Source organism: Solea solea, chromosome 6, assembly GCF_958295425.1.
Source record: "Solea solea chromosome 6, fSolSol10.1, whole genome shotgun sequence".
NCBI classification, from domain to species: Eukaryota; Metazoa; Chordata; class Actinopteri; order Pleuronectiformes; family Soleidae; genus Solea; species Solea solea.
The window spans coordinates 21,942,326-22,012,946 of record NC_081139.1 but is presented as its reverse complement, the minus strand read 5'-3'; the positions used below and the strand labels follow the sequence as shown (position 1 = coordinate 22,012,946).

Genomic DNA, 70,621 nt, shown 5'->3' with positions numbered 1-70,621 from the left:
GTGTGAACACAACACTGTGTGTGAACACAACACTGTTAAACGATTCAGTTTGTGTTCACAGAATCCTTCTGGACATTCAAGGATGTTCAGTAGAGGACCTTGTCTTCCTCAAGGACACATTTGCCATGATGGATGGGTATTTGAGGTCATTTACCAACCCACTGTTCATCAGCAGCATATATTATGACCCCATACACAGTGCCTTACTGTCATGCATTCACTAACATATGGACATCAGACTCCACCACACCACCTACTATACCCACTGGAGTGTTGTAAAACTGCCCTTCCTTCAGAGCACACACTGTACACTGTTTCCTCTGCTTCTGGATATTAACTCTAACTCATTGCAGCATTCAGTGCTAAAATTGTGGATGGATATTAGTCCTTATGGTTTTTTTTCCACCATGTTAATGACCATGTGTAGCTCTGATGTGCAGCATGCACGCGTGCACCACTGACATGTGACTCTTCTGAAGGCCCCTCATTGTGTTTCTGGCCTTTTTTTCTACGTCTCTCACTATAAGTAGCTCTCTGCAGACTTAAGTTTGAAAGGCCTCTATTGTTTAGACTAAATTCGGGCAGGCATGAGACTGAGAGATTATGGGTGAAAAGAAGTCACATACTACCAATAAATTATTGCCACTCATCAGTGGCCATTGTGAGGGTCTGGAGCCAGAGGGCAAATCATTTGGCCATGAGTGTGAGACCACTTAGAAAAAAGAGACTGGAGTTAAAGGCCTACAGCTACCAGTTGTGAGGTTGTGACTTCTTCTCAGACCAAAAAGCTCTACAGTGCAACTGAATATTTCAAATAAATGTTTAATTACATTACAAGGTGATGGCCAAAGTCTGGAAACTTCTACTGTGCTGTGTGCAGAATTAACATGGTTAAATAAAGTGGGTCAGCTTTAGAAGGCAAATATCAGAAATATCTTTGCACATAATTCACAAATGTAGCGACTGTCGTTACAAATATGTGAATCATGAGGACTAGAATTCTTTTCTTTCTCTTCAGTCTTTTTATAAAAAAAAGAAAAAAAGATTCACAGCACAAAGTGCAGTGTTTTGCAGAGTTGTCCAAATTCCTATGTCAGGTGTGAAGGGATACTTTGGATAAATGGCATCATGGAATAATAAGTCCTGCTGTTGATGTTACTGTTAACACTTGTTGGGATCTAGTCACTCAGGACACTATCAAAGGCTGATCTGTATGCATACTGTAGTGTGCATGCAAATGTATCCCATAGGCAACTGCATAAGTCAACTTTGTTTTGTTTACACAGTCCAACAGAAAAAAACTACTGATTTGCTTATGCCACATACCCATAGTATGTGGCATAAGCAAATCTGTTTTCTGTAAGGATTTCAAGCGAGGGGGAGCCAACACTCACCCCAATGCTTTAATTCTATTGCTTTATTTTTTATTTATTGGCATACACATTTAATTTTTGCAGCAGTAATTGAGTGTGGGTGGGGAAATGTGAGCCTGGAATAAAATATACATGTTTAAAAAAAATTTAAATTAAACAGTGGGAATGTGACTGGTATGGTACTTTGATGACTGGGACAGAAGACATGAGCTCAGGGATTTTGTCAGTTATTAACTTTTTGATAATGAGTGTAATGTAAGCATGTTGATTTTTCCAACATTGATAAGGAGTGTATTGTTTTGGTCTGAATATGGTAGCATGGATGTTAAAGGGCCACTTCACCCAAAAATATACAGTTTTATACCCATTTCCAGAGATAAATGTGTTACATTTATACAAGTCTCCTTCTCACATAAACAGAGGAAGTTGGGATTGAAATAAATAAATAAATACAATTGACAAAATGTCAACGTCAAAGTCACTTCCTTCAAAAAAAACACTGCTCTTTACTGTTTTTCTGTCAAGTTTTATGAGTTAAAGATCTGAAAAAAATAAAATGGTCGAATTAAACAAACACAGCAGCATCATAATGAAGTTTATTCTTCATTTGAACAAGTGAAATAAAAAATGGGTGAAACCACCCTTTAAAACCAGTGAAAATACATAAACATAAACACCATAAACACGCTGCTAAAAATTTCTCAATCACGCAAACAGAGGCTCTTGAAGACACAATGGTGAGTGTTATATGTAGATTAGCCTGTGAGCCAAAAAGATTAAAAGCTTATTTTCTTTATTTTGCAAGTCCTGCTGTTTCGTTATGGTGAACGTGCTTCTGTCAGATCCACTTGGACCTATAGAGGTACCTTTGTTTTCCCCACTGTCATATATTTTCAGATAAAAGATGTGTTTTCATCAGTTGAAAGGAAGCTTCACATTTGATGGACCAACTCTTTGGTTCCGTGTCAGAAACACAAAGGTCATTTCCTGCCTAAACCTGATGTTCCACTTCCTCATCTCGTTCCGAGCTTCCTGCTTTGGTGGGACAGGAAGCTGTCCCTATTTTGATCAGTCTTTCAGCTGTTTGGGATGTTCTGCTGAAGGTGGCATGATTTACAACTGCAACTGCAGAGCACAGGCCCGGGTGCTTCTCACATTCTTGGTGGAAATTCTCCCAGTAAAGACGTCAAACAACCAAGCATCAGATGTTCAGCTTCTCAGCTGGCCCTGACCGTCATGTCGGAGGAGCACTTGCAGAATCCCTGACTGTGGTCACACACGCCCACCCCTTGATTACACACCCGAATTAACTATGTTGGGAACTTGCCTGTTCCTCGGCAGCTGAGCTCTCAAACCTGTTCTGCTCTCAGCCCCACGCAATGTTTGTTCAGGGGGAGCAAACTCCTGGACAAGTTTGTGTTTGGAGGGCAACATAATATTCCAAGAGCTTAGCAGTTGATCCTCAGTGCGTATTAACTCTCCGTTCCCATCTAAATGCATGTTCGATAGCATTTAGCATTATAGACCCATATCCGCTCCCCTTGCATGTTTAATCTGCGTTTTTGTTTTTTTCTAGCTCTTTGATTAATGACCTTGTTACTGGTGTCTGTGAAAGGTGCTTTATATATTATTATATTATATTTTTCCAGATGACTGACATTCCTTAGATCCTTTAGATGAACATTGTTAGCATGTGCACCCTAACCAAGTGGCAACCCACTGTGATGTCACCAAGTTGTTTGTTAACAGCTGATTCAAAGCATCATGTTTTTCAGTTTGGCCATCACTACCTTGGTTTTTAGAAACCAGAAGAGACCATACTTGGAAGAAAGGGTCGAGCTGAAAAGATGCGAGTAGTAATTAGAGTGTAAGGAATGGCAGGTCACTGTGTGTGACATCTGCTGTCAATCACACCAAAGACATGTCCAAAGGCATACCCCATTTATTGTCTTTTGTACTCTAAATGACACTATAATTACCCACATGGACATTTTGATATGAAGAAGACCTTACAACTGTGATTGAGATTGGGGCAGCAACTAATAATATCAATGATATTTCTATTGCTGTCTGTCCATAAAATTAAAATAAACAACATGTATCATTTTATATTGCCCTAAATATGATCATACATTTGCTGAGGAAATGTTTTACAGATATTGTCAAGTAAATTGTAAGTCAATTTTCTCAGACTTGTTCATGTTGCCTGTGGAGTCACCCCCTGAAGGCCATTTAAGAGAATACAGGTTTTAGACACCTATGCAATGGCTTCACTTTCTGGACCAGCCTGGCTATAGACTCTTACAGCCTTGTTGATTGGCATTGAATTTGTTGCCAGGCGACTTCAGTCTGTAGAAAACTCAGCTTGGAAGCATTGGGGGGATTTTGGGTCTCAAGAGAGTTCAGTCATTAAGATAGATAGTTCTGTTTCGAGTTAGGACCCACTCCCCCCCCCCCCCCCCCGTCACTCACAAGGCCCTGAAGACAAATAGCTGGAACACATCTTAAAGCAAACAGTTGGAATCTAACAGTTTCCTTGGTGCTCTCAGCCATCTTTATGTGGCCCCCTTTTTGTCTACCGAGTTTCCTCTGAGTGCCACTAGAGGTCACAGCATAGGCCTCACAGTCTTTGTTCGGCACCATAATGGCTCTATTTTCCCACAGCAGCGCAGCCCGTCAGATATAAGAAACCATTGTGACTCACATAGGTGGTAACATGAGGATGATCTGCAGAAGAGTGTCCATGGATGTACATGAAACAACTGTTTAATAGTGAATTATTAACTATTTTGCACCAGTTGTTTTAATAATTGAATTATAACATAAAACAGAAACAAAAACATATGTGATAAAGACCACCCAGTGACAGTCTGGGTGCTGCTGGACCTTTATTATAGCCTGTTAGCATTGATGACTTATTCTCATGGTTTTACTGAATTCAATGAGCTGACCACAAAACATCCATTCAAGCTGCGTTCCACTACTGACAAGGGGAGACACACCAATGTGGAGAGTGAGATCATAGTGACGCCCAAACCAGAGGGAGACAAAAGCTCACAACAGTGAAGTTCCTATCACTGTCCATCCCTTTTTCTTGTCCTCCTGTCCTGTTGAGGGTCTTATAAAGCAAGGCAACATTGTATCACAACACATACACAAGTTACAAGTTAAGCCTGAATATGTTTTTAGATTTATAGAGCTCTCCCTCAAAAGATATGGACAGAACATGTGAACTCTGCACAGGAACCCCACCCCCACCCCCTATTTGCCTTCATACTCAAACTCCTCTTGCCCAAAAGTGTTATCCCACAGTAGAGTTTGTTTTTTCATCTTAAATTGGCTGGTGCATGGAGGATGATTATAGTCAAGATAGTGTACAGAGATTGCAGCTGCTGCTCATTTTCTTAGAAAAGTGAAAGACATGTTTTTCATCCTAGTTGTGACCAAGTTGTGATCACTGCTATAGAGCTTCTATAGAGCGTTTATGTGGTTTATATGGAGAACATGGTGTGCACATAAATATACAGTACATCCACTTCAGATTGTCTCACATACATACTAGACAAAAAAGGCTACAACTAACAAGTATTGTCATTTTCAAATAGTCTGCCAACTATTTTATTTAAGTTAACAGAGTAAATATTGAAATGGAAAAATAGCCGCTATTGTTTCCGAGAGCACTGATTTCATTTTATTATTATTCTAATACCCAACACATTAAAGAAACTAATGAATTAGACTATAACTTTAGTAGACTAAGCTAGATTTGTCCTCTCTGTAATATAAAAAATAAACACAGAAGGCTCTAGGCTGTAACTGAATACACTTCTCCTGATGTTTGTCTTCTCATTCAGCAAAGAATTAGGACATTGCAGTTGTCAGTATTTGGAAACAAAGAGAGCGAGAGAGACTGCAAGATCTTTGAGCGGCTGAAGAGGAAAAGAAAACTTTCCATTGGACCTTTCATTTTTTCCCAGTAAAGTCATTCTTACACAGGACACAAAACACACAGCCTTGTGTCTCAGAAAAAGGGTGAAACAAGTGTCACATTTCAGTGTTGGGGTGAAAATAGAGTTAATGTGGGGAAAGGTTCAGGTGAAGAAGTAGAGGTAGGCTGGAGAAAAAAAAGGTCTGGCAAGTAGCAAAGCCAAGCCCTGAGTGTTACCAACTGTTTGTCTTGAGTCGAAAACGTGAGTTAGCTGTAATCGGATCTCAGCTGTGGTGAGCTCATGCACGAGGCCTTCCAGCAGCCTCACAAAGAGCAGTCCACCCATGAGCCCTCTGTGGCTTTCTACAGGCCTGCCAGCCCAAATATCATATGTCATTTTTCAAGAGGACTTGATGGTTTTAACAGGGCAGTAATTCTGGACATATTGTGTCCACTAGTAATTATCACTGATACTGTACTCCTACAGTATGTTTCTATCTTTACACTGAGCAATAACAAACGTGGCCAGCACAAATCACATCCGAGTGACCAATTTACCTATAACACAACCATGTAATAATTAAAACGTTACACTTAAAATTACATTCATTTAATTGAGTTAAAAACGGATGCTCATGTTAGGGGACTGTGTCCTCATGACCTTGCATATCTGAGGGGGAACAGCCTGATCCTGAGCCCGGATCCTGGCACATGGATTATAGTGAATGAATGAGATGCTTGTGGGTTTGCCCAGGCATGAGTTGCATGTTGTGTTGCTGGTGTTGTGTGTTCAGTTTGTGACAGCTGCACATGCACGTCAACGAGGAGGAAGTTACAGTGGAAGTGAAAATTTCAGGCTCCACCTGTGTCACTGGAGATGGTTCAATTTTCTGTATGTATGAATGTTGTCAGTTCATAACATTTAGGAATGTTTATTGGCAGGTATTGAATATACTGAACGTTGAACATTATGGGTTCTTCTATGGCTAATGCCAATTTTTACAAATAAGGGGAGCAGATGGCCGATGATGACCCCATGTCTGGCCAATACCCCCCCCCCCCCCTTTTCATCCATCCAATGTCTACCACTTTATCCTCCACATGATGGTCAAAGGTCACTGGAGCCAATCCCAGCTGACACCATGGCCAGGTCGCCAGTCCTTCACAGGGCCAACACACAGAGACGAACAACCATTCCCTGACCATTCACTCTCGCATTCACACCTACGGGACACGGAGAGTGTTTAATTTACCTCTACATGTTTTTGGACTGTGGAAGAAAATCCATGAACAAAATCATATCATCAGCAAAATCACTTGATTTAAATCAAAAATTATTTTTATGGTCTACCCTAAGGTGCACTTGTATCTTAAAAACAAATGTATAAATCAAATATTAAATACATATCTCATCAAAAAATATATTTGTTGCGTCAACTTTTTAGCCATGCTAATTATCTACACACAGAATATACTTTCCATAATTATGTAATGTATGAAGTAAAAAACGCCGAAACTTGTTAACAAAGGCAAAAGAAAACTAAAGTAAAGAAACTTACTATTGTCTAAAAAAACGAACCAAAAAACTAATATTTTCATAGCCTTGTAATAAGCCGTTTTAGATGAGGATCTAGGGAGGCCCAAACATAAAGAGTGGCAACATCCTTTCTAGTGTTCAAAATCCTAGTCATCAAGCTGTTGTATTTTACGGTCTCACCATAAAATGTCACTAATTCTTAATCACTGTATCTTTAAGGTGAAAGTAGAATTTTTCTGACATTTGCCTAACTAAAAGTTTTTTGTCTTTTACAGTCGCCAAACCTGCTCCAATGGACTTGAGATAACGTTACAAGGAGTTCTACTCTTGTCCTAAACTTCAGCCAATCCCACAGCCTTCCACACCCAGCCAGCATGGCAGATCCAACTGGGCTGAGCCCTGAAGGGGCGGGGTCAGGCACCGCTGAGGTTGACTCCTGTAGTTTGGAGATAGAGAGGAAGTATGATGTCATCCCTGCTGTCATCTGCTCCATGTGTTGCCTGTTTGGCATCATCTACTGCTTCTTTGGTGAGGATTCCTGCTCAGACAAAGACCTTCACATTAAACAAGCTGAAACATGGGTTGACATACCACAGTCAAAACATCACTCATTTTGGTTGCATATGTGCAGTAGATCTGCTATACATCATGTTTATGTAATGGGGTGTTTACTTTTCATAATTTTCCTTCCAACTCTCAGTTTCCTCACTGTATTTCTCCTCTGTCTCCTCTTGCAGGTTACCGCTGTTTCAAGGCCGTCATGTTTCTGTCAGGTCTGATGTTCGGCTCTGTCATCATCTTTCTGCTGTGCCACAAGGAGCACGTGCTGGACACCCAGCTGAGCGTTGAGGCCAGCGCGGGCATCGGCCTGGGCATAGGCCTGCTGTGCGGTCTGGTCACCATGCTTGTGCGAAGTGTCGGCCTCTTCATGACTGGCCTGCTGTTGGGGCTCCTCCTGGCCCTTGCCGCTTTGCTGGTCACTCACCAGTTCTACGCTCCGACCACAGTCTGGGTGCCGCTCGGTGTTCTTCTGGGAACAGGCATGCTGTTCGCTGTGCTGACCCTGCAGTGGCAGAAGTTCTTCACCATGGTCTCCACAGCTGTGTTTGGTGCAGCTATCATGACAGTGTGTGCTGATTACTTTGTGGAGATGTTGGCTCTGGCCACGTATGTGTATGAATGCTTGCGCCTCACACCGGGGCCTCCTCTCTGCTGGTACAGCTGGGTCATTCTGGGTATCTGGCCCGCCCTCAGCCTCATAGGAGTGTTGGTCCAGTGTAAACTGACGGGTGACAGCTTCTCGCACACAGAAGGTAAGAATTAAGCTTTCTTTCTGATAAGTCACTGTTTGTATTTATTAAACTCCTGAGAATGAAACATGTGAACGTGCTGAAGAGACAAAGTTTAAAAAGTTCTTCATTGAGAAAAAGCTTTTAAAAAATGTTACCAGTGCTGGTTTCAAGCTGTAAGAGTATACTACACAATCCAGACATGGAGCATTTAAGTTTAATTTAATTGTAACATTTAATTTAACAATTTAAGTTAATACACATTGGAATCTGTATCTCTAATAATTAGCTGTGGGCAACTGGACTTGCTTGAGTTAAGTTTGAAGACGTTTCACCTCTCATCCAAGAGGCTTCTTCAATTCTGACCTGAAAAAGCCTCTTGGATTAAAGGTAGAACATTTTCAGACTTAACTCAAGCAAGTCCAGTTACCTGCAGCTAACTACTGAAGATGACTGAGAACCTTCACATTGTCACACATTGTCTGTAATGACTGAAGTTGGCTTTCAGAGTCATAGCTTCCAGGTCAGCAGCTAAGAGGTAACTTAAGGGAAAATTAACTTTGTCAATTTGTCATAGTGTCTCTTAAAATACATTAAGGCATTACATTGTAGTCCCAACGCATTTTCACACCAGTAACATGCACATTCAATGCAATTTCCCTTTAGTTTCCCACCTCAATGATCGAGATTTCACAATATTCACAACAGTACCTGATGTGAAGTGATCACTCACTCATCCTTTGCCTATTGAGTGAGTTTTATGGCAGTGATCCAGCTCTGCCGTTGTTTCCCGTTAGCCTGTCCTCGACTGTTACAGCATCTCAGTGCACAACAGCTATGAAAACAGCCAGTGAAGAGACAAGTTGCCTGACATATATCCTGGTATATATGTTGCCGGTTATATACTGTATGTCTGTGGATGTGGTCAGCGCCTCTTCCTGCTAAAATGGCCTCTCACTTTCCCTGTTGTGTCAGGGAACTACAGTGGCCTTTACATACCAGAAAGGATTCTCTTTGTTTGCATAGTAAGAAAGAGTCCGTACATGCTCTGGCTGGTTTGTCCATTCAGGGCTGCCGTAGAAAGATTGCAGTCTTTATAAACTAAGGCCTTTGGCTTAAGAACATATAAAAGCTCATTCTAAGACTATGAAAACCAATTTTGTGATGAAATCCTTGTACAAACAAGGTACCAAATCTCCATTGCTCATTGTTAATTGGACGGTCAGATCTTCAGAGAGGTGGACTATGGCAGAGCGGACATAAAGATCTCCTTCCATTGACGGGTGAAAGGAGATTTATCCATGCCCCAAGCCTGGATAAATGGGAGAGTTCTTCACAAAGGGAATCCTGTGAAAAATCTCCACCAAATTAAAATATGTGGATATGTGGAAAGGAAACACACACAATCATACTTATGGGTAATATTTTTAATTAACCCTTAACTCTTCAAAATGTGACACACTGGGCCCTTTAAGTAGTGTAGATCCAGATGATCGATTTTACAATTATAATTTATTTAATACCTTTGTGTTTTCTCTCTCCTCTTAGTTGTTATCAGTCGGCGACAGAAGAGAGTCCAACTGATGCGGATTCGGGAGAAGGACGCCAAAAAGCGACAGCAGGCAGGTGGGCAGGAAGGCACGTACCGCCGTAAACCCACCCCAGTGAAACGTTACGCTGGGGATCTACTGGCACCGGTCAGTGTCACCCAAAGTGGCGTGTGCTGTAGTTGCTGATTAGATTATAGTTCTTAAAATAAATAAAAAATAAAAAGGCATGCGTGTTTCTCGGTTATGTTGGAGGTGAGAACATGTGTCTTGTGCCGCTCATTTATCTCTCCCTTGTCATGTTCTCGCTCTAGAGCTACCTGCAAAGTCTGCGGGACAGACAGATGGGCACAGGCACTTCCCTTAGCAGCAGCCTGGGCACCGTCAACCACACCATGATCGACCTGGAGTACGACAGCGGCTCCACTGTGCCCCTCACAGCTACAACCCCAGTGGTCAGGGTCTGAGCCACACACTCACACATAAGAAGGGACTACTAAGTGCTAAGTGCTCTCTGGATCTTCAACCGTGCCTCGCTCATGTAGAGTAGACCCTATAAACTGCTCCACTCAGCTAATGGTTTTTATTGTCTTCAGACTGATTTGTAGCAAGGGTAGATTTTCTCCTGTTGATGTGTCAGTTCTGGGTGTCGGTGAAAGAGATTGCTGCTTTTTTTTTTGAGAAGGAAGAATCGTCAAGCTTGATTTAAAAAAAAAAAAAAAAAAAACTACAACCACTAAAACCACTGTGTTTCTCAGAGAAACATTAAAAAAAACAGACACTAACAAAGTGAGGTCCTCCGTTTTTCTATCATCATGTATTAAATACATAAACAGCAAGTACGAGCCTTAAAATTCTTGTTTGTGTTTTGGTCGTGAATGAGACAGAGCAGTTTGTTAGACATTACACATTACGTACTGTACTGGAAGAGTTAGTTATTGCCATGAAGTGTTGTCTGTTTAACTGTGTGCTCATAGGTGTTGTGATCATTGTGTACTTTTTCTAGATGAAGTGTGGTGAGACTGACAGAGTGAAGCGAAACGATAAATGAGGCAAATAAAAGTGGGATGTTTTTTCTCTGTGATTCTTATGTGTATGTGTGTGTTTTCAGGGTAGCTCCTGTCAACACAGTAGGTGAGGAAGATAGACTGTTGCTTGTTGAGTAAATGTTTTATAATTTATTTTATGTAATGGTCAAGAGTTGCAAAAAAACCTTAAAAAAAAACAGCATGTTTGTTTTTAATTTGTAGTTGTTTTTTTAAAATAATCATCCACGTTGTTGTTGTTGTTTGTTGTTTTGCAGGGACAATGCACTTGTTACCTGGGTCTGTACATAACTGTTGATATGATTTCAAAGATGAATAAATGTGTTTGATATGAAAAGCCGTTTTGTCTCGTCAGGCTCTTAGTGACACTGGCAGCGTTACACATTCAGTTCTACATTGGCAATAAAGAGGTCACGAGGAGGGTTTCCTACTCTGTAGTTGGTTGTTGTTGTTGCCATGGTGCAAGTTTTTTGTTTTTTTTCCCCCAGATAAACACAATGCAGAACAGGCGGGCCTTTCATCACTGTAAGCATTATGTTTCACATCTGCTTGTGGGAATGTGACAGCACAGAGACAACTTTAATGCTGACATGTTTTTAAAATTACAAAAAAGGGTTTATTTTCATGTTAGTACAACTATCAGCACACAGATTCATCGAGGAAACGTCGATACACTAAAATAATGCGATATTATACATTCCTTTTAAGCGCTGTATCAGTACATTGGCATTACTCTTGACAGTGGTGATGTAGTTGAGCCTCCGACAGCTAGTTGGCACTCATTAGATAAACGAAACAATATTTGTATGCATAAAACATTGTTATTTTCTCTCTCAGTCACAATAAATCCTGTTGCTTATATTAGTGCCAATATACTGTATACCTGTATCATATGGACAGAAAAACACAGCCTTAGTGAACATAGTAAAGAAGTTGGCTTAACAAAAATGTTAAAGTCAGAACAGAGACACGAACACTCCCATCGTCATATTACGTGTTACTGAAACTATTGAGACACATAATCCAACACATGTGTGAAGGAGAAAAATAGGCGGCCTCCCTTATTGATTTCACGCTGAGTTCATAAACTCAGCATAAAGACTTCTCACTGTCACAAAAACACATTTGTGCTCAGGAAGTGAGCTTCACAAAGACCGGCCTGCTTTGTAGAGAAGCCAGCGAGGGAGAGAGAAGAAAGAAAATCCCCCCCTTTTTTCATGTTAGATCATATTTCATAACTGATCACCGCTGTTGAGGTTGTGGAATTGTCAATGCCCCTGGAGTGGAACCTGCACCCCCTGCTGTGGACCTCTTAGCACCTGCTGCCCCCTGATGGTGGACCCTTAGCATCGCATCCAGCGCTCCTTCTTGCTCATTGGGTAACCTCTGTCGACTCGCAGCATCAGCTCGTTCACTCTCCAGTACTCGTCTCCCTTGAAGAAGAAGATCTTGCCGTTGGTCCAGGTGAGGGCTGCGTCCACACTGGACGGCAATCCAGTGAAGAGCATGTAGAGCGGTTTGGGGTACAGACTTAAGTCGTTGTACTTCAGTTCATCCCACTGCCAGTACTCTGAACCCTAAACACACACATTTGTTCAGAACAATTTCAGCATCTGTAAGAACATGAAGGTCTCTGTTTCTCAAAGATAGATGTCAGATACCTTGATGAAGATCAGCTTCTTGTTCTTCTCCAGGTATAAGGCCGCGTCAATGTTCGGAGGAATCCTTTTCACCTGTTTGGGGTAGCCGTAGTCCAGCAGGAACCTGGTGTACTTCCACACTCTATTCCCTGTGACCACACATGGTCCATCATTCACACACAGGCTGCTGAACTGAGAGGAGCTTTAGTCACAGTGTTGTGCAAAGACTGTACCTTTGAAGAAGTAGGTCTTGTTGGTTCTCTGTGAGTGCACAGCAGCGTTCAGATTCCCGGGAAGTCCCTTCCACAGCCTGTCAACTTTCATAGGTGTGTTGTGTCCAAGGTCAGAGATGGTCCACATGTATTCACTGCTGAAAGCAAAGGTTTTCCTCCATGGACCTGAATGAAAACACAGAGAGCTCTGAAGTTATTTTGTCATAATTGTAGATAGATAGACAGACAGACAGATAGATAGACAGACAGACAGACAGACAGACAGATAGATACCTAACATGATGGCGTCCAGTGTGGCATTGCAGGGGTCAGGGATGACGTCAGGTTTGTTGCTGCTCTCTGTGGGAAACAGACTGTCTGGGGTCGGTGAACTGGCCAAAGTGCTGGTGATGCGTTTTCCTTTAAAACAGAGAAGATATGGTCATAAGCAATTTTGATTTCCAAAAAAATTTAATTTTTACAGTATTATTATATTATGCTCATTATTCTCTAATTCTCATTACCAAACTGTTACCTGAATATTAACATGATATTTCTATGGTTTTATTTTATATATAAAAACACTACTTCAACTGTTATCACTAAGGTGAGATTTACATTAGAAATCCAATTATGTCACCAAATGATTTCCTTTCCACATTTTGTGTACTAGATAATATCATAAGTGTTTGTCGATAGTTTGGATGTCTTCAAAATGAATATAGAAAATAACGAAAATAAAGAAGTCATAGAATGTGAGGATGTGTGCAAACCTTTGACTTGTTCTGTAATATGACAATAAATATGATATAATATATATATATGTGTATAAAATAATATCAATATTATGTATAAAATATTTTTTTTAAGTATATTTAAAATACAATATCTTCTTATACTACACTCACCGTAAAGTCTCTGTATGCCATTGACGTCATCTGAATGCAGTCTGAAGTTGACACGGTAACCAGAGTAGACCGGCGCCATCAGAGCAGTTCTGAACTGAGAGTGACCGAGACCCAGAGCGTGGCCGATTTCATGCGCAGCAACAATACGCAGATTAGTCCCATAATATGTTCCTTCTGTCCAGAACTCATCCTCGTCAAAGTGAACTACACCAGACTCTGGTGACTCAGCATGAGCCAGTACCTGACCTGTGGGCGGTGACGGAACAAATCAACAATTAATGTCTGTGTTTGTTAGTGAGTCCATGGACACTGGTGAAAAAAAGACAATAGTAAAAAAAAGTATTTCACAATAGTTAAAGAAATCACTAACCACGTCCATCAAACGGGACAGGACAGTAGCCGTCTTTCTTGTGGAAGGAGATCTTTATGTCCGCTCTGCCATAGTCCACCTCTCTGAAGGTCAGAGCAGCCACATCGCTCCAGTACTTGAAGGCAGAGCGTACGGCTGCTCTGACCTCTGTCTGCTTCATGTCAGGTGTGAAGTTGTAGATGCGATAAGTCAGACTCCTCTTCCTCCAGTGACCTGAAGGAGAGGAAAATGATGTTTCTTATACTATACTATAATATCACCTACTGACATGAAGATCCAACTCTCCTGCTTTTCTTCCACAGTATTCTGTCCCTCACTATTACACATGAGTCACACACATGTTGACACATCTGTCTTTTATAAACATTTCTATCTTTATTTGGACATCATTTAAAAAGCATAAATGTAGCACATAAAGACACAGCCTTAGGACAAAGTTGACTAATCTCAGTCTTACCACTTAATTGCTGTTGTGTCATGAAATATCTGAGCCAATATTCTGACTACACCCTGTTTACACTATAAATGATTGTGTTTTCTATAACGTTAACATGTAATATTCTCTGTATTTCTTCTATTGTATGGTATGTTTTTGTAATGCATGCATACCAGTGCTTGAATTGGCCTGCAGTACCGGCACATCTTAATTTTACTCTTTGGAGTTTCTGCACTTTTATTTTTTATTTTACTCTGTTTGTCTCAATTCTAAACATTATCATTTCCAAGGACGCACTATGTGACGTGACGTTCACCCTTTACTCCTAAGAGTCTACTGTTTGTTTCTCGTGTTTAGACACGTCTGTGTCTGGACTGTGGACTGTGTGCTCAAAGTTTAAAACAGTGTTGGAAATGTTAAGGATAATCTAAATATACAAAGTGTAAGAGAAGACCAGTTTTCAGTTATATATATACATATATAAATAAATAGTGAACATCACTGACATCTTCTGGTATCTTTTTTTATTGAAAATGTTCATAATTTAATATTTAATGATTTAGTGATTTAGTAATACAGACATCATTTATATCGTTAAGGGAAGTAGTAGTGGCACTTATTTTTTCCTACTTCACACACACTGTTGCATACTATTTATTATTACCTTGTCTTTCTACTACATTAGAGTGAAAGAAAACGAATAAAACTGACTTACTGACTTTACAAATCAGATCATATAATCTCCATCAGCCAGACTTGTTCTTGTTTACTTTACTTTACAGCTTTAAATCTATTGTTCTCTCTCACACAGTTAGTAGTGATTTGCTGCAACCATCCAGTTTGTTTTAAGATAAGATAAGATAAAATAAGATAAGATAAGATAAGGTAAGATAAGATGGTCCTTTATTAGTCCTGCAATGTCTCAGCAACAAAGACAGTCACGGTAATAAATAACAAATAATAAACATGCATTTTCACATCTGTGAAAGTAAAATATAGACAATAAGACTATAAAAAGGTAAACAGAATATACATTATAGATATATACGTACATTAGGTTGACAGAATATATTCAGTATTACATATATATACAGTTTGATATTTAAGATATAAAACAGGATTAAACATGAGATATTGTACACCAGTATATAAACATTCATCCATGTCTGACAATTAGCATAACACCATCACATGTACAGTACAGGCACAGTTATTCCACAACTTAGCACACAGTTGTGAATTCTGTTTTGAAATGTTTTGTGTAAGAAGAAGAAGAAGAAGATCTTTATCCAGCTTCAAAGTCATTTAATTCACAGTTTGACTCTATAATGAACACGGGCACAAACATTAGTAAACATCAGCTTTATCTACTTAAAAAGCCACGGATGTTCTGAAGGTAATGAATAAACATTCAGACTTGTGTAACTCACCCATCACTCTGAATTTGTTAAACTTCTTGTTAAAGGGGTCGTCCAGGCCACAGCGGGGCTGTCTCATCACATCCAGGGTCGCTGCATCTAATTCTCCAGTAGGTGGCAGATCATTCACCTTCTGAAAGACTCTGGACACAAACGAGGGGGTGATCAAAACTCAAGAATAAAATAAAATATTGCCCTACACAATACTCTAATGTGTCAGGGAGTATTGATCCAGAATTCTCTCATCTACAGTATATATTGCTTAAAAAAACTTTTCTTCTCCTAAATGTGCAATAGAAACACATTTGGATTGATTGGAATCCTTAAGACGCCTGGATGCAAAACCACAAATGATCCCTTAATCTAACACGTGCCTGCACTATACGTTGTGTGCTGTGTTACCTGAGGGCACCGATGATTTCCTCCAGGTAACTGGGGTCAGCAAGGTCAGCCGGGTCAGCCGGGTCGTCCAGGTAACCATACTTCTTCAAATAGGCCTACAGATGTACCCGCAGACAATAAAACTCTCATTTATTTAAATTAAAATGCACAATACAAGTATTTCATCTGCAGAGGGAACTGTGCTCATACCTCAGCTTCATTTAACTCTGTCCACTGCACCACTGCACAAAACCCTCCACTCAGGTTGAGCACCAGCACCAGCAGCAGCAGCATTGGCAGCAGCAGCAGTCCAGCGCGGTCCATGTCCAACGTTCCCCCCGTCTCAAATATCCAGGGCGGATGTTTTAAAAGCTGGAGAAGTTCTCAGCTGAGTCACACAGCAGACTCTGTTTGCTCTGCGAGCGTCCCAGCGGTTTTTAAGTTGGCCCGGAGCGTGACTCATCCCTGTGGCTGTGATGATCCACCTCTGAAGAATGACGATTACAAGAGCAGCCAGTTGACCCACAGCCAACACGTCTGCTGGCAAAGCTGCTCTGGGGAGGACATGGATCTCCAGCAGCAGTCTACACACTTCGTAAAGTCTATTTTACACAAGACAAATCTACAGCGGTTGTGTTCAGACAGAGACATTAACCCTAAACATGAACATCATCGCCTCAGTGTTCTTTTAGGATTGTGGCTTTTTTGTTTGTCCCCTGTTATGAAAACAACAATTATCTCCACATTCCTGTTATTCTCACACACACACACACACCTGTACCTGCTCTCAGGTAACCCGGGATAAACCAGGACAAGGTTATATCAGGATATATTAACAATCACAAACATGTTTTCAACAACATAGTTTGTGATTGTTAAGTGTTTGGAGGGTTTGAGGCACCAAATGTTCCCTGAAATCTTGAATTGACTGACGTGTGTTTAAATACACCAATGACTCACAACAGCCTTTAATGTTTCCTGATGATATTATGTCCAAAACTACTGTTTACTGTCAAACATAATTACAGAGGGGGCCGAAATGAAAACTACGGACAAGTTCAGGGTTAGACGAGGTCAAAGAATGTAAAATTCTGAACAACGCAAGCTCGTAGATTATGCATTGATTCACCCATGGAATAACCTCAGAGGGACTGAACATGTAAACAGTGCCTGTGTTTTTAATGTATTTATATTTTAACTCCTGCACTTCATGCTTACATTGTACATTTTTACATGACTTTTTTTGTCAAAATCATTGTTTGTAACCTGTCTCTTATACCTAATCTAACATTTATTATGACGTGTGCTGCTGACCTCTTGGCCAGGTCAACGTTGGAAAAGAGATTTCGATCTCAATGGGTTTTTACCTGGTTAAATAGAGGTTACATAATTACATAAGTTACATAGTTACATAATACATCATTTCTTACTTAAACCACTAGACCGGACGCACACATCTTTGGTGACTATATTTCCCAGCATCATTTATTTTTAAATAATCCAGTGATGTGGGAGGAAGTGATTTAGCTAGCTACAGTGGATTAAATGACTTGTTTACTCATCAGCTGTCACCAGCAACTTTTGTTACTATTCCTGTCCAAAGGAGACAATTTTAGTTTTGTTCTTGTTAGACAAATTTAATTCCCTTTTGTTTCAGAGCATCTGAACACATGAGCAGTGTCATACACTCACCGGCCACTTTATTAGGTACACCTATTCAGCTTCTTTTGAAAGCTGCAGTGCGTAACTTTTGGTGATTTTTTGTTGATGTTGTTATTCTCTGTTTGGTCTTTCTGCTTAAAAAACAAGCAATACTATCAGACCTGACTGAGGGAGTGTTTGTGTAATGCATTGATACGGTAATGTTGCCTTTGTCTGTGCTGACAGAAAACAAATCACTTCCTATGTGCAGCTACACTAAGAAACACAGAGAGAGATATTTGTTTATATTTAAAAGTTATACATAATAGTCAGCCAATCATATTTCAGCTAAGGAAGTATGTATTTAACCCTGTAACAGCGAGCGTATCGCAGACGACACATTTGCGTAAGTGCACTAGGCATTACCTTAGTTACGCGACAGTTTGTCAAACGGAGTTTTACGTCAAAGTCAACATGTGCTTATTACGGTAATTTACTCATGCTGTTGCAGGAAGCCAGAGAATCAGCGTCTTTATCACCAGAGAGGAAAACTCCTGTACATAGTTTCAATTTTTTTGGCCTGTTTTTTTTGCATATTTAGACAAAAACTCAACAAAAACTCAAACAAATGAAATAAGTGATTATTTATTATACATATTATTATGTTAAAGTGAACATAAATAACCAAAGGTCGGCATAGTGTTCCTATAGTATTAAACACAGTAGGACTGCTGAGCTGCATATGAAGTGAGTATAAACCTACAGTAATATTAGCGGGTAAAACAGCTGGCTTCCAGATGTCAGTGCATGGTTGGCATCATATGGCCTCAGCCATACTGCACAGACTGAAGGCCGAGACGACACACTAACACCGACAGTTGGTCTGTGAGTCCCACCTGCAGAAGCTCAATCTGAATGTGAATTTTCCAAGCATCTGTCTTAAATGATGTTATATCATCCTCACTCACTCGCTCACTCACTCACTCCTCCACAGTCAGAGAATAAGAGTCAGCTTTCTTTGTTTCCTGACATTGTTATGATAGAATCATTACTAATCATGAGAGGAAAGGAACAGAAAGTAAGAGAATAAATAGCAGAGGTTTTATTTTGACACCCTGAAAAAGGGAAAAAAACAGAATAATGAAATTGACAACCCAAAACACCCAAAACAAGCGCAGACTGTTTGTGTTTCAAACCCGGAATAAAATGATTATGCAAAACATTTGGTCCAAATTATTAAAGAATTATGAGACAGAGTCGTGTTTCTTATATTGTTTTCTAAAAGACATTTGTCATTTTGTCGTTAATCTTTCTGTCGTTTCTTCTAAGTGAGTGGTGTGTGGTTCATCGTCAGCAGTACACAACTATCCTCACAGTCTGGGGCAGATAAACACAACAGTGTACATGTGTGTGTTCTGCTCACCACAGTTTTTAGTCATTTATGAGTCAAAGACCAATCAGAGAGGCAAGAAAACCCCGTCCTCAGCAGGTCTGTCCCCCCCTCCCGAGACCCATAAACAAATGAATGAGTCCCACTGCAGAGAACATGAGCCAGAGAACTTTAATCTCATATTCGAGGAAAAGGCTGTGATAGTAACCATCATAGCTATAGATCAGTACACGCTTGCCTATTTAAAAAAAACAACAAAAAACCTATATCTGGGAATTGGGACATCTAGTGGTAAAACTGTAGACTGTAGCAAGACCACCGTAGTTCCCCATATGTGTCAGGAAACTACGGTGGCCTTCACAAACCAAAAAGAATGTCCTTTGTCTTTGTTTGTGTGGTAACCGTCTGCTTCAGAACGCAGACACTGGCTAGTTTTTCAGTTGGGACCACTGTAGAAACACGGTGACACAAAATGGTCGCCTATACATCCATTTATTTTCTCCATCGCTTTATCCAAGCGGGGCTCGAACCCAGGTCTTCCTGCTGCAAAGGCAAGAGTGACTAAAGTACACATTTTACATAATTAAAATATTAAACTTATTCTGAGGCTATATTATTATTATTATTATTATTATTATTATTATTAATAATAAGTTATTTACACTGATACAAACATACCAATAAACCCTCCTTCAAATGTTACACACTGGACCTTTAATTAAATAAGCTGTTAAAAACACAGTTGTGCTGATGAATTTACCACCTAGCCATAAACACACATTTTAAAGAGTACTCCCATTATGGAAGAAATAAATAACTCTGTTCAGATACTGCTTTAAATAAAACAACACTATTCTCATCTGAAATAAATATACTATATACTGATAACTATAACAAGTATTAGATCAGCTAATCCATAGTAAAATATAGTACAGAACTATTATATACTGTCAACTATTCATGTTTCATTTCTTTATTGTTTGATAGTGTCTAACAATGAGCAACTCTTACTTATAAATTCATGTTTTTTTATTTAATTCGTTTAATGTTCTTTTTATCGTGCAGCATCATTTTATGGTTTTATCTTTTATGTTTGAAACTTGTTTTTGCTCCAATTAGTTTTAACCTGCGTTAAATCAAATTTCCTTTTATTGTTTAAACTCTTGCAGTGTTGTTTTAAAGCTAATTGTATTGTCTTCATGATTCATTGCATGAATTCAAGGACGTTTACTTCTTTTTCAACGTTTACATAAAACCTCCGGTGAGTAAGTTCTGTCGCCGTAACACTACTAGTGGTCACTTCCCCTCAGATTTACTCGACACCTCAGATGAACTTGCAGAGCTCTGTGAAAAGACAACTCTTAAAGTCAGCAACTTTTTTCTCAAAATGTGGTCTGAGTCAGTTTGTATCCTGTTTCCACTTACTACATTTATGAATCACCATGTAAGAGACTTTTGAAACTTTAATATTTGAACTAACTTTGTTGCCAAAGTAAAAAAAAGAATATGGACCCATGGCAGACTATGAAAGTCTCAGTGCAGACATGTTAATCCCTCCCTCAGCCTCTCCTGTCAGACAGAGACACTGCAGACTCCAAACTGATGAAAAAAGACAAGGCCATGTTTATTAAAAGCAACAAGAACACAAGCATGAGTAAATCTCTTCATAGGAAGTGAGGACAAACAATGATTTCTGCAAGCAAATCTGGCAACCGTGACGACTGAAAGGCATAACAAGGTATAACATCAAGATTATGAACAGCTCTTGAAAAGAAACAGATTAATTCCATTTATAAAAATAAGTCTGAGTATACATATTTAAGAAGTAGCAGAAATATTAAATATCAAATTGAGCAATTTTAATGTTGAACAAACTTTTATGCAGACACACAAAGGTTGATGTCAGAATGTGCGTAGTTTGATGAGGTGAGTGACCACTTCAGTGATAGTTAGACAGCGTCATTATTATACTTTGTCTAATTAAAATTAAACTATTACAGTAATGACACATGGATTTATTGCAATAAACTCTTCCTCCCTTTGTCAGACGCTCCGTTTTTAAAAACCAGAGTGTGGACACATGGAAAGTATAAAAATATCTGCTGCCCTTTATTATCTGTCACTTGACTGTAAACTCATTTCTGTAGGAATGATGACTGTGGTTTTTCCAGCGATCTGACTGGTCAGTATTTGTGCTGTTTGCTTTTCTCACAAAGCTGACACCAAACACTAAAGGCCTGCTCTGCACACATCACCATCAACAAAACGGTGGAGACTTCTCCAACGAGCAAAAACCTCAGCTCCATCTTGGAGGACTCCAGCCTTAACAATAAACTCCAGCACAACAAACCTTCATTAAGTGATAACATAATAACAAACTTAGTTTCATTACATTTCATGCCTTAAAATATCTAACAGCTACAAGACTAATGAGATATGTTTTGTTGAGTTGTAGTCTTACAGCCAAAGTGTTTAAATCCATATTTCTACTCAAAGTAATGGATTCATTTTGTTTGCCTTTTAATCTCTTTCACTCGTCTCAGCTTGAACTTATGGGACAAACCCCCATGAAACATCAGTGTATGGAAAAACACAAATCCTTCTTTTTTTATTGTGCGTATTTAATGTGTCTAGTGGCCCACAACTATTCCTTGTCATTTACTGTGTGTTCTGGAAGAAGACTTCAAACTACTTCCATTGTTATTATTCTCATTGAGAGACCCCTAGTGGCAAAATGACATACTGTGCGCTTAAAGCAAAATAAAAGGCTCACATATTCATTTAAGACTCAAAAGCTAGTTTCGTTTTGTTAAGTAATTTACAGCCTTTAGCTTTTTTTCCCCAACATTATGTAGAGTTCAAACCTCACAGGTTAACATGACTTTTTTTTTTTTTCACGTCTCAATATACAACATCATTAAAAAGTATTATTATATAAATAATACTGATCAACATCAGTTAAAAACTTATTTCACGTTACAGCAGTGTGAGTAGGGCTTTGATTCAATCCACTCATCCTGACTCTTTTCTCTTGTCTTTTGGAGGTTGCGGGTTAGACTCCTGGCTCTGCTACTCTATATGATGAGTGTGTCATTGAGCAAGACATTTGAGCCCAAGCTGTTCCTGACAGCTGTGCTGGCAGCGTGTGAACGGGTCTGAAAGATGTCTGCAGACGTGCTGAATGAATGGGTGAATGGCAAAGCTGTCGTGTAAAGCAGCTTTGAGACGAGGAAAACGACATATAAATACAAACTATTTACACACACACACTGACACAAACACATTAAAAACAGATACATTTGTACAGTCAGACTTGTTAATGGCCTAATTAAACTAAATAAATAAATGGTAGATTATTCATTTTTGTCTTTTGTGTGTTAATTTGCAGTGATAACCTTTAGCGGCACATTGATGTGAATGATCATGTGAGATCAGCAGAGGTGCATGTGAAGCCTTATTACATGAATTCACTGCTGTGTATTTAATCACGGTGCAGGTGGAGCCAGCACCGTTCTCATGTTCATCCAGGAAGCATTTTAAAGCCAAGTGTGAACGGTTTTAGACGTAATGTTGTCCATCTGTGAGCAGATCACCGAGGATGGATGTTCATACCAGGTCTGAAAATGTCCTTAAAGTTGGATTAAACCATAGAGTCTATTCCTCATCTTCGTCCTCTCTGACCTTCACCGTCACTCTGTGCCAGGCGTTACTAAGGACGCCCCTCAGGTTCCAGATAGGAGCCACTGTGTCCGGCTGCACGTTGTAACTGTTGTCCACTGCCTTGCAAATTATTTCCAGTTCCTTAGCTCCAGGAGGAATTGGCACCGTTACCTCCCATAGCTTCCAGGCCCAGGCTCGACCTGGTGGAGGTGAAGGCTCACGTTCTTGACCCTTGTCACTAGTCCTTAGTTGAGCAACCTGCCATGTTTTACCTAGATCTACAGAAACATCTACACGTACCACCTCTCTGCCCCCACCGCTCCAGGCATAGCCCTGCACAGTCACCTCTTCTTCTGAGCGATCGACCATGGCACCGTCGGCCGGTGCGGTGATCGCAGACTGGATGGGCAGCTCTTGAACGGCTGGAGCAGACTTGAAGTCAACTGTATCCCAGTCTGTCCCGGGGGAGAAACCCTTGTAGTCGTTCTGCTGCCAGTGGCTGTTGCTTTCCTCTCCACTCACAACTATCTTCCCCAACCATTTTACATTACGTGCACCCACCGTGCCTGGTACCACAACACGGACAGGGAAGCCATGGTCTGCAGGAAGTGCCTCGCCATTCATTTCATAAGCTAGTAGCACATCACCCTCCTCACTGACTGCCTTGTTTATAGGAATGGAAGAACCATACGTAGTACCGGTTACATCTTTGTCCAGGCCTTCAAACTGAACATGACGAGCCCACTTGGCCACGTCTGGCTCGTAGCCAGCTGCCAGAAGCACATCCCTGAGTTTAGCACCGCTCCAGCTGGCGTTGCTGATCGCAGCAATGCCCCAGTTCAGTCCTTTCACTAGTTTGACCTTGTTCATCTCAGCTCGGCGGTTTCCTGCACACTGCAGTGTAGCGGTGATGGTATGTTTTGGGAATTTAGTCTTTAAGTCTTCTAAAGAGAGCGTCAGCGCTCCTCCGGGCAGTCCCTCCACACAGAGCCGGTAAGAATCCGGGTCAACCTGAGGAACAGGCAAGTGGTTTCTTTTGAAAAACAAAGCAGAGGGGGTGATGTAGTTGTCTGTGAGGATTTCAGCAGGTGGCTCGGCATTGAAGGGCTTGAGGCTGTTGATGCGCAGGACTGGGTGACGCTCTGGATCAGAGGAGTACGGGTCAGATGATTTAACAGCCTGCTGCTTCTTCAGGTCTTCTGCACTTAACTCACCAACCTAATATTAACCAAAGAGACAAACAACACTACATCAATGCAATGCAATCACATCCTTCCTGCAAAATAAATAAGTCTATATACAGAACTGTGCTCCACCAGGTGTGTTGTGTTTACAGCTGTCAAATTCTGTCATCGCTGGAATGTGTTTCAGAAAGATGTATGTGAAGGTTGGTCTATCATACGTTACTTTTGTTGACATGAAATAGTAGGACAAACACACAGTAATTAATTAAGGTTCCACTGCATGTTTAAGAGAGCAGGGGTTGTGTTATTGTTCAAGTCTAAGGGCAACTGTTTGTTACGTTTATTCTAAAATGATTTTGTTATTTTTAAACTACACACATGTAAAAATTCTGGATGCATTCCAATACAGTGATGGAGAAGTAATTACACCATGTGCTTATTATAGAAGTGCAAAAATCAACTAATCTAATGGTGGTCTTTGACTTTTGCACAGTAATGTATGTGTGAATGAATAACTAAAATCAATTATGCATCATTTTTCACAGTGGCCACTTGGGGGTGTCCCAGTACTGAGTCTACAGATGTTGGTTAGGTTTTTATAAAAAAGGTGCCCACGATTCCAGAGGAGGGAGATCCTTTTTTTTTGCCATTAAAAGTGTAAAATGTAATTCCACCTACACTTTGATATTGATTAAAGACACAATCAACAGAGTAGCATCTTTGCATTTTAAGGGTACGTAAATGTGACAATCATCTGCAAAACAAGATGCCATGTTTTCTAAGAATAGAACCAAGGAGGAGAGAGGAGTTCAAGAATCAAACCGTGAGGGAAAACCAAGACAGACGAAACAGACCATATGAGCTAACCAGGAAACAATATAACTCACTTCTCCTAAAACTGTAATAAAGTTAGAGCGTTATCCCGTTCTGTAGGCTGAAATAAACATGCTGCAGCTATAGCTTTTTATTTGGGCTGTGCAACAGTGATCTCATTCTTATCACTAACAATAAAGTAAAGTGACATGAGCAGTCAGATGATCAGATCCGTTGTAAAAAGAAGTGATGAGTTTAATTAGCTTAGTTAGAACTTATTCTGGTAATAGAAAGAAAAGACGGAGGTCAAAGTTAAATCAGTGTTCTGTTAATAGTGGGTGACACATCATGCTTTATGATATGTGGCACTTTGTTCTTTATGGTATGTTGCGCTTCATGGTGTGGATGGACAAGTTCCCCCGCTCTCTCACATTCTCAAGTGTTTCTGAGAGTCTAACGCCTAACTCAAACTATTTAGAGGAACAGCGGTATGTATGTAATTAACCATCTTAAACAAGATCTTTTTTCAATCCTAATGCTCAGTGAAGGTAAATCAACAGAAACCATATGTGTGCATACCTTATATTCTGAGAGGATTTCAAGCACATGTTCCTGGTTGTGTACAGCATACAGTGCCCAAAAGGGTTCCAGAGGCCCACCTGCTGCCAACAGGATTTTATTCCCACCAGGGTGCATGGCCACAAACTCAGTGATGTCATAGACGCCACCTTTGTAAGTGACCCACACGCCATCCTCGAGAGAGCGGTGCTTTGTGACTTCTTCCTGGCTGAAGATGGGATGAGAGGAGGTTGGCTCAATCGCTTCCAATCTGTTGGTGTCTGCCTGCTCTGCCTATAAGAGAGAGAATACACAAACTCTGAGGGACCTTGAGACAGTGAAAGATAGTCGGAAGGAATTTTTTTTGGCTCCAAAACTACCATTATAGCATTTCAATGTATTGTAAATAAAGTGATCTGAGAGACCATTTAATTCCTGCATGTCCTCTGGCCACAATTTACAGCACGACTAAATTTGTAGCGCCACGGGGGGGCTATGATTAATTAATGTGCAGGTCAGTTCAATAGAAGACTGGTTCTTCTATTGAACCTACAACAACTTGCTGCCTTCCAGTAAAGGACAGAGCCTAAAAGAGAAATAGGGCAATAAATGCAATAAAATGCCTTTCAATATCAGCAGAGAGTGTCAGAGATTGCTTCAGGTCAACTGTCATGTATGCATGGATGTTACAGTGGTGTCATAAAAATATGTGCTCTGAAACTGTAGGGGGCGCCAAGTCAAGAAAAAGGCAAAAAAGCGACAAGGCTTCCAAAGTTCTGCTATAATAGTCTTTGACTCTGCTTCTTCATGTTTCCCATCCAAAAGAACCTTTTATTAACCTAGTGTGAATCCATGAAGTGCTCCTACCCAAATGTATTACTATTATTATTATTTAGTATTATTCATTTACATCTCTTTTTTCAGATCCAATAAGTGCCTAACCTTGTGCTTGTGGAGGCCATACACCAGTACAGCCCCTGTACCAGCCAACAGTCCTGCCAGGCCATGTCTCCAGCTGGGGCCATGGGTGCGCTGGTTCGATCTCTGGTCATCACTACTACTGCTGCTGCTCCAGAGATGAGCTGCACATACAGTAGGTGCAACCTGACTCCTATGAAATGGAAACGCTTTGAATGTAATTTCAATGCAAGACATACCAAGCTCATTGGGTAGTGAGTATGGGTCAGTGTAGGAAGACTGGGTCACTTGAGTTCTCTTGTGAACTGGTGTTGAATGACACAAAATAAATATGCTACACAGCAGAGTTGTCAGTGAGTGGATCCATATATGTCTACACATTCAACTTCAGATATGATTATGATTAAATGTGTTCCTAGGCTGCATTATTATTATCTTAATTAATTGATGAATTGTTAGGTCCATAAAACGCTCCAAAAAGTTGATCAGTGTCTCCTAAATATCAAAATTATGATGTTCTCAAATGACCTGTCTTAGCCACAAATAAAAGTTATTCAGCTTTGATGATTTTGTTTTTGTTATATGGAGCAAATAAACCAGAAAACATTAAAATGTAAGAAGCTGAAAAACCATTCAAACCAATGAATTGATTATCAAAAGAACAATTTAGTATTTGATTAATCGTTGCAGCTCTAGTTGCTGCAGTGCTGTACCTTTGAGTGTTGAGAGGGCCAAATCGAGTCAGGCTGAGGCAGCGTCTGAGAAGCAGCATTGCATTGGTGTTCTAAAAAAAACAAAAACATACAAGATAATTTCAGTGCCTTTCATAGGTAAAAATAGATGTTTTATTTACTGATTTTAATCTAAATGTGAAATATAATATTTAAAATGAAATACATATTTGAAATACAATACATCTGCCATGTGTCTCATAAAAAATATGATTTAAATCTTTGATTTTCACAAACTGTTTTTCCTTTCTTATCCAGTCACCATGTTTTCACCCTCTGAGGTCCTGATCTTGTAAATCAATAGTCAAAAGCAAACATTGAATAAATATTTACCTGCCTTTAATTGGTGGCTAATGTTAATTTTACATCCAGACTGGTCCTCTCAACCTTCTGCAGCTTCATGTGTTGCATTTATCACTGATTAAAAATGTGCAATGAATAAAATGGAAGACTGAGCAGAAGGTCAGAGAGAGTTCAGACCTTTAACAGCCTGTGACTGTGAGCTATTTCATTCATTATAATGCAGTTTGTCTATAGCATGTGATCTTGTTTAAATGTGATCCGTTAAACAACGCTACTCCTACTGCCCTGACCAACCAACAGTAACTTCAAACTGCAGGAAGAGCCAACCAGCTGAGGGGGAGTGACCAGTGGAAAAGAGGAGAGCTGAGGTTCTGTTGCCTCATCACTAGCCACAGAAGTAAACATGGACAGCTTGTCCAGTTAGCAAACTGAAGCACACAATGATTAAACAAAAATGATATTTACAGTTTTAACTGAAGAGTTACAATCTGTGAAGCTGTTGTCATGCTAATCCAAGGTCCAAAGTTGTATCATGTATATGGGCATATGAATTCAAACAATTTCATAGTCAAGTCCTTCAAAACTAATTTTAGCATGACAGATTTTGTGATATAGGCAGAAGCTGTGGTGTGCCATCATTTTGGCCAAGCTAAAAATAGAATTAAATAAAATAAAATAAAATAAAATTAGACATTGATTTGTCCTGTTTACCATTGTTCTATGCCAATTTAAAAAAGGGTAAAATCATTATAGTACATTAGCTGATATTTTGATGCTACCTACTGTGCTAAAGATCCATCTTATTCTAAATCTTTAACAGTAAATACTGAACTGATGCTTGACTTAAAGCTCCACTGTGTAACTTCTGCCATCATAACACTGCTGTGTTGCATTTACATTAGAGTTCACCACATTCCAGTTGAGAGGTCAGAAACGTAAATGTATCTCAGGCTAGCCCTTGTTAGCAATATCAGTTGATAACACTCCACAAACAAAAACAGTCAGTTCATTGACATGCATGTTAAAAGTCCGATTTTAGTCGGACTAAGACAATAATTTGGTTTTCTTAATGTCCAAAAAAACACGTTAGTCTGTCTGTCGGTCTTTACCCCTGAATTGAAATACATGTTATGACCCTAAACCTATTGATGTAATGTCACTGTGAATGTGTTCTGTAATTAAAGCTGAAAGAATGTGGTCAAGCTATCTGAGACTCGTTTCTCTGTGGTCAAACTATCCGAATTTTTAACATTTATATCTACTAGTGTACTGGAAACCAGACATTTTTACTGTAAAGTTTTAAAGACATTTCAAATGGAATGTCTCATATTTTCACATTTTTTGAAAACATTCTTAACTTTAAGATGCAATAAAAACTAATTTTCCATAACTTCTGGACAAGACTGATAAAGTTGTGTTCATCAAAAACTAGCAGTGTACTGGAAATCAGACATTTTCACTGTATAAAAAACTAATAAAGTACGGAAAAGTTTTAAATAAATATTGACACAAATCTAATTCCATAGGTAGTGTGTGTGCACATCATGGCGTGTCCTGATTGAACACTGCCCTATGGGCACGTTTAACTCCCGAGAAACCGAGTGAAAATAAGTCTCAATATTTCCTCCGTATTTAGTGATTTTAGCACAGAGAAGCAGTAAATGAAGCAGAATAGTAATACGTTTGTGTATCGCGGTGTTGCATGTACTCTTACCTCGGCTTTAAGAGAATAAGGACCGTTAGCCACAGCGTTTTATCAGCGCCATCATCATCATCATCACGGCTAAACTTAGCTAAGACTCAAGTTAGCACGCCTTACACTGACGTCGAGCCGGTCCGAACTCACTTGTGCCACTCAGTCAAAATATATTCATACACTAAATAACATTCACATCAGTGTCTGTTCTTAAACCAAAGCAGACAAACACTATACTCACTTAAGCTGTAACTGTTCCCCTGCTTGTACCCAGAAGCTGCTGTCCACCACGACCGACGCACGCCGACACAAGTAGAGGTAGCTGACGCTGCTGCCACTGCTGCCTACGTAGCACAGGCTGTGTCTGTGATGCGTTCATTGACCGTGAGGCATTCGAGTTAAATATTTACCTTATCACCATCAACAACCAAGCACAGGAGAACAGTAGCCTCAACTGCCAATAAATGTAAACAGTAGTCCTGAACACTGACTACTACTTACCGACAAAACTTTTCATAAAGAATTTCTAACTAAAATTGTCCTTTCACTGCACTGCTTTGTTTTTCTTTTTCTTTTTATAGTGCAGTGTTTGATTTATTTATCTACATATGTTCTACTTATTAACTATTTTATATTTGTGTGTATTCAGCACTGCAAATCCCGTGGCATATTCTTGTGCAATGACTAAAAAGACATTCCTTTCCATTCTACTGGTTTCGTGGAAACTATTTCATTCGTGTTTACTGAAGCTGTAAATGTGGTGCAAGGCAGTAAAATCAAATGTTGGGTTGCCAGGTTGGGGAAAAACGTTTGGACCCCTTCCAGGGATATTTGGGTGGCACAAAGGGCATTTATGATTAAACCATCACCATAAACCTTATTATACCCAACAGTATGCACTGTTCAGCAGCACACTGTCTGTTTGGAGATGGAGGGACCAGAATATGACAGAGTTGTTGTAGCTGTATGTAAGAAGGCACAACTTTAAAAAACACTAAAATTCTAATTGTTCCATGCATAAGCTGTGTGTTTATACTTTTTAAGTCCAGTCTGACAGCATGATAAAACACTGGAGGTAGTGGATAGTTGAGTTTAATTCACATTCTATTACATAGTCTATATATATATATATATATATATATATGAATATATATATATTATTGGGTGAAGTGGCCCTTTAACATCACAGCAAAACTGTGGGTCAATCATATTCAGGTTTTCACACCTCCCTCTGTAAACAGGCAGCACTGTGTACATACAGTAACACACTGATTCTGCTTCAGTACCTCACACACTACTACCAGAAAAAAATGTGAACTATGCCTTTAATGCTGGTGTGGATGTGTGGTAGGGCTGAACTGTGTGACCTAATGCAATTACCAAATTGGAAAGGAGGCAGTTCATTTATAAAACAGGTGTTTTTTTTCCATAAGACATTTGTATTCTCTTTGTGTTTCCTGGATTTTTCATTTTGTGAGAAGCATTTTCTTCCACCAGAGTTGTCATGTCACCTCTCACAAGTTAGTTGTATAGTTGCAGGTCATTTCTGCTTTTCTTCTGTTAAAAATCTAGTAACTAAAATAGACATGTATTTGAGAGGCAGAACAGTATGAAGGAGCCATGTGTGGTTTGATCACTGTTGTGCAAAATGTGACAGAGACTTGTCCTTTTCCCTTGTTTACACTTTGCCAGCTTATGTTTTCACTGAGTTCCAGTGAAAACATAAGCTGGTGGTGTGCAGTGTGTTAAGACTGAGTTGCTGTGGCAACAACATATTAACTGTCTGTGTTTTGATGACACTATTTCCAGCCTGTGTGCTGCATTTTTTGATGGGCTTTAATGGTCACATACGTCCATGAGAGTCTTCACTCATCACAACCAAGAGGCTCCTTTAGACTGGAGAGGAATATTGGTGTAATATTTTGTTTTATACTCAATTAAGACAATACTAATAGTTTCAATTTTGATACAGAGTATTAAATAAAGGCATTGATTTTCCAATTCAATGGCCCATGGACACCTTAAGTACACAAAAATGATGCTATGAATGTGCACCATTGACAGTATCTGAATGAGCTTCCATGAAATGGAACACTCCAAATTGGGAACAAAACGTTTTAAGTGTAATTCCAAATTAGATTTGCCAGGTAAACACATCCTGATATGAATTTGCAAAGTGTAAACATTTATTCTTTTCCATTCCAAGGTACCTATGAGTGTCATTGAGTAAATACATTTAATACAAGATAAAACTTCCTCATAAATTACTGACAGTGACAGAAAAGAAGTGTGTATCAAACCATGTCTTAATAATTGTCATAATAGATGTTTTGTATTGTTATTTGTGACTCAATGTGACTTTTTTTAAGGAGATATGAAAATGATTTAGAGATATTTTTTCTTGGGTGAAAGAAATAAAACATCATCTGCTCATTGGTAAATCATCTCATAACACTACCGACTGTCAGACATCTGTTTCTTGAATTACCTGTGAGTTTTGTTTGTTCATTGTACTTTGACTCCTTTAGATTAGAGCGCTTAAAAAACCGGATCATCCCGTTTTGCACGGTTATCTTGTACAGATACTTTGTTATAGTAAGGGAAGCAGAAGTCAATGGGCAGTTAGGAGCATTCTGCGGATGTAGCAGCGTAAGTCTTAAATATCACCTTTTTTTTGCTGTTGTGAATTGAATTCCCTTTTTATGTGGAAATCTGTCTTATTTCTGAATGTTGAATCAACTTAGCTGAACACTTCCTGTACTAAAGTACAAATCGGAGAATGCACATATCTGATGTCCTTATCACCTTTGTACACCCTGCAGAAGCCTGATGAAAGAAGTTTCAGAAATGTTTGGTTTTGCCTGCATTTTGTCCAATTTTAAATAAATAATACAATATTCTTTTCATTTCTTTTAAATCTTACGTTTCAACCCATATGTGGTCTTCCCTCCCTCCAACCTTCAGTCAGGTTGTGACAAATTAAAATTTACAGGTGAACTCTGAAGTGCCATGAACAGTTGTTAAAGGATTATAACAGAATACCTGTGTGACTCAGTCCTTCACAAAAACATCAACATAGGTTTTTTTCTATATAATCTCCCTGTCCCAGCTTCACTTCATTGTTCAAGTAAATTCTAATCAAAATACAGTATGAGTATTTGCTAGAATTGAATTTGGAAGGTTCACAGGGCTTTAAATGATTTCCTATAAAAGGAAGATTAAGCTCAAGTGCTTAAGCTGCCTCAGAGTTAAATTATTTGCCTTTTCATGGTGTAAAAGCCAACATCCAAGGCCAACACTCATGGAGCAGTGGGATCTTATAACTAAAGAGTGGTCTTTCATTTCAACATATGAACCATCCAACATTTCTAAAAGAATTTGTGGCAAAATAACTGGTATGTAAAAAAACAAACCTTGTACATATGTTTAATTGCAGAAAGATTTAGGTCAAAATTATTCCAAGTTGTTTTTCTATTTTCATGAGTATAAATTAGTCAGGGAATTTCATTACTTAAACATCAACTGCAAGTTAGACATTTTCCAAAAGTGGGACATTTGTTATTTTGTGACACTCAAATATTGCAACAAAAAGATTGGTCTTTAAAGAGCACAGTTTGTAACCAAGTTTGATATTTTGAAAAAGCTTTACTGCAGAATTTAAATACAACATTTTGAAAAAACTGGAAAAACAAAGCTCTACCAGGACAGTATCTACATTACGACATGAAAAATGTTCAACCACCATGTAAAAACATGTTATGTAGCCGGTTTACAATCTCACATTTAGGGTTAACGTGGCCATCGTTGTTGCTGTGTTTCGTAAGAACAAAGTAAATCCACCGTTCTACACAGGACGACTGATGTGTTCATTCGTCTGCCAGTTTGTCCTGCATGTATCTGTTCCTCTGCTCGATGGCTGAAGATCACTGCTGAGTCATCTTAGCTGCTTCAGCTTTTATTAGTGAGATGAGTTCCAGGTTAATTAGAAACACAAAGCGAAGACCTGCGATCTGAGGAAACACAGCGTGTTAGGCCCCAGTCTCACTCAGTACCATTTAATCTTATTGTGGCAGTTTAATTTTGTAGGCGACCAACTCACCTCCACCACCGAGTTGTTATTGAGTTTCCATTTGTTACCCGACAGGACTGGTCTGCCGTCTATGTAGATGGGCCGTCTGCCCTCATTAGCAATAAAGAAGTCTCCATTATTCTTCAGTTTAATAATTCCTGTAAACACAAACACAGTGACTATAGGTAGCTGCAGTTTTTAATGTAATTTAATCCCGTCTCTGTTGTTTTTATTGGTTTCTTATTATTCTTTTCCCTCTTTCTCATGTCTTTTACAATGGTCTCTTATTTCTATTAGGGCTGTAAAGTTCCAGTCGACTGGTCGATTTATGAGTCGATACCGTCTGGTTCGACTCAAATTCTGATATGTCGACTTTTTGCCGTGTTAATTTCATACAGTCTATGGTTAATCTGGTTTCAGAGAACACCCCCCTTTATTTCCACAAGAGACAGATAGATTAAAGTACATCCGCTGGTTTTATTTCATTTTTGGCAACAGTCAGTCCTCCTCTAACACGCATGTCAAAGACATCGACAGTGTGGCGATATAGATGGCGATAAAAAAGTCAAATGCAAAGTTTGCAAGCAACAGTTTGCAAATCACAGCTCAACTACAAACATGGCATATCATATAAAAACGCTAAGCAAACTTGTCTGCGTTATGTTGTTACATCCGTTTTGAGTACATGAACATATCAGAATTGGCATATTTCAATGTTTTAGTCTAATAATCGTTGATTTGTTTTATAACTGCAGGTGCACTCGCCTGCAACAACAGCAGCAGTCTATTTGTGTCTCAGCCACGAAGCTGAGCTTCTACGTTCAGTGTTGCTCTGTGTGAGGACATGCACAGAGCAAATCATCTAAATATTTCAGTTGATATCGCGCTGATATCAACGGAGTATAGTATATAGTATATTTTCGGAAACCATGCACTATGATATTGCGCAGATACACGTGATGCAAACTGCTTTTCAGAGCTGTCAGAGCCCCCCCCCCCTCCGACTAGTTGATTTTGAGTTGAAATTTCAAGGCTTCAGTCAACCAAGAATTTCTTTGGTTGATTACAGCCCTAATTTCTATCTCTTCGTTTTTTATGACCACCTCTTATCTAATTTTAACTGTGGTGCTTTTATGACTTTCTGTGTGTCCTGTGTTATTGTGATGGTGAGCTGAAGGCAAATTTCCACCTGGTGCACAATAAAGTTCTATTTGCATGACTAAAATGATCTACTTTATTTAACTTCTCAGTAGTTTGCCTCACTGCTCAAGTCCAGAGCTGCAGCTTTAATCATACATCCAGTTTCCTTCAAAACGTGACACTCCCATCAGGGTTAAGAGAGGACAGGACTTGCACAACAGCAACAAAAGCTAGAAACTTGTTCTTCCCGTCTAAATCATTGAGTCTTGATTTTCTAAACTGGATTCCTAGGAAAAGGTCTGCAGTGACTATTGACCCGTAATACATGGTTGCATGAGAATTGAGGAAATGTAAATGTAAAAATGCTCACAAAGCTTCAATTATGAAAACAGTTTCCTGCTTTTTCTTCAGCTGTTCTCATTTTCTTGGGTGACTTCAGTCACTAACAACAAAATATTTTAATTTGCGTTCTCAGTTTAAATCACCTTGTTTTCTCGATATTTTCCAGGCAGGTCCCTCCAGTGAAAGATCTACATCTATCTGTTTGTCCTTAGTCGCCCTGCCCAACGTAATCTGCATGAATACAAAAGTAAAGTCATTAGCCTCAAGGTGAAATACAGCTCCACAGACAAACAATTTCTCCACAAATGTCTTTTTTTGTTCCTGACAGATGATTACTTGCCTCTCGTGATCTCATGAGGTAGCGAACCATCCGTCCTCGTAGTGCTGCCAGTGTTTGGTTGTCAAAGTCTGGCATGCTCATCCCTGGAGTCACAGACACACATGAACACAAATGAGTTCCATCAGAACGGATCAGCATTGAAACAAATGGACCCAGAACAAAAAATCTGCATACCTGTGATACTGTCAACGAGGACCTGCCAACGAGGCAACTCCTGCTCCAACTGCCTGATCTCCCTTTTCTGGTGCCTATCAGAAATCATCAGCTCTGAGCGAAAAGAGAAGGAGAATTAAAATTAATGTCATACAGTGACAACTGAAACTATGACTAGCTTTGATATTATGTTACAAGTGAGCTTCTTTTCACAAGTTCACTGTAAATAAGGTTCAAAAGTTCACTGTAAATTAAGCTTCTTTTTATAATGATATCTTACCATGTTCCAAAACCTCATCCCTGCTCTCCCTGTGTGAACACAAAGAGTATGTGATCACCATTACAAATTCACAATATTTAGGTAAATAGAAGGAGGGTAAAAACCATGAGATGAATGCTGCTGAAAAACTGTCAGATTATTAAAGACAGTCTTACTTTAACTTGACATCGTCAACCATCTGCTCGGCATCAGAGAAGTTCAGGACCTGGTCACCTTTAGGAAGAGGCTGAACTGCAACACACAATTAAAACCAGCAAACGCTGTTACAGTAAACCCACACCAGGGGTTTTATCACACACCAACATAACAACTTTTTGGGTAAAATCAATAAGGTGGCAACATATTATTTACTGTAGTTAAATATTTACTGTAGTTATATAACAACATAAAATATTAATATACTGTATGTGCAAACATCCTTTATCAGTTTTGACTGACATTCTAGCTCAAGTAAGGTGGACTTGAGTGCTTCCAAGCTTTTGCTAATCAACATTTTAAATGTGTTTTTGAAAAATGTATATTATTATTAACATTATACATGTTGCCGTAAAAACAGATAATGACCGGCTTTGGCGGACGTTTGTGTTCTCTGAGTGCTACTTGTGGGTCAATAACATGCTGCCAGATGTCAAACACATTAAAGTTTATTTTTAATTTACACAAATGAACAAAACAAAATAGGTTTTTAATATGCTTCAACTTGAACTCACCACTCTGGTCGTCCAGTAGGTAGTACTGCTTTAGCAGCTGCCAGTGCACTAGTAGACTCTTGGCAGTGCGAGATGGGTGAAAGACACCGGGATGTTTGCTCAGTAGCTCCTGGAACACGTCCAGTTTGGGCTGACTGGTCTGTCCAATGACAAATGCAACACGATACTGCTTATGAGTACGGAGGCTACATGTGCGAATATAACTATGGTTATGATGATTCTTAAGCAAAAAGTACATACTGAACCAATCTTGGCAAGCAGTGCCTCCTCAGCCTGACTAAAGAGGGCTTTGCTTTGAATTGCTGCAATGGCCTCTGGATGAAGCTGTCGCATAGCCTGCCATGCAAGCCTAACCATGCAGACAACAGAGAGGATGGGATTTAAGGTTCATGTAGGGAGTCAACAGTAAGTTAGATACAAAAATATGTGACAGGGGGTAGAGATAAACTTGTTGCTCTTACTTTGAGATGACAGGATCATACAGCAGGGCATACCACCGCTCTTTAATTTCCCGCAAAGTAAAACGACAGCTGAACTTGACTCCCAGATGAACTGAGGTCAGATCTGTGGTCTAGGGAAAGATGCGTACAAACAAAAGATTTGTAATTGGAATGTAACTAATTGTAAAAAAAAAAAAAATTAAATGTAAGAATGTAACATAATCTGACATAAACAGATTGATACAACAAACTAGAGGCACAATTCCTTGACAAATTGCAACTTTTGCTGACAAAGATTTTTGCAGAACATACCTGCAACACTGCATTTATGAGGAGCAGATCATCAGTGGATTTCCATCTTCCCAGGTCTTTAGTAATATGTAGAGGCTGCTTGCTTTTCTTTACTCTTTTGGTGATAGGTGCAGGGTTTATTACCATAGCGAGAGGAGGCGTGAGAGTCGTTCCTGACTTTGTCACCTGACCAAATACAGCAAAGGCATAAAAAAAATCCATCACATCTCTGCTAACTCTACCTCAGTTATTGCGTCCTGTGGGAGTCGGTGAATTTCAGAATCATGTTTACCTTTTTCTTCTCATTAGAAGAGAGTTCACTCCCCGAACAGCGGACTGGCTCTATAACTTGAGGGCCTTTGACTCGACTGGATGACTTTACAAGACTGCTTTCCACAAGTTCATCATCAAACTTCTTCCTCTTTATTGACCTGAGAACATTATTTGATCAACAAATATGAAAGCTTCTATTTATAACATTTTTGGATATACAAGGAAAAACACTAGCAGCACTACAGAGTTATCCATTATTAGTAACGCATTATTCTACTGATAACCAGGAACGACAGTAGTTTACAAGGAAACAAACCTGGAGGAGCTTCTGCGTTTGGGGACGCCACTGCCAAATGCTTGCGTTGCTGTCCTTTTGACATCTTTAACTCCAAGCGACTCCTCATCCTCTGACCGACTTTGGGCACCAGCTACTGCCATAGATGCACCAACCAAAGGGTCACCTGCCTGCATCTGTTTAGTGACATCATGACATACATCAGGAAATCATTCAGACTAGCAGGACTAAAAATATGGTTTGACTAGAAATCCTATCTGTTGCTGACATTATGATTCCAGAGAGCATAAACCTGGACGAACCGAACCGTCTTCTTTTTTTTGTCACATATTATAAAATTGAAATATGTGTCATAAAATGCTCTATAATGATTTCATTTGTATGGTTATTAACTTTAGTGTGTTGGCTCTAGTGCTTTGACAGAAGTAAACTGTCAGTAGTGTCTTAAATAAAAGCGCTTAAATAAAAGATTAGATGCGCAAACAAAAAGCAAAACGAGAGGACATGCAAGTCAATGCATGTGATGCTGAGTTAGTTTAAGGCCAAGATGCACTAATAGAAAAAAGACAAAGAAAAAATAATTCACTGAGAGTCAGTTGCCCAAGCAAAATCGCCTTGTTGATGCCAGAGGTCAGAGGAGAGCTGGATTGGTTAAAAACACAATCATAACTCAAATAACAACTTGTTACAAACAAGATACGGAGAAGAACATCTATAAACACACAAAACGGTGAACCATGAAGCAGATGGACTACAGCAGTAGAAGACCACAATGGGTGCCACTCCTGCCACTTTATGAGGTGTCTGTGTACCTAATTAAGTGGCCAGAGAGAATATTTTGTAATGTATTGTCTTCTGTCTGCAAATCAAATAGCCCCACAAGGATGTCAACATTTTACTGCACTGTACTTTGCTTATTCTTATTCTACCTTGCAAAATCGCACGATATGTACAAATCAAACAATGTAGCTTAAGTGTTACATTTTTAGGGAAATGGCAACTGACACTTGCACAAGCGTTAGGTGAACAGGATGTCTGAGGTTTCACATTTCGTTTTAGCATTTAATGTTTACTTAAGTTGTATATAGATTGTACGCAATTAATGAAGACACCGATAACACTGAAAACACAATCCTGTGATAGTAAACAACGCTGTGACAGCGTGGTATTCCGGCTTTTACTTGATGGTAAAAGCACACAGTGTCCCAAAGTAACATAAAATTATTCCCAGTAAAACGTTACAACTGTGTGAAGCCTATTTCAGACAGTATTTTTGTCGTGGACGTGAAATATAGTCAGGAGTAAGGACAAGCTAAACAACATAAGCCATGTCTTTTGTTGACATATAACGTTAGCCACAGATTCCCCTGTAGCTACATTTACTATATAATATTCTATGCTATATGAACACTTTTTAGCAGACCGAAATCTAATTCAGACCGCATTTAAGGAGAGTCTATTTAGTTAGACAACACATTTAAATAAGAAAACGCTGGTTTATATTCACCAGCCAGGACAGACTTAGCTAACACAGCGTTCTCGCGGTAGCTACAGTTAGCACATTAGCAAGCTAACACAACGAGCTACTCAGTCTTGTGACTTACCTTTCCTTCTTGTTTACTTTACTTGTGATATTCGGTCCGTTAAACTGAGTCTGTAGTATGTCTGTGTATTTTAGTAACAGCCCAACTGCGACCTACATAACTGACCAAAATGCTACATTGACGAACGACTGTTAGCATTAGCTTCTCTGCTATTTTCTTCCTTGTGAGTTATGATTGTATGAGTATGACATTAGCGCCTCCTTCTGGACTGGAGCCATAGTGACTACCTGCTTTGTCATAGACTGACCTCTGTCTCTCTTCTACTTCTGTTTACATCATTATTTTTTAAACAAACTTTTTTTTTTTAACTTTATTTGGGTCACATGGTGGATTGATGCTTTACAGCCATGAAGATCACCAGGTCAGATTACAGTTCTGCCTAGGGCTTTTCTGAGTGGAGTTTACATCTCCTGTGTGCACATGGGTTTTCTCCAGGTACCTTGGTTGTAACAAGTGGATATTTTGGTTGTTGTTGCCTTTCTATCATTTTAAACCAGCCTGGACATACTCCTCAGTCCGCGAGAACTGCTGCCCACTGGATATTTGTGTATCTTTTCCCTCATCATTCTTTGTAAACCTCAGAGAAAGTTGTGTATGAAAATCCTAGTTGAACAACAGTTATTGAAACACTTAGACAAGCCTGTCAGGTACTAACAACCATGCCACATTCATAGTCATTAAAATCATCTTTCTCCAGCATTCTGATGCTTGGTTTAAATTTCAACAGGTCGACTTGATCATGTCTTCATACCTAAATGTGTTGAGTTGCATCCATGAGATTGGCTGATTAGATATTTGGTGTCCATAATAAAGTGGCCAGTAAGTGTATCTTCAAGTTGTTAAGTGTTCTGCAAAGGGGCACAGCAAGAAAGGCCTTTTCCTCAGTTTAGTACAAAACCAGGAAAGAGTGCCACCTGGTGGAGAGAAGCTGGGAACTACATGAGGTACTTGTTAAAAGACAAATACAGTATAGGATAGGCTTTACTAACTATGGCCTTCTACATATATATATACAAAATAATAATAATTATAATTTCTATGTAATTTGAGCATTGGCCAGTCTACTTATTTACACAGAGTGAGTTAGTCATAGAATGTAGAGCACTATCATACACAGAATCTTGACGGTGGAAGTTAACATCACAGTCATTTTTTTAAATGCCTTCCTAACACTTTATTATAGTATATTTATATTTTATGGTAATACTTTTAGGTTCTTGTACAGCTGTCTATATATTTATATTTCATTTTACTCACATGTATAGTTTGCTAGTTTGATCTCATATTTTCTCTTCAGTGCCCAAAATTGTGCTGCTGTACAATAATTTCCCAGCAGCACAATTTCGTTTTTTTTTGGGACTAATAAAGTCCATCCTTCTTCATTTTCTCTGCAAGCTAACGCCTCAAAATGCACAATGATTATATAGTGTACATATATACAAACATACTTATGGGTAGTTCATTTAAACTAATAATAAATAAACACTCCTAATTGTCACATCCTGACTTTTAACTTGAATCAATTAAAATAATTAGTTCCCTAAACACTTTTGGAAGCTTGTTAATATCATTGCAAGCTAAAAATCTGTTCTTCTAGTTTAGTAGTTTAGGCACCGAACACATAAATATAATTTTTGGTGTTATCAAGCGGCACATTAACTAAAGCTCTGTACAGTCCCTGCAAATCAGGAGAGTGTGACAGTGAACCAGCATGCGCCCTGAACAAATGTGATTATTTACCCTCGTGATCTCCATCATCCTCTCAAAATGTATTACCAGTGGCATTTAATTCACAAAATATTGTCATAATATCATCATTACAATGTATTAGTTCCCCCTCACTATGATTGATGCAGTTCAATATCTCAGTCCTGCAATTAACCCTAACTTTATGACAGTTCTGATGATCAGTTTTTGTTTGCAACTGTTTTAGAGTGGTGGTAATTCAGCATAATTTTGGAGGATGCACAGTAATCAAGATTCAACAAAACTGTATTGCACCAACGTGAAGACGGTCTCGACAGAGTTATTAACCAGTAAAAGCAGTAACAAGTCACTTAACCCACAAAGCACACACTCCACACACACACACACTCAGCAGGCATACAGAGCCAAAATATGCTGTAAAAATAAATATCGTTGAAAATTACTGCACATGGTGGAAGTAATACGTAAATACAATTAAAGTTATTGCATATGATGTAGGTAAAACTCTGCAGCAGACATTGGACTGAATTCAAGTTTTCATGGCAGCATTCAGCGTGGTAATGGCTTTTGGGTTTTGGGTAAAAACTGTTCAACAGTCTGGTGGTGCGTGTTTTAAGTGTCCTGCACCATCTGCCTGATCGAGGGCAGAAGGTTAAACAGATGGTGGACAGGGTGGGATGAGTCTTTTAAGATATTTGTTGCTTTCTGGAGGCAGCGGGTAATGTCTCGTGCAGCCCATTGTAATACAGCTTACAAGTTAAAGCCCCCAAAGGATTTTGCAGTTAAATCACAGCCCTCACTAAGGGAGGATTTGTCACAGGACTGTTGTTTAAAGAGTAAACGGTCAACTGTATAGAACTGTAACTACCAGTTCAATTAATTAACATGCATTAAAGTAAAATAAAAGTTAGTCATTTAGAATTACTGTCCATCTTTTAACCAGTGTAAGGTCCTTAGAGTGGCAGCTTTCTCTCATGGTCCATTTGTCTTGATTCAACATGGTCTTTAGTAGGGCTGGACAGTACATCCATATTTTATCTACTGTATATTATGTTAAGTTCTTAGATTTATGATATCATCACATCGTGATAAGCCATCTGTGATGACATTTCCTAGTTATAAAGGCTGTTGTATCGATCACCACGGTATGCATTATACTGAATACATTTGTGAAGTACACTAGATATTATATATATTGATTAAATCAAGGGAATCAACACAATTATAGCATAGTATAATATTTTTTAATTATTTGTGTTATAGCAGAATTTGACTATATTTACGGTATCTCTTTTTTCATGAGCCTGGAGAAGCAACCTGTGTGCAGCTGTATATCCCAATATGTCTTGAGCTATAGCCTATATTATTATTATACTATATTATTACAGAAAGGATTTGATTCACAGCGTGATATTATTTCTGTCACTGTGTAGAACTAATGAACATGTCAATGCTACAAGAAATGTATAATCCAGAGTAATCAGGAGCATGCACCTATCTGGCATCTGCAGATTATATATTCTATTATATATTATATACACTTCTGTTTTGAAGTGAATTTTCAGTGAGTTTTACATAATTGTTCTGGTCTAAAGGACAGGAAGAGGAGGCAGTAGAGTGATTTTATTTGTGTGTGTGTGCAAACATTGACCCACAGCTGCTGCACCTCAGCCCACTCTCCATCCACATGTCACACAGGAACTTTGACACTCGCCTTCCTAGAAATTATTGCCTGTGAGCCAAAAGGCTGTTCATTGTGACTATGACATAATGTGTTTAATGCATTATACCAAATCTGACGCAGCAGATGGTGTTAAAAGAGGATTAAATCCAGAGACAACACATAAGAAACACATGATATTATTGATTGTGCAATTTGAAACCTTTTTTTATTTACATTTACAGTAAGAGTTTCAACAGCTGTTAAATTACAAAAATAAATACAGAAGTTTAACAAGTTTACAAAATGGTGACACTACATGTCACTTGTGGGTTGAGATGTAAAAAATAAAAACACATTTAAGATATCAACTTTGCAGCTCTGTGCTGCAACAATGAATTGTGACATACAATTTACATTTGTACAAAGCCTGAGTGCAGAGTCGCCTACTTATGAGATTTCAGTGGCACTATGTATTTATAACAGCTGCCAAAGTCTTGGCACAGAGAAATGGGTCAAAAGGACCTTAATAAAATACACTTATCAATAAGTCAAAGAGATTATCGACATTTTCACTCTCTCACAGTAGCGATAAGAGCTGGAAGTTATAAAAACAGTGTCTCCATCATGTGCCGGTCTGAGGTCCTGAGTCATTTACAGTGCACTGTGTATCTCAGACTTTAAGAAAAATGTAAGACAGGAATGCTTGATACTGTCATGTTGTGCGTATGAATGAATGAATGAATGAATGAATGAATCAAGGATCATTAGGAACGACTTACTTTAAATATCCTTTTACTTCTAGTCTGACTCACTTTAAGGACAGAAATGAAACGCTGTGTGAAATTAAATGAAGATCACAGATTTGCTTGTGCAAAGACTTAAGTGCTTAATGGTCATTTCCTTTTAAAAAATACAGTATTAAAGTTGGAGCTTCACCTCTCCCAGTGGAAAGCTTTAGTCGTTGAGTCATCACTCATGATTGTCCTTCTACATACTATATGTCCGCCTGTACAGACGTGGTAACAGGAGCGGAGCGCTGTGGTCTCAGTGGTGTTGGAGGGTGAAGGTCTGTGATCCACTGTGTGCACCACACTCACGGTTCCTGTGATAACGCCACCTGCCAGTGCTCTCTCTCTCCCTCTCTCTCTCTCTCTCTCTCTCTCTCTCACACTCGCATGTCACGTAACTGTTGGAGCTCGACCGAGTCGGTCATCGTTCAACAAACTGGAGGTTAATGACATTTTCAGGAACTAGAAGTGTTCGCGTCATGGGCTTCACAGAAACCCCTTCTGGATCTGGCTTCACGTCAAACTCTACGAGGATCTAAGAGGGCAGAAACAGGGAGAGCAGATTTAGTGCTGGGTGACTAACTAAAAATAAAAGAAAGTAGTCACGTGTGTTAAATCGTGACTCCGAACCAAAATCCCTGGATTAAATAATCAAATTAAATCATTCAGGAGCAAGATTTGTACAATGGTTTAAACCGCTTTGTTGGAAACGGTGATAAATGGTATTTAATCGTAGATAAAACACTTGTTAAATCATTTAAATGATCTGTATACATATGGCATGGACTGTATGTCTTCATATATACTATATATACATCGTATTACATAACAGAGATTAAAACTGTTTTCGATAACTAATGAAACCCTGATTTTCTTCACCTGCTCAGGGTTGTCTTAAAATAAATAAAATCTAGCCAACTCACCCTGGCAAGTGCCAGATAGAGCTCCAGCTCAGCGATGCGACGACCTATGCAGCTGCGTTTTCCTACACCAAACGGCACAGAGGCGTATGGGTGATGAGTCTGATCCTTGTTCAACCACCGATGAGGCTGGAATTTGTCTGGATTCAGAAACACTGCCGGATCCCGGGATGTTGCAAATTGACAGAGGGTAATTAGAGTCTGCATGGAGAGAATTTAGGGTCAGGACAGGTGAACCATTAAAATACAATTCAACACAAAATGAAGACCCATTCTAATGTCATCACTGGCATATGTCAGATGTGAAATCATAGAGTTTGACTCCAATTGTGCACTTATTCCTTCACACTCACATTTTTCGGGATGAGGTATCCTCCGACCTGGATGTCTCTCTCTGTGATGACTCTTGCATTTGCAGGGATGACAGGGTATAACCTGAAAAACCCCACAGTGAAATAACACAGGTGTTATTACAGGGAAGATATGCTTTCATCACGACTTGATTGGAATATGTGTTAATATATTCATAATTCCACAATAATGTCATTGTTTTACATGCCAGACATGTGGAACGTTTGTTTTCAGTTGTACGTTTCCCTGTTGTGTTTTTGTGGGCGCCCTTGTCCCCCGTGCCCTCTTCCTCTCTCTCTCTCTCTGCCATTTCATTCCTATCGATTCTTATAGTATTTTATTATGTTTTCTTGTCATATATAAGCTTATTTTTCATCATTTCATTAATTCAGGGTCTCCACATGTGACAAGCTGGTGTTTCTTTCTTTGTTTTACATTTACATTTAAGCATTTAGCAGACGCTTTTATTCAAAGCAACTTACAAGAGAGGAATAAGCTACATAGGAGTAGTCTTGGAAAGAACTCCACTAGATAGGAACACTGGAACACTGTGGCCCTAACTGTTTCATTTAGCTGCCCGAGCTAATAATAACATCTACGCAATCAGGCCAGGTAAGCAATTAAGTGTTTTATTCTTAGCTTTGCCTACTCAGTGTTCAGTGAGCAAGTGCTGTAAGAAAACTAAAGAAATAATAAAAGAGTGCAAAAATAGAGCACTAAAATGAATAGTTCTCTCAAAAGAAGATACAGCACAAATGTGAGCCTTCAAATTAACATCCGACCATGGCTACAGGTAACACTGATAATATACCTGCATACCTGAGCACTTCTTTGACTGTGGCTTTCAGGAGAGGCATGTGAGCCACATCTGCCGCCTCTGCCACCCGTCGACCCTGCAGTACGTTCAGCACCTCGCTGCGGAGCGACTCCTGCACCTCGGGGTGACGGGACAGCTCATACAGGGACCAGGACATAGTGCTGGAGATCTGAAATGACCCGGCGTCAAAGAGTTTTTAACAACCCACTGGGTGGATTTGCGGCGAAGAAGAGGACAGAGGAGAAGTCACTCACTGTGTCAACTCCCGCGAGGAGCAGCTCTGTGACGTTGCTGTAGACGGTCTTTATGGGCAGGCCCGTCTGGGACAGGAAGTAGGTGAGATAGCGGCCCTCTACCTTCTCCCCACGAGCAACTTTCTCCGCTTCGGTAGTCAGACGCTGGTCGATGTGACCTTTTGCTGCAGGTACAGACATCACTGATCGTTATGACGGGGATGGTTATTGTGAAAAAAGACACTCCTAAGGATGCGGAGACACAGCGGTGTAAAATAGGAGGCTTATTAAAAGCCTATGAGGTTGGTTATTACCAAATTTGAGGACAAAGACTCTCCATTTTCTTACATTATCTTGTAATATTCCTTTAATGTCCTGCTTCCCAATCTAATGTAAAAGTGAGTGGGATGACAAACTACCAGTGTGGAAGAAAATGAACTATATTCCATCTTCATGACTGATATTTCTCTATAATATCCTCTAGAATGTGTCCAGGTCAAGGCCTTTTACAGTCAGAACTATACAGTTTTTAAAGCATACTTATATCTCTTTCTCTCCAGGTGGGCATATACATGTTTTTGCTATTTTCTTTTCACAGTTTGGGAGAAAATGACTTACCAAAGTCAAACATGTAGTCCCAGCACTGACAGAAGATGCTCCAGGGTTTGGGGAACAGCTGGTGTAACCAGCTTGGCATCGCCATAGTGAGAAGTGTCATCACAAACATTTTGTTGATGGACTGGATGAAACGCTCTGTCTCTTCGGGAACAACCCGATCCAGGCAACCGATTCTGGACTCAAACAGCACTGAGGAGATGCCTGTTAAACAGAGGAAGCGAGGCAGTGTCATACAGCAGCACTGTGTCCATGCTAAAAATAAACACAGGACTTCACAATCATATTTTTTTTGACCACAATCACACTTTTAAAGTCTAACCAAACGCTGTGTGTGTGTGTGTGTGTGTGTGTGTGTGAGAAACTGGGGCAAGGGGGGAGGAAACTAGGTCAGAGAGACATGCACTGTTTTGGTCATTACTCAGAAGTCCACAGGGGGCAATAGAGGTTCTGCACAGATGCATGATGTAGAATATGACCCAAAAAATAAGAAATGACTAGTTCAGCAATTACTTCTTGCTTGATGTGTCTTTACATTGTCAAGTTGTTGTTATGTATCTATTATAAATAGATGATATAATAGGTTTAATGTTGGGATTTCCTCATTTGGCAACATTTAGTATCTTTCTACTTGTCACGGGTCTAGTTCTAAGCTGAGCTTCTCTTCAACAATACCATGGCATCAAATAAACTTTTGAGAGCAGAGTAAATGCGACTCTGCGGTCACTGGATTGAGTCTGAGAAAATATGACAGGAAAATAAATTAATGTTGTGCTCGCTCTCTCTCTCCCTGTAGGAGTACCTGAGATAGAGAGAACATCAATTTTCTACCTCAAAAGAAAACTAGCCTGCAGATAACTGGAAAGCTCTTCAATCATATTTGGAAAACCCTGAAGACTGGAAAGCTGCTGCAGTCACGGAAAGCAACACTTTGTGACATTAACTGATGTAATGTGCTTTAAGAGCACATGTACTTATTCTTTTCCAGTGGGACCATTGGAAAAGGGAACATTTGACCATATATTCCATCCCTCACAATAACAAAAAGTGCAGCACTGCATTAAAGATTTCCCTCTCCCCGGCTATTTTACCAGCTTTTCGAGGTGGATCTTGAGGCGTCCACAGGCCAGATGGGATTTATAATCCCTCAACTGATTTCTGGGTCTGCCCTAAGGTCTTTCTCTCGTTGAATATTTCTGGTTCACCTGCAATAAATGGTGCATAAACCACAATATATGGCCCCTCATCATACCCGAAAAGCCTGTCACCCTATAAAGGAAAGTAATTTCCTTTCCTGAATCCAAAGATTTGCTTTGTGGCACCAAGGGTTGATATAGTTCTGCGTCGTTCTTTTTTAATTGTATCATTTTGCATGCTTGTTAATTCTCATTAATTCCCATTCCAGAATTCCCAAACTAAAGTTACTATGGGAAGTTTCTGGAAATGTACAGGACATACTCCTCCCTTTGCAGCCCTAGTAGCAACATCCACATTAATACTTGTGGTGTGCAAATCTGTCGGTCACTCACTCACTCGTGAACCAGGCCCCTAAATCCTTGACTGGAGACAGCGACTTACCCAGGCCAAGCTGGTGGGATCAATCCGAGCGTTTCCAACTAAAATCTCTGCCTTTTACTCCATTACACTTATCTGACAGCAGTACAGTAAGTCGTCTGTGCTTATTTTAAGTATCCAGGCTGACATAAGTCACGCCGACAGTCAATGTAAAGTGTCAAACTGAACCTAATCTGCACACTTCCTCTCATTTCCAGTGGACAGGTGATTTTAAATTGGGTGTAACTGTTGTAAATGTCAGGCTGTGACGAGCATGTGCCTTTTCAAATATCAGTAATATCACACTATCTCGCTTCCTGCCTGCGGCTGGCACTAATTACCAGCGCTGACATGGCGTGGTACGCCCTGGAGTGATGGACGACATTTCCATTCATCCGACTACTTGAAGCCTTACCCTCGAGGCCGAAGCGATAGAACTCGCTGGCGATATCGGTGACGAGGCCTTGCGGGTGTCTGCTGAAGCGAAGTTTGGCAATGAGGTCACTGACCACGCCGTTCAGGGTCTTATCATAAGCTTCCACTGCCTTTGGCCGCAGCATGTGCTTCCCCAGAAGACTTCTCACCGCCTGCCACTCCTCCCCCTCTCTGGGAACACACAGTGAAGACACACAGCTGAATTGTAGCCCTTGATGGGTTAAAGCCTCATGTCTGTTGCACTCAGTTAGCTTTTTTAAATCAGGTCAAACTGAGGGCTGAATGCTTTGAGGGAAATGTCTAATTGCAGTTCTCCCAAGAGATAATATGATTTTATGAATATGATGTTAGAAATAATGAATGAGTCTTCTGGTGAAGTAAGAATATGCTGAATAGCCACCAGGGGGCGACTACACTGGTTGCAAAAGTAACTCAGTTTGAAAGAAAGTCTATAGGAAAATGAGTCTACGCCTCATTTGATTTACAGCAAACATTTTCCTGAAGAGTTAATGGTCTCAATTGCTTGTTTGGGGTAAAATGTACATTATATGTAAAATAGGTTGCAGGTGATGTGAATTCACATGTGAAATTTGTTTAGGAAGCAAAATTAAAAAAAGAAAAAAGAAAGAATTCTGAGGAAAAGGTTAATATTTGGATGTTGTAATTGAGTGGTAATGCTCCATCATGTTATAAACAAGTGGCAACTACTCACTCTGAATTCCTCAGATTAATAAAACAATATAGATTAAAGTCAGAATTCTGAGAAAAAGACTTTGAATTCTTACTTAAATTTAACTTAAATACTTTTCTTTTTATTAATCTGAGGAATTCAGATCCAGCGGTTTTTACTTGTTTATAATATGATGGAGCATTACCACACAATACAAGATCCAAATATTGACTTTTGTAATGTGTATGTAAGTGTTTTATTAACGATGAAAAATATAACTTATAATAAATTGCAGCTTTTCCAATTTGGAAATTGTGATTTACCAAGTTGCAATTTCCATTTGAAAAGGATTGATTATTCCACCTCATATGAAATTTGATCCAACATTGTATCTGAGAGAAAAAAGTTAAATTAAGTCAGAATACGTGTGGATGATGTGGATTAATCACTCACGATGTCAAGAGTCCATAGTGATGCCCCCTGAGTTTCCTGTAGTCCTTCCAGGAGGAGAGATCAGAGCGCATGGGGTGCTGACCCTCCTGCCTCAGCACCTGCTCGACGAGTGCTGGATCAGCCACGTGCACTGTGAGGATGGGGCCAAAACTTGCCTTCCACATGGGGCCATAGCGCTGCAGGCCTTCCAGCTGGGACACGAGACAGAGGTTTAGATTTGGTTAAGAAACACACAGGCATCATCTCTGGGATACACTGTTTTAGTTTAAAGCTCAGTGCAGAAATGAAACTTCTTTCAAACCACTTATTATTAGATAATTTAGGTGAGGACATATCATTTTGATCTGAAAAGTCTTTATCCTTACTTGGCAGACGTGTTCAGAGAAGGTGGTTAGATTCATGTGTAAAGTGTGTAATACCCAGTGCACAGTTTATGACATGTAACAGAAATGTTTTGATGTATCTTAAACATTGTAAAAGATTCCAATTCACTCAAAATGTCTTTTCCTTATCATTGCTTCGCTGCATGTGCAAACGAGTGATATTTGAGTAGAGTGTGAAGGTATTAAACCTAGAAGGCTTTTTAATTTGCATCTAAGGTGCTCACCTTACACTTGAATTTAAAACGTGTTCGAACAAGCATGTTATGTGGCAACTAGTCTGGAAGCCAATCATCATGCAGCATGAGAACTTCCACAGGAAACCTCCTGAGATTTTTGTGATTTCACTGCCCTCTAAGGTTAAAACAAGAGTGACACTGGTTTGGTGTAAATAACACAACTACAATTAATGCAATGTTAAGTTTTACATTGGTATTGGTATTAGAGCTGAAACAATTACCTGATAAATCGATTACTAAATTAATCGTCAACTCTTTTGATAACCAAATAATCGGTTTGAAGCATTTTTCATGATTAACACAAGGTTTCCAATTGTTTTAGCTTCTTGGATGTGAATATTATGTTTTTTTGCTCCATATAACAAAAAAATCATTTTGGTTTGTGGACAGAACAAGACATTTGAGAACATCATCATTTCCAGGTTTGACAAACTCGACATTTTTCAGCATTTTCGGACATTGTATGGACCAAACAATTACTCGATTAATCGTGAAAATAATCGACAGTTGCAGCTCTAATTTGTATTAATAATAGTCAAACACCGGCTACTTTGAGGTGGTGGGAGGGGGCCCCCCAAATGAAATTCAGCTTAGGGCCCAATAATGGCTTGGGCCAGCCCTGCATAAGATCCTAACTTTATTGTCATTATAGGAACAAGCAGTTGATTAATATATAAAGAAAAGGGAGTCTGCCAACTGAGAATAAAAACAATTAAAATAAAACATGATGCAACATAACATCCTACTGTATGAACTTCTGTTTAAAAAAAAAGTGAACTCCTGTCAAACTTTCATGTCTCTACCTGTAACTCGTGCAGACGCGACAGCCCCCGTTTTGCGAACAGGTCCCAGGCGAAGCTGGACACGGACGGTCCGGGCATCTGCTGCAGCGTCTTAAGCTCGTGCAGCGCGCCGCGCGCCGCGCCGGCTGGCGCGCCCTCGCTGCACCTCTCCATCCACTTGAGCAGTGGGGAGACGCCGCGGCCGGACACTCGGAGAGCTTGCTGCACCATCCTTCTCACAGTGGTCATGGAGCGGTGGCCGGACCTCTGTGCTCATTTTGGCTCTATTTATAACACGCGGTGTGCTCCTCAAACCTGCGGAGATAAAGCTGTACATTTTCTGATTCTGAGCCAATCATGAGTAAAACGCGGCGCAGGCCCCTCCCCGTCCGGATAACAGTGAGAGGGCGTGAGTCCGGAGGAAGGTGTGTCCAATCAGAGGCCAGAGCGGAGACCATCCCAGGAACAGCACACGTGTAAGTGCTGGATAAATAATACTTGACTACCATGTAAACTGTCCAGTCTTATCTGTTGGAGATACACCAGTCTGTCTGTTTGCGTGTCGTCTTCTTCTAATTCTTCTTCTTCTTCTCCTTCTCATAATAATTTGCAGTAGGCTGAACACTGGGAGGTGAAATGCTGCCCTCCACAGTTCAAAGTTGTTAATCAGTGTTTTTGATTGATGACCATTAATGATGTTGACCTTTCGACCCCTATCATTTGATGACACTAGATGACTAGATGACCCCATTCCACATGGCATCATGTGATGGACCTTTTGACCCACAGACCTAACCGAGACCCTTTTCCGCACCGCTGTGTTGCTCCTGACAGTCCTGTATGAGGCAGTCTGTTAACATCCAAACACACACACACCAACACATTCTTGTACAGCATTCAGAGACCTAATGCTCTCTCTAGCCCTTTACCTTAAATGCTTAACCCTAACCTTTGACCTAACCCTAACTAAAACCCAATAATAGTATGTATAAAGTGTGACAGTTGTGAGGACCAGCCAAATTGTCCTTGCTTCCTGTGGTTTGATGGGCCGTGGTGACAAGATGCCGCATAGTTTGAAAAAACTCTAATTGTTGCATCATTTACTTCTTCAAAACTTTTTAAAACACTCTTCAATTATTTCAGGATTAGATTACAGCTAAGATTCGTAAGGGTGTTTCCCTGTAAGTGCCGTTTCTGTGATTTAATCCAATATTTTCTCAGATCCAAAAACTGCTAGTGTTGCAGATTATGATTTGACCAGACGGGTTAGGGTGCTTGCCCATTTCAAGCCCATGCCCACTTTTTACCCTTTCCAGGCTACCTGGATACTAGGTGGGCATGGGCTTGAAATGCGCAAATTATGCAGGTCCCATATGTTTTTTGTAACTTGGGCCCCACATGGAAAGCCATGTGTATAAACATGCATTGGATCCATATTGGTCAGTGCAAATATAACCCTTTATGGGGCCCATATGGACATGCAGGTAGGAAACAAGTTCTTTTTTTATTTCATTTTATTCTTAATCTTTATTTAGCTATAGTGTCATTAAGATTAACATTTCTTTTTTAAGAGAAACTTAAGAACGAGAAGCGATTATAAAACGGAATCAACTAAAAAAATGGACAATACATTGATATGACGCCATAACTGAGCCAAAAATAAAGAAAAACGACAAACTCATAAGAACATAAAGCTTTAAAATCCTCCACAGGAAAACAAGTCTGTTTTTGCCCTGTTTATTGTTTATATCTGTTTGTTGTTCTGTCCAATGTTTCTGTCTTAAATGTACTGCTTTAGGCATTAACTGTCCTTTAAGTTTATCTCTTGTCTGTGTACTGACTTCCCACTTGACTTGCCTTTATCAAAAGGACAAAGAAAAAGATTGTTTATATTTCGTTCCGTTTCTGTGTGGATAGGCCCTTAGTAAATTATGGTCCAGTTAAGAGCACATATGGTCCAGTTAGGGGTGCATATGAGTGGACACTAGTATGATTGACAGCTGTATCATCCAAAAGGCGCCGGGTTGTTGGTGTCATCTTTGAACCTCTGTTTGCAAAATGCCAAATCACAAATTTCGAGGCTTCAAACAGGAGTTCAGACTTTTATGTTTGACGTCAGCACACCCTGATGTCGAGGCATCTTCTGCTCTTTACACTCTCACCATTAAATGTAACTAATTCTAACATCACTCTAATGGTGTGTAGTTACTGACAGAGCCGGCCCAATGCAAAAGCAAACTAAACACCTCCTTAGGGCACCATGACCACCCCCTAGAGAATTTCATTATCTTTTTATTTATTTATTTATTTATTTATTTGTTTAATTTTATTTTAGTTAGTTGTTTGTGCATGATGATAACATTACCCAAGCCAAAGCATGGAAGTGTTAAAAAACACAATAGGTCAGAGTAGTGATTCCTACTGCCTTAGAGCTTAGGCCGTGACAACCATGACGTTCATGAGAGAGAGGAGCATTAAAAATGTCTCAGAAACATGGATATTCCTCTGGAGGTGAAAAAGGAAATGACAAAAGACGCCAAGATAATGACATGTTTGAATCGCAGAATTCCCCCAGAAGCATCATGTAATTTACTGCTTTATTATTGGAGTTGATAAAGGCCCCAATATCAAGTTTAGCTCCGGGGCCCATGAAGGCTTGGATTCTTCTGTCAAACACTGGTGCCCACAGATATTAGATCCCCTGTGGTTACTGGATCATGCACTGGAGGTGCTAAAATAAGAGATGTGAATAAATAAGAATAAAGTCAAAGAAAGACAGCGGAACATCATTTTAAATGTATGCCTGAAATATAAGCATCAAAAACTGCGTCTCTTTTCCAGACCTGCTGACGTGATTATCAGATTTTTTGCTGACCTGGAGGATTTCCGAGCAATAGAGAAAATCCTGACCTGATTTCTGCTGAACTGGAAGTTGTCCAAAGCACCACGTGTGTGAACTGTGAAGAAATAAACGCAGGGTTATTCTTGGAATCTTGCTAACACAGAAACAGAGGACGAAGTGGCACTGGTAGGTATGTCATAATTAGGCCCATGGTTTGGCCTTGTGTGTTAATCTCCGAATTACATTCATAGTTAACTCACTTTATTTTTTATATATCGCTCTCATGCATACATTTAAACATATTTACTGCTTATAAGATGAGCCCAAGCCTGACCCGGCAGAATACAGTCAAGTAAGTAAGTGCGTTTTATTTATACAGCACATATATGAAATCACAAAGTGCTTCACAAGGCAATACAAGTAAAATACATAAAATACCAACAACAACAACAACAACAACATTAAAAACATAGGCCCATTTAAAAAGGAAAGTCTTTTACTGAACACTGTCTAGACACCAACAGTGTCTAGACAGTGTTCCACAGTCTAGGTGCTACTGGTTCAAAGGAGTGATCACCTTGAGTCTTGAAATGGGACTTTGGGACCACAAGTAACATCTGAGATGTTAGGAGAAGTTTTACCATGCAACGCTCTAAAAGTTAGGGTCAAGATTTTAAAATGGATTCTAAAATTCACTGGTAACCAGTGAAGGGAGGCTAAAGCAGGCATGATATGAGTTGAGCATGTTGCTCAAAGGAGAGTCAAGGATAACACCTAGGTTCTGCACATAGGGCTGGACAGAAGACACTGTCAGGGGCAAAAATAAGGGTTTCTGTTTTCAGTGGTCTTAAAAGAACAGTACAGCTGGATATCCTCAGCGTAAAGACGGTGAGACACATCACTGTACTTGCTAATTATCTGTCTTAAAGGAAGCAAATATAAAACATTGGGCCCAAGACGGAACCCTGAGGTGCCCCACACGTAAGATGTCTCGATTCAGACAGGAACTGATTTATAAAAACATAGAGGTAAGAGGAGAACCATTCTAAAACCCTCTCCTGAGAGCCCAACCACATCTCGAAGTAGACCACACTACACCACTGATGCCTACATGCATTGAGGTGCTGCCATGTGATTGGCTGACTAGATACATGTAGATGAATAGGTGTACCTAACAAAGTGGCTGGAGAATGTATAGTGGCGTGTGGTGCTTTTTAAAGCATATTTCAAAAGTTATTGAAAGTGAATATACAGTATATGAATGTCTCACTGCATACAGTTAATTATATTCCCTTCAGCATATCACAGTGAGGATGCAATAGATCATTCAAATAGAACATAAATAGAACAACCACAAAATGAATCCACATAAACTATTGTGTAATGGTTTTTTTACCCGCTTACATTAAAAGAAAAAAAAGTGCTTGTGCACTAATAAAAATGTGTCAGATCTTGGCTCACTTTAAAATAAAGCAGTCAGTGTTAACAGCAATACAGATACACGTCACATCATAAATATAATCAAGACAAATTAGTGCATGTACTAAAAAAATAGATTCAACTGCTTTGCCAAGACGTACTCAACGGAAATATTCCTCTTGGGTTCATACTGTACTTTTTTTTGATGATGGTGATGTGTACTTTCTCTGAAATATGTGATTATTAATCCTTTCAGCCACCTATTACTGCAGTGCTATGTCATAGCCCTTTAAATCATAATTTATGACTATAATATGCAAGCCAAATGCTATAATCTGAAAGGCGTGTACATAAATGTGTGCAGCCTGAAGGTGAAAGGAATGTGGCTCGGTGCCCGAAACTAAGCTCAGCAGCTGACAAAAGGTGACATATTAGCTTTTCTTCTGTCTGCTTACGATATGTCAGAGCGCAGAGTGTCGTCGATTATGCAACGACATGCAGAGGATTTACAGCCGTGTTGCAGGTCTGATACGCTCAGACTCTGTCGTTAACTGGCTGCGTGGAGATTCACTGCCTGAAACGGTGATTCAGGGAAAGTCCTTTCACATGTCGGTCCAGTCTGCTGTCAAGGTAAAGGGGTCAGGTCTCACGTGTCAGCACTCTACAAAAGTCTACTCAAAAGTGTTTGATTTATCTGGCTAAACAAGTCACCTGCAGTTTTCTGCACGGAATAGGAACAGAATGTACTCCACTGTTGCTACACTTTCAATCTTTTTATTATCGATATTATTGATTCTTTTTATCACGTCTAATGTTGCTGGAGGTCACAGACGACTGAGTCTTTCATTGCATTGGATCATGCTGTCATAGGTCACATGACATCAAGGATACAGTTATTTGTACAGCTACAGCATTCACATTTATTTGTTTTTAGTTAATTTAATCACCTGTTGTTTTATGTCATTGAAAAAGTAGGACAGCTGCAGCTTTACAGAGTAAAACCTTGAGGATAATAACATGAGGGGGAAACCTTTTTCTCCCCTCAGTGCTACATCCATCACCTCTCATGTGACCTCACTATTTACACTATTTAAAGTGAGCATGTGAATCAGACTTCTTCTTCTTCTTCTTCCATGGAAGCAACACGAATGTGTGTGTGTGTGTGTGTTCCTGTGATGCTGGGTCCTGAAGACGAGAGTGCTGCGTGGAGCAAAGATCAGAGCCCACAATCAGATCCTGCTCGGTCAGAGAATGTCTGACACGAGACGTGTTCTTGAGACTTCCTCTGTGCACAATTATCTCCAGGAGGGGAAGATAAACCATGACCTCTGAAATCTACATGAACACATAAACAACATTTAAGGTCACAAGTGCCCCACTGAGTTTTGCAATTACACAAACTGACTGTTCAGACTTTTTCTTTTCGACATCACGTTGAACATACGTCTGCAATAAAAACATGAAGTTGCACTTCTTGCTTCTCACCAGAAAACGATGTACATTGTTTTAGTACATCTCGCCCTGGCACAGTGGCTCACATGCTCATCTTTGGTTTCTTGTGCAACAGTTTAGTAATTGCAGCCCACACAAGGAGCTGGCTCCCCAAAGCGAGACATTTTTTAATTAATCTGGGTTTGCCTGAGTAACAGGAGATTAATATTGATTGTGGAAAATATATAAGGAAATCCTGTGAAAGAATGGCTTCTTTGTGCTGTCATGCAGCATGAGCGGATGTGGCCCAGTTGTAGCTCATGCTATAGAGCATGGCAGCGATAGCCAAAGAGGTATTTCCCTTTATTGTATTGGCCGCATGCCCAGAAGGAGACTGCTATACTCCCACACTAGTGTGTTAAAGTTCACGGCTGTAGTCTGACTGTCTGGATATCAGCACAGATACACACACACACACACACACACACACACACACACATCGATATGTGTATATATACCCGGAGGTGCACATGAATGAGCAGTTGTGTTAACTGTTGTCCATCACTCATCAGGCACTACTGTTCTACACGGTGTTTGAATTGACACGTTTATTACATGCTCACTCATACACATTCAGTCACGGCGCGTGGTGTCTGTTTTTACCCTGACCTCATAAATCCAGTGCATAATATCCTCCTCGCCACAGTATAGCACCAACCAATGTGTCATATATATCATATATCTGGAAAAAGATAAATAAGAATATTATCAAAAAAAGCATAAGAGCAGCCATGGCCAAGTAGAAAGGGAACTTGGCATGTTACCGGAGGGTTGCTGGTTCCTGGGCTGCTCAGTGGCTGCCCACTGCTCCTAATTCTAGGAAGGATCCTAGTAGAGGATGGGTAAAGAGTAGAGAAAGAATTTCCAACACGGTTGTAGTGGTTAGCAGCAAGAAGACCCAGGTTTGCTCCCCCTGTGACCCTCATGTGGAGGATAAAGCGATAGATAGATAGATAGATAGATAGATAGATAGATAGATAGATAGCACTAGCAACACAATTTGAACAGATAAAAAAGAGAGTGTATTTTTGTTTAAAAAAAACAAAACAAACCTGAACTGGACAGATATCTGTATCATATTGGACACAAACTGCCTTTAGGAATCACTGTGTTCAGGCAGCAGAAATGTCTTTAAGCTGCGAGTGATCATATGTGAATGTGGTGATGAAGACTGACAAACACTGACAAACACTGTCATAACTGATAAAGACTGTGTAAACCTGTGTGTGTGTGTGTGTGTGTGTGTGTCCTCATCAGTGTCACAGCTACTGTACATAATGATGAGCTAACATAATTTTCATTGGGATGAAAATAACAACGAAAGAATAACTGTACGGTGACAATTGTAAAAGCTCAGCTCGATCGTGTTCAGCAGGAAACGTGAAGAGCTCTGGACAGAAAAACCCACAAACCTGCGACAAAGTCATAATCAGCTCTTTGCGGCGAGTGTGATTACATCCAATCACATGGATGACTATCACAGTTTTGTGATGAGCTCTCGTACTATAGACGTCTTGTACAAATACACTGTGATTGCATGTTTTGTTTGCATTCTGCTGCCTGAACATACATAGTTGACCTAAATGCTGTTCTAAAAGCCTGATTACAGTCTTTGTCTCCACTGTTTTTCTCTCAACAGCCTTCCCACTTCAAGTAGCTCTGAATTTTCTCTTCTCAGCAGCTTGTGTTTACTCTTATCCGAGTTAATTTGTTTGGCACATTTTTTACTATATATAACGTGTGTATGCATCTATATAAGTTTTTGCAATGCGTATGGTTTTGTGGGTACTTGTTTCTTCAGATTCAAGGAGGAATTAATCACACATTAATCACACAGACGGTGATGAATGATTCCTTATTTGTCCGTAATTGCAACGGCAAATTTGGTGTTTGCGTATTAATGATTACATTGCTTAGTATTTAAATTTCATGATTGCCTATAATAACATTACAGATCTACTTGTTCTTTTATTTGGTATTGATTATTAAAATAATATTTTAAACGATCAAAATGACCACAAGGGCTCGTCTGTAAATGCAACAGTTAAATTCACGGCAAACTCGACGCATCAGGCTCTTTTTTTTCCCCTGTGGAAATGATTTGCTGCACATGCCAGATTCTATTGTAATAATGATTATTTACTGAAATTATAGCAGCTCCAAGAAGCTGTAATTGTATCTACATGTCAAAACAATAAACATTTGCTAATTGTACAATAAGACTAATGGCAGAATAAAATAACAAAACAATCATTTATGTCCACGTTTTTTCCCTAAGAATGACGTGAGAGAAAACACAGTGTCAAGAATGAAGGATTATGGTTAGAAAAAGCTATGAATTACACTATTTTCCTTAAAAAAAAAACACGATTGTGATGATGGCAGTCAAGGCTCATAATGAAGACACTTAATACCAAAAGAGAATTCTCATTCCTCTCAATCACAGTGGTCATCATCATCATCATCAGACTCCAAAAACAAAATGAGGTCAGATTGAGCTTAACCTATAGCCAGCGTGCAGCAGTCTAGACATAACCGATGACCACTTGGAACTGTGTCATATTTGAGTCATCTGAGACTTCAATAATGAAGCGGGCACATGTCAGGAGCAGCAGGTGTAAACACTTAACGAAGCCCCGCAGCTGCTTCACTTCAAATTAATTACTGGTGTCCATCAGCAACAAAGTTTACTTAGAAAAATTCAGACGGATCACATTTCCTCAGCGGACATATGGTACACGTCGGACTCACAGCAGAGAGAGCTGTATTATTTCAGTGATGGTACGAGTGTTGGGTTCTGACCTTTTGCTGCAGGAAATGAAACAAAACAACTATATTGTACGAATCCTGGATAAAGGGATACTTGACTTTGAGCAGTCCACACTGTCATGTCAATTTGATTGATAAATTACAATTGAGTCTTTTCGCTATTAAGAAACGTTGCATGTGCAAACACAGCGTGTTGTACGTGTGCGACAGAGTAGCTGCAGTAGAGAGACACTGGTATTGTCTTTGTGATTACCCAGAAGTCCTCAGGGGGCGACAGACGTTCCACACGGGAGCTTTAAAGGAAGAGGAACGAGAACACAAATGAACGTTTCTTGCAATAAAAGACAGAATGAGAGGGTGGCTTATTATCTGCAGCCAAAGCAGGTAAGTCATTCCCGTCTGAGGGGAAGCAGCAGGAAAGGGTAATAAGCTGAATATGCAGAGTCACAAACAGACAGGGAGAGAATTAATCAAATATGAAGAAAATATCAGGTTGGAAAGTCAGGTGAGAGGACGTTTCAGACCTGCAGCACTGCAATCACTCTTTTGTAGTATGGCACAATCAGGGAGAATGTTTGGATTTGGGCATCACATAAATTACTAAACACTCCTGGGTGAGCCTGGGTTGATTGCTTTTTGGATAATAAACCACAGAAAATGGCAATAACCTGGATTAGACATTAGGTTTATTTAGCTTATGTTAAATTTATAAGGTGTAATGGTGATTTGACTTTTATTTGTTTTGTTTGTCTTTTTTAATTAATGTTACACACAGAACCCTTAAAGAACTTTGCAAGTCTGGTCGCTTTTTTGCCTTTTCCCCACTATGGAGCACCGCCTACAGTACATATTTTATACCACACCACTGTAAACCGTCCACCGTTTTAACCTGATTGTTGTAAAATACCACCACTGACGCTCCCCCCTGCCTTCCCCTCTCCTGGCCATGTGCATCTGTTTCCAGTGGCACCAGCAAACACAAGCTGTGGAGCCATGTCCATGCTGGTCAGCATCCATTTTGCGAGATTCTGTGTTTTTCAATTCCCAGTCCGATGTTTACCAGCGTGTGGCCCCCTCGCTTGGTCAGACAGTCGTTTCCTCTTCCTCGCTTCCCCCGACAACAACTTTCTCTGCTTGTTTTTCGCCGACTCTGCCACAATGAACATCACAATACCATCGCTGCCTTGATCTTATAGCCGGTACCTGGCTCCTGATTCTGAGGACTCTTTGAACCATCACACTGACTCTGAAGCTGTTCAATTAAGATAAAAAAATCTTGCATAGTCCCACTTTAATAGGCATGTGTATTCAACATCAACACCTGTTGTCAGTCGTCACCCAGTGTGAACCCAGGGCCTCAACATGTGTCCTCCACCTTAGTTCTGATCACTATGTTCTCGTCCATTTGTGTCGCTGCAGTGTGTTTCGCTCTCTTAACACAGTTACATATGTACAGCCTGTAGTAACAGCTCTCTTGTTGTGCAATTTGTGCTGCATAACAAGAAGCTGTTCAGCACAAATTGATTTGAAAAGGATAAAGTACACGGAGGGTGATTCGACACGAAAATGACACAATTTCTTTCAGAATGCACACAATGTAAGCATCGGTTACAAAAGCTTGCATGTTTCCTTAATATTATTATGACTTCTGGTTTATGAGGCATGTGTCGTCCTGTTCTTAATCACCAGCCCCTGCAGCAGCTACAAACTTGCACTGTCCCGTTTCTAAAGTCCTGACAGACAAAATTACCGACCTGTAATATACGGCTAAAATCACAATAATGACTTGAGAACTTTCCCAGATATGTGTGACTGATAAAAACCCACACAGACGATGTAATGTCGCAGCAACATCAGTTGTGGTTTTGAACGAAGTGAAGTGTATCTGTATATAAATGACATTAAAGAGCGCATGAGAGGAAGCTGTATTACATCCACGCAGGATGTGCTGCAGCCTGCAACGTTATCTTTAAACCAAACAATGACCCAAAAGCAAACAAGTTACATGAACTTAAGATTGCTGACAAACTTCCCCGTGTGATACACTTTGCATTCAGCCACTAACACAGCAACACCATGAGGCTATGATTGGATCCATGCATGGAAAATGTAATCGTTTTTAAAAACACGAGGCTCCATTTCATGAAAAGGAGCAGAAACTGTGCTATAACATAAATCCCTTCAGCTCTAGGTCATGGATGAGTGTCGCAAAAGTGGTTGTTCTGTTTCATGACAGAGTAACACAGTAACTGCAACACAAGAACACAACTTTAAAGTTGTTCAGTGTACTTTTACTGACTTTTTTTTGTTGTTGAGATTTTCAGAAAATCCAAAAACAGCACTGTTGATTTTAAAGAACTAAAGAAAATGGCAATAATTAAAATAGTCGAGAAGTGTGATTTGGAATGTGACAAACTTCACGACAAATTCTCTGTGAGAAAAAATGGAACAAAAAAACAACAAGCCATCACTGTTCATCTGTTTGGGGAACGAGCCACAGCCTCCACCTCCTTCCATAGAGCAATGTCATCTGTGCAATTCATGAATGTCCACATAAGAGCGTTATCCCAGACTCTTGCAGGTGTTTGTTAGGTCTTAGTTTGGATCCTCAATCCTCCGGAAAACAGCAAGGAAATTCTTTCCTCCATTTCTCTGCACCTTCTTTCCTTCTTCCGTACATGAACCCAAGCGACCGACGATCACGTCCGCAGTCTGTCAAGAGTCAATTCAACACATTTATATTTGAACATACAGGGAAACATACAATCAGTTAAACATGAAGCATGTGGTTGATGATGTGACAATTAAAATAGTCAATGAATAACAATCCTGAATCAATAGAATGGTAAAGTTTGAGCTTTTAAGATGAAAACACTTTTAAGTTTAAGCTTTAAGCTAACCGTGTAAGGTCTGATCTCTTCTTCAGTGTGTCACTGAGGTATAACGCAATTAAAGGTAGGGTGAGAGAACCTTTTTTTGGAGCATTTAATGAATGGAGCAATTAATGAATGCATTGTCACAAAATTGAAAAATGTCAGTCAGCCTGTACAAACACCATCCAATCATATTGAAATAGGCTGTTCATCAGCCTATTGTTCCATAACCCTCAGGATCTTTTAAGAAGTTTATGACTGTCTTACTGCGTCCAACCTGAGCAGCAATGGCACACTGAGAGGCCTTGCTGATGCAGCTCAACAATCCGACTGCGTTTTTTGCCTTTGCCATCAGGAGATCATGACAGTGTGAATACCTGACAGAAAATGGCACTGAATCCACATTTTTGCGAAGATTTAGGCTTTTAAAGGCTATGGTCTTAAACTTTTGATCAGCTGATGAACAGCCTATTTCAGTTTAATGGTTGTTTGCAATAAATTGCTTAGTCGAACTTTTTCATTCCATTTCTTCTTTTTGCATTTTGAAGCACTACTTAGAACCTTCTGAAGATCCAACAGTGCAAAATGTAAATTCTTGCAATTTTTCAACTGGTCTTAAAATTTTGATCAGGAGTGCAGTTGTTGGAGATTAACCCACGTTTTTAGGATTGTTAAGTGTATGTATGTATCATCATATACCATTGTTATCATGGACAAAAGGAGTAGTGTAGTTTTTTTTTTTGGTGTTATGGAAATGAACACCCTATTCCTCCCATTTATCCAGGCTTGGGAACAGCAACGTGAGTACACTGGATGTGGCCTTTCCAAGGCTTTACAGTCACAACCTGTAAACCCACAGAGGGAAAGATCTGCATTAACCTACCAGTTCTTCATCAGGGACGTGTGAAAACAGCGGATGTTCAGAAAAGTGCTTCACCATCCAGTCGTGAACTTCCTCCACATCAGTATTGGTATACACCAAACCCTAACAGGAGCAGGCAAACACAGCGAGGTTAGTAAAACACTTCTGGGAAAGAAAATGCTTTTTGGTATTAAACTATTTTGGCTTAAGAGTTAAATGGTTTCATCACTGTTGCAGATCAATGGTCTCTGCTGAAAAGATAAAAATAACCCACAGACAACACACAGGTTAATGACCTATGACCTATGTCATTGTTGTTTACTTAGGTGACTGGAGAGATAACTTGACTAGAACAGGGATTTCTTAGAAAACTCAGCGATGGCACAGATTTCCACACCAGTGCATGTTGGCACGTAGGTTTTTACCTTTTTCTTTTTGTGTGTATGTGAATCACACCTGTTTTATTTTACAGTTTCAGGTGTTTCATAAGAACATTTAACAGATAACAGAGACAATAGATTATAGATAATGCTGACAGAGCAGTCTGTCTTTTCTTTGACAGTTTTGGCTGTGTTCCAGCACTGAAGGCCCTCGTAGAGAGCGCTACACTCAGTCAAAGGAAAAAAAACGATAAAAACCAATCCAGAAATCCAGACAAGCCTTCCATTGTTTCCCCACCACCTCCATCAGCCTTCTTCAAGTGTCCCAGTGCTGCACTGACAGGCCTGACAGGCGGCAGCAGGGTGTGTGAAGACATCAGCCAGCTGCAGGCCACACCGGCTGCTCGCTTTAACTTCAGCCAATTCATGAATTTCTGCACACAGTGCATCCAACTGATCCAAAATCTATTTGTTGCATTTTTGAGTGCCATCAAATGTATTTCACTTTCAAAGGATATGATGTTTTTATTTGAATGAGGACCATATCCTTCATAGAATTTACTCTAACAGCTGCAGAATTTAACCTTTAACAGCAAGAGGTGTCATTATGTCAGTTGACCTCTACTGGACTTACTGACTTTATTACTGCACCTTAGAGCAGGCCAAGGCCAGGGAGAAAGGATTTTGGCTTGTAATCGGAGGGTAGTTGTTTAAAATCCCAGTACGGGTCAGTACCCAGTGCCCATTGCTAGTAGTAGTAGATAGTGTGAAGAAGTGCTGCCCACTGCGTGTGTGTAAAAAGTAGGGGTGTCACGATTCTCACAATTCTTGATTAGATTTTAAATTTTAAGGTCGCTATTCCATGTCGATCTTTATTTCTCTCTTTTAGCACAGATGGGTCTGCCATTTTCAGACTTGTCTAATTTAGCCCAGTGTTTCCCAACCCTGGTCCTGAGGGAACCCGGCCCTGCATGTTTTAGATGTTGCCCTGCTCCAACACACCTGATTCAAATGGTCAGCTCATTAACAAGCTCTGCAGACTGATAACCATACAGATTTTATTTTTAAGCCACTATACACTTGCCAATAAAACCTAGTAAATGTTATACACTGGACCTTTAACACACAACATAATTGATAAAACAAAAAGCATAAAAATGTATCGCACTTTCAATTCTCATCTGTGAAGCTGCAGTCAAATAAAGCTTATTTCTTTCTCCATAGAGCCCCATTATTGTTTCGGAACCATTAAACACATCCATGAGCCCTGTTAGACTGGGTGACATGGGCCCTGTAGTTTAGTTGGAAACTGCTGCAGTTGATACTTACTCATGCACCAAATGTGCTTTAGTTTGCCACTAAAACAGTCCCCAACAAATGAACGTTTTCCTGTTAATGTTAGCTAAAAGCAACAGTGCAGATGTTTTAATAAATTACAGATTATTACAGGCATATCTGTGACGCTTGTACAGTATATTCTTACATTCTTTGTTTTTATGAGCGCGACTGATTGACGTCTTCAGTAGGAAGGAATGAGACAGATGGAGCGGGGTGGAAAGTACTCGGAGGCAGACGTAATGTATTGTTGGTGTTTCTTTTCATGGGATTAGTCATCAATCAGCAAAATGATATAACAACGCCAGTCCTATTCTGTAATGGAGAGAGATACCAGCAGTGGGAGGATATTCTGTTTTTGTATTTTGGTTGACACGACCATTTAAAAGACAAGTCTTAACACAAAGTGGAATTTAAAATGTGACTTTTGTTTACCAACAGTCCCAAACCCAATAAACATTTAATATACAACATAATTATGGTCTGTTAGTTTTGTTGCTTTAACAGATCATTTTAAAAATAGCTCCGACTTGTACATACCCCGACTCTCAGTGTGTAAGCATATTCTGCCAGCAACGTGGGACTGATGATCCTCCATTTGTGCTTGGTCTTCTTAAAGTGAGGGTCGGGGAAGAGGAAGAACATCTTACTGAGCTGAAAGAAGAGAACAAAAACCAGTCATAAACTCTTTATGAGTAATCTCTGTCACTCACACACCTGAGATCTAAAGTAAATGTTGTGTTTTAATGTACTTAGGCAATATGGTTGTAAAATGTATAAATGTCATCACCTAAATATGGCCTCCATCACATTCTGTGGTTGGCTGTTAAGCACCGTGCAGTGCAGTGCAAAACTGGAATTTCCCTCCTCAATTTATTTTTCCCCCCACAAAGTTCCCTGTGGCTCAGTCTTTGACAAGTGTGCAAGTGCAGGCTCCATTGATATTAGTCTGGGTGATGCATTAAAACCACTGCAGTAACTTTTCACGACTTAAAATAAATAATGGCAGGTATAAAGAGAACGACGCAGGGATAATGACTGGGGACTGCTGTAGCCCCGGGGGTCACGTCAGTGCTGATGGAAGATGGAAAAACCTTGGCACTATTTTTGGGCTGCAAAACATACAACAGAGGGAAAACAGAGAGGTCCGAAAAGGATTCCGGATCTTTAGAACATGCTGCTTCAACACTTGGTTCACATTGTATTTTACCTTTTACCTTTATTCCTCTACTTTGACAAAGTCCGACGTCCGGTAAATACAGAGTGAGGAAGCTGCAGCTCAAAATGGCAATCTTTGCTTAAGTTATACAACTTAAAGTCCCTGAAAAGTGATACAATTATATCTTCTGACATTGTCACCCCTCAAAAAAATGCAAAAGCGTGTTAAAATAGAACCATTAAAATATTCAATAAGTGTTCGAAAATTTCTCTCTATATCACAGGTGTCAAACTCAAGGCCCGCGGGCTACATCCGGCCCCCCATGCAATTGTTTTTGGCCCGCGAGATAATAGGTGATGTCTTTCCTGCTTTTTTCCCCCACTTATTTGCTGATAATTACCACACTTATAAAGTTACCTAGCCAGTAAAATAAACAAATTAAATGTGGACTGGAACCAGAGGGGGGTTATTAGGGGGCTCAGCCCTAGATTTGTATTCGTCTCACTCTCTTTTAGCTTTATACATCCAGTACAAATGATTGAGTACTGCAAATTATTGGCTAAGATACATGTGACGGCAGGTTTGTGCTGTTCTACTGAAATACAGTGGAGGGAATCCGGCAAGACAGAAGGAAATGTACAATGGAAAATCATTTGTTCGGAGGTTTTTGTTATTTGACCTCATCTGGCACTGGACTTGGACACAGTTTTTAATTTTCGGGCCACTCTGTAATTGAGTTTGACACCCCTGCTCTATATTGTTTCCCTGTGATGGACTGGTGACCTGTCCAGGGTGTACCCTGCCTTTCACCCTATGTCACCTTGGAGTTGCACCAGCAGCCCTGTGACCCTCATGTGTAGGATGGACGGATGATGCAACAATTCAGCAACATTCTCTGCTCTGAGATGCTGGGGGTCATGTCCACCGGAGGAGACACGCGCACACACACACCACTGCAGCCCGAGTGTCTTCTTGCATTTATCAAGTGGTTTAAGCCTTTAAAAATTGACATTGCAAAGTTGTATTATGTTTTTATTCTGCGCTTTATTACATTTATCTCGAAGAGTGCCTTTGGAAAAAGAAGAACGCTTGAATTTGCAGTATAGTGCAGGACACAGTGCGCTATGTCCTGCACTATACTGCAAATTCAAGCGTTCTTTTTCCACAATGTACAGCATTCATGCCAAACAACACAAAAGCCATTATTGTTATTTATTACTATCTGAAATGACATATTAAAAAGAAATGCCTGCATTTATAGATACCTTAATGAAAAACCTATGCAATATGTATTCCATAAAAGTGTCAAAGCATTAAAGCAATTACTTTACGCTCTCTTGGTGCATTTGAGGCGAATTTCTTTCTTTTAATCCAAGGCACCTAATTTAACCCTGGTACACTAAACCCACTGTGTAATCTAATGAGAGTTTTAACAAGTCATAGACTACTGCAACTAATTGGAATGGATAAATGGCGTCTTGCACTGCTCCATACTCAGCTGATGCGGTGAATTGTACGTCAGTCAATGACTCCATTGTTGGTAGATCGTGGATTAATGAGCAATCCGTAAAAAAAATAAATTGAAACATGAGGAATTAGAACTATATTGAGATTGTTTCCACTAGCTATAGAGTTGTATAACGGCACAGTTATACAACAAGAGTTATTTCTGATCTTTATTACTTCGTCTCCTGGCGCAGGCCCAACACTCTGGCAGTGAGAAACATGGTTCCATAGGTAAAATCTTAAAACATCTGACACAGGACAAAGTTTCACTTTAAATAAATAAATATGGATATAGCATTTTTCCCATCAGACAGCCTTGTTTTTGTGAGCAGAACTTTTGAGTGCATGTAAAGCAAATGCAGAGTTTCTCCTCTTTACACATTATGTATGCTAGAAAGAAGAGACTAAGAAGAAATTACAATTTGCTGAGGATGGATTAACCTTTATTAACCTGTTAATTCATGAGTAACTGCACCTGCTCCTACACTACTGTCTTTAGTTTGCTAGCTAGCTGAGATGTCTTTGTCCCAAAAATGAGAGAAAAGCCATAAGAAGAGACCATTTACTCCTGCTGTGAGGCTGCAGGCACAACACCTATGTTTGTGTACAGTATGTTGTTAAACTGTGCATAACAATGTGAAAATGTTGCTTCTCTTAATTTAATGTTTATTAACATTTAATTACCATGATGGCAACTGAAATATGTTTTGTTTGCTTTGCACAAACTTAAAGGAAAAGTCTTACTATAAGTAAATATCATTTCACATTCAGAAACACAATTCTTCATTATCAAGCTTGTAATCTGTAGACATGAATTAACTCTCACTCTTACTGCGGCCTCTTCATGCTTGTGTCTTGTGAGTGCTGCTCGCTCGGTGCCAAAACTCTGCTGACGACCTTAACTTGATCCGTGAGCATTTATCTTTGGATTTCAGCCAGTTATTCTGCCTGTTTTGAGCTGTAATGATGCTTGAGCTTGGTTTATCACTGCGAGCGTGTCCCCGCCAAATTAAGCTCACCGTCTTTTACTTCTTTTACAAAAAGTGGATTTTTATAATTTGCTGGGAAAAGCATAGCATTCCGGATCTACTCGACATGTGACAGCTACGTGTGTGTTTCATTCACCCTAACCGTGACCTGACAGGCACAGCTGGAAGGGACCACCCAGTAGGACATCTTAATCTACTAGAGTCATTCTGCGTTATATAGCGGTAATTACTGCCGCGAGAATTTCCTTTGTCCGAGTTGCTTCTTAGGTCAGATCTCACCCAGTCCTTTGGGCCTCGTAGGACCTTGGTTTGCCGATCCTCTGTATTGCAAGTGATTAAAAGATTCTATACCTGATTTACATAAAAAACATCTGAACATTCAGATGTGTGATTATTTTTAACATATATTGCCATTGTAATCTGATCCATAATTGGTAGGACCCTAATTTTACCATTTAATTTAATATTTTCAAAATAATTTTAGGTTTAGCAATTTTATACACACACAAAAAAGATGAATTTTGGGCTGCTGAACAATGCAGAATTTCAGCATTATACAATATCAAATATGTGCTGTGTCTTTCCATTTTATCTCTTGCACTACTGGACTCTGCAATTTCAGTTATTTTGTGTTTAATTGTGCAGTCCTGACTAGCAGTTTAATCTTATTTTCATAATATCCATAAAAACACTTTCAGAGTAATGAGTTTTTGTTTTACACAGACTAAAAAGTACCATGTCTCATACTAATAGTATTATAGTATGGTATCCTCATAATAATAGGACTAATGTCTGAACTCACACACTCCCATCAGGAAACACACACAACACAAACTCACAGACACTCACCTGTCCTTTAGCGAAGAAATTGGGGAGATACTTCATCGCATTACTACGAAGGCAGGCAATGTTTTTGAAGCTTCCAGGTTCTGAGGCACGTAAAGACTTGATACGATCCTGGACATAATCTGAAACTTTGACTCGGATCTCCAGGCCCAGGATGAGTTTGTCTGGGAAAAGTGGCGATAACTCCACTGAGGGAAAGAGCAAAGGACACAAATACAGAGACATGAATAAAACATAAATGAGTATGACTCGTGCACAGTGCAGTCAGATTAGTAACATCACAAACCTAAAAGACCCCCATATCCACATCCAATGTCTGCAAACTCCACTCGTGGCCCCTCTTTCTCTGACACATTTCCAGTGAAGAAGTCTGGATACAGTTTGGACCAGTCCATTTCCTCTGGACACAAAGGACTGAGAAAGTAAGAGGCGAAAACAGTGAGCCACAGTGATAGTTATCTCTATCTATGAGGTTTTTGTTTGTCACATTTGTCTAACTGTAAGCAGCAAAGCATTGATATCCAACCCGGGTTTGGGTACAATATTACAGTAACAATTGACGGGCACATGGTGATGGTGAATTTAAGTGGTACTTTTTAAAAGTACCACTTAAAGTAAGTATATGATGTGTAAAAATAAGAGATAATATATAATGGTGAGCCTGAGATGTTATTATACTCCAAAGTGCTGGTGATGAGTTATATCATGGAGCTCGTAGCTGCTTCCATCTGGATGTAACAATAACTTTTGTTGTTGGTCATAAATAACGGTTAACAACCACCCTAACAGTCAGAATATGATTCAGTTTACTCTAGCTGTGACCAGTTCAGGCAGAAAATGGTGACTGACTAAAATTGGTGTGTGGATTTGGATTAGACTTTCTAAGGATGAAAGTTATAACCCAAAGAAGAAATGTTGTCATTTTTGTAGAAATAATTGGGTGAAGTAAGAAATAAACAGAAATATTACCACATGAATCAATCAAAACTCTCTGTTTTGCAGACACCAGTGAGGAAAGGTCAGCTTTCATTTTTCATTAAGGTTTCAAAATAAATTTCACAAAAAGCTGCACCTCTTTCTTCAATGGCAATATTTCCACGACTGTGTACTAATGTGATGCTCGTGCATTACTCAATCACACTTTGAGTAGTGTTTTACATTAAATGTGATTATGAGCATTTTATGAGCATTCTGTCAACAAAATGTTTCTAAACCAAAGTGAACTGGGGCTGCAACTCATGATTTACGTTATTTTTCAGTTCATTGTTGCATACAATTGTGTTAAATGTCGATCAGTGGTTCAGTGAAGCAGTCAACAATCAACCGAGTGTGTGTGTGTGTGTGTGTGTGTGTCAGACACATGGACGTCACTCACTAGTCAAACGTGTGATGAGCCATGGGGTTTGAATGAGCTCTCTGTCTGTAGTAACGCTTCTGAGGCATCGGGACGTCCATGTTGGACTACACAAGGCAAACTCTCGTCGCGACGATAAATAAAGTAAAGTAAATATAAAGTAAACACGGACACACGGATCCAGTCACGCTTGTTTCCACTTCACTCTGCTTTTCTACTGTTTGTGAGTCGCGGCGTTATGTCGTCATCAAAAAGCGTCGCTGCAGCCCGGGT

The 70,621-nt window shown here is 39.7% G+C and overlaps 6 protein-coding genes across 9 annotated transcripts in view; 1 reads left to right on the top strand and 5 right to left on the bottom strand.

Annotated features, from left to right (window-relative positions):
* Positions 1–10,389, top strand: part of LOC131461126 (transmembrane protein 198-like) — a 14,772-nt gene extending 4,383 nt beyond the window's left edge. The window contains exons 2-5 of one of the 3 annotated variants that reach the window (XM_058632139.1): positions 7,114–7,366; positions 7,576–8,151; positions 9,676–9,765; positions 9,989–10,389. In XM_058632139.1, coding sequence (XP_058488122.1) covers positions 7,213–7,366; positions 7,576–8,151; positions 9,676–9,765; positions 9,989–10,041 — 873 coding nt within the window. In that variant the 5' untranslated portion in view covers positions 7,114–7,212 and the 3' untranslated portion in view covers positions 10,042–10,389. Of the gene's footprint in view, positions 1–7,113; positions 7,367–7,575; positions 8,152–9,675; positions 9,825–9,988 lie in introns of all 3 variants that reach the window. The other 2 variants (XM_058632140.1, XM_058632137.1) reach the window with 2 other exon arrangements.
* Positions 10,390–11,313: 924 nt separating this feature from the next.
* mmp19 (matrix metallopeptidase 19) lies at positions 11,314–16,620 on the bottom strand. Its single transcript, XM_058632136.1, has 9 exons — positions 16,296–16,620; positions 16,107–16,201; positions 15,717–15,847; positions 13,851–14,063; positions 13,481–13,726; positions 12,867–12,992; positions 12,594–12,758; positions 12,382–12,509; positions 11,314–12,297 (listed from the first exon to the last, which is right to left on the bottom strand). The coding sequence occupies exons 1-9, from the start codon at positions 16,407–16,409 to the stop codon at positions 12,064–12,066; spliced, it is 1,452 nt and encodes a 483-aa protein (XP_058488119.1). The 5' UTR covers positions 16,410–16,620; the 3' UTR covers positions 11,314–12,063.
* A 4,096-nt stretch (positions 16,621–20,716) lies between these two features.
* suox (sulfite oxidase) lies at positions 20,717–29,321 on the bottom strand. 2 transcript variants are annotated; one of them, XM_058632517.1, is made up of 5 exons: positions 29,221–29,321; positions 26,963–27,033; positions 26,274–26,442; positions 25,353–25,625; positions 20,717–23,994 (listed from the first exon to the last, which is right to left on the bottom strand). In XM_058632517.1, exons 2-5 carry the CDS (start codon positions 27,019–27,021, stop codon positions 22,771–22,773), a joined length of 1,725 nt encoding a protein of 574 aa, XP_058488500.1. In that variant the 5' UTR covers positions 27,022–27,033; positions 29,221–29,321; the 3' UTR covers positions 20,717–22,770. The 2 variants fall into 2 exon arrangements, with proteins under 2 accessions (XP_058488500.1, XP_058488501.1); XM_058632518.1 differs by lacking the exon at positions 29,221–29,321 and adding an exon at positions 28,998–29,176.
* A 3,283-nt stretch (positions 29,322–32,604) lies between these two features.
* mcrs1 (microspherule protein 1) lies at positions 32,605–39,098 on the bottom strand. Its single transcript, XM_058632850.1, has 14 exons — positions 38,917–39,098; positions 37,334–37,488; positions 37,037–37,175; positions 36,766–36,930; positions 36,475–36,584; positions 36,254–36,362; positions 36,014–36,152; positions 35,459–35,534; positions 35,304–35,332; positions 35,045–35,137; positions 34,871–34,953; positions 34,674–34,761; positions 33,079–33,206; positions 32,605–32,989 (listed from the first exon to the last, which is right to left on the bottom strand). Exons 2-14 carry the CDS (start codon positions 37,486–37,488, stop codon positions 32,903–32,905), a joined length of 1,401 nt encoding a protein of 466 aa, XP_058488833.1. The 5' UTR covers positions 38,917–39,098; the 3' UTR covers positions 32,605–32,902.
* Positions 39,099–42,499: 3,401 nt separating this feature from the next.
* On the bottom strand, positions 42,500–50,980 carry LOC131460954 (25-hydroxyvitamin D-1 alpha hydroxylase, mitochondrial). Its single transcript, XM_058631890.1, has 9 exons — positions 50,545–50,980; positions 49,123–49,313; positions 47,980–48,170; positions 46,014–46,214; positions 45,417–45,580; positions 45,165–45,331; positions 44,348–44,429; positions 43,998–44,195; positions 42,500–43,609 (listed from the first exon to the last, which is right to left on the bottom strand). Exons 1-9 carry the CDS (start codon positions 50,770–50,772, stop codon positions 43,496–43,498), a joined length of 1,536 nt encoding a protein of 511 aa, XP_058487873.1. The 5' UTR covers positions 50,773–50,980; the 3' UTR covers positions 42,500–43,495.
* A 10,333-nt stretch (positions 50,981–61,313) lies between these two features.
* Positions 61,314–70,576, bottom strand: mettl1 (methyltransferase 1, tRNA methylguanosine). The gene is made up of 6 exons (XM_058630585.1): positions 70,370–70,576; positions 69,281–69,408; positions 68,998–69,182; positions 65,035–65,148; positions 62,801–62,902; positions 61,314–61,756 (listed from the first exon to the last, which is right to left on the bottom strand). Exons 1-6 carry the CDS (start codon positions 70,447–70,449, stop codon positions 61,640–61,642), a joined length of 726 nt encoding a protein of 241 aa, XP_058486568.1. The 5' UTR covers positions 70,450–70,576; the 3' UTR covers positions 61,314–61,639.
* Positions 70,577–70,621: the final 45 nt, after the last annotated feature.

Excerpts from the sequence above, each read along its gene's own strand:
- mmp19 (XM_058632136.1), bottom strand. The coding sequence starts at position 16,409 with ATGGACCGCGCTGGACTGCTGCTGCTGCCAATGCTGCTGCTGCTGGTG. Across the intron at positions 16,202-16,295 it reads CAGAGTTAAATGAAGCTGAG|GCCTATTTGAAGAAGTATGG; the intron begins GTATGAGCACAG and ends GTACATCTGTAG. Across the intron at positions 12,759-12,866 it reads ACTGGACGCCATCATGTTAG|GTCCATGGAGGAAAACCTTT; the intron begins GTATCTATCTGT and ends GTTTTCATTCAG.
- suox (XM_058632517.1), bottom strand. The coding sequence starts at position 27,021 with ATGCTGCTTCTCAGACGCTGCCTCAGCCTGACTCGATTTGGCCCTCTC. Across the intron at positions 26,443-26,962 it reads GGCCCTCTCAACACTCAAAG|GAGTCAGGTTGCACCTACTG; the intron begins GTACAGCACTGC and ends TCCATTTCATAG. Across the intron at positions 25,626-26,273 it reads ATGGCCTCCACAAGCACAAG|GCAGAGCAGGCAGACACCAA; the intron begins GTTAGGCACTTA and ends TCTCTCTTATAG.
- mcrs1 (XM_058632850.1), bottom strand. The coding sequence starts at position 37,488 with ATGCAGGCAGGTGACCCTTTGGTTGGTGCATCTATGGCAGTAGCTGGT. Across the intron at positions 35,333-35,458 it reads GTTGACGATGTCAAGTTAAA|GGAGAGCAGGGATGAGGTTT; the intron begins GTAAGACTGTCT and ends GTGTTCACACAG. Across the intron at positions 33,207-34,673 it reads GAAAATATCGAGAAAACAAG|GAATTATTAAACTGAAGAAT; the intron begins GTGATTTAAACT and ends TTGTGTTTACAG.
- LOC131460954 (XM_058631890.1), bottom strand. The coding sequence starts at position 50,772 with ATGACCACTGTGAGAAGGATGGTGCAGCAAGCTCTCCGAGTGTCCGGC. Across the intron at positions 49,314-50,544 it reads CGCGTCTGCACGAGTTACAG|CTGGAAGGCCTGCAGCGCTA; the intron begins GTAGAGACATGA and ends CTCGTGTCCCAG. Across the intron at positions 48,171-49,122 it reads CACTATGGACTCTTGACATC|AGAGGGGGAGGAGTGGCAGG; the intron begins GTGAGTGATTAA and ends GTGTGTTCCCAG.
- mettl1 (XM_058630585.1), bottom strand. The coding sequence starts at position 70,449 with ATGGACGTCCCGATGCCTCAGAAGCGTTACTACAGACAGAGAGCTCAT. Across the intron at positions 69,409-70,369 it reads GCTCATCACACGTTTGACTA|TCCTTTGTGTCCAGAGGAAA; the intron begins GTGAGTGACGTC and ends TTACTTTCTCAG. Across the intron at positions 65,149-68,997 it reads ATTTCTTCGCTAAAGGACAG|CTCAGTAAGATGTTCTTCCT; the intron begins GTGAGTGTCTGT and ends CTCTTCTTTCAG.